General features: G+C 31.3%; 3 protein-coding genes across 3 annotated transcripts in view; all 3 read left to right on the top strand.

The window, feature by feature from the left end:
- The window catches only part of LOC139490096 (annexin A3-like), a gene marked incomplete in the record, with an annotated part of 17,868 nt that extends 3,657 nt beyond the window's left edge, over positions 1-14,211 (top strand). Inside the window, 10 exon segments of the mRNA XM_071276947.1 lie at positions 3,737-3,766; positions 4,291-4,543; positions 7,153-7,247; positions 8,042-8,155; positions 8,790-8,880; positions 9,210-9,310; positions 10,267-10,518; positions 10,941-11,016; positions 12,063-12,175; positions 12,977-14,211. Coding sequence (XP_071133048.1) covers positions 3,737-3,766; positions 4,291-4,543; positions 7,153-7,247; positions 8,042-8,155; positions 8,790-8,880; positions 9,210-9,310; positions 10,267-10,518; positions 10,941-11,016; positions 12,063-12,175; positions 12,977-13,102 — 1,251 coding nt within the window.
- Positions 14,212-17,470: 3,259 nt separating this feature from the next.
- On the top strand, positions 17,471-20,464 carry LOC139488745 (uncharacterized). The gene is made up of 2 exons (XM_071274572.1): positions 17,471-17,533; positions 18,867-20,464. Exon 2 carries the CDS (start codon positions 18,882-18,884, stop codon positions 20,448-20,450), a length of 1,569 nt encoding a protein of 522 aa, XP_071130673.1. The 5' UTR covers positions 17,471-17,533; positions 18,867-18,881; the 3' UTR covers positions 20,451-20,464.
- An 8,746-nt stretch (positions 20,465-29,210) lies between these two features.
- On the top strand, positions 29,211-66,951 carry LOC139488743 (uncharacterized). Its single transcript, XM_071274571.1, has 10 exons — positions 29,211-29,300; positions 40,591-40,628; positions 45,450-45,511; positions 47,770-47,805; positions 48,815-48,850; positions 49,873-49,908; positions 52,318-52,353; positions 61,588-61,630; positions 64,445-64,536; positions 66,231-66,951. Exons 2-10 carry the CDS (start codon positions 40,601-40,603, stop codon positions 66,297-66,299), a joined length of 438 nt encoding a protein of 145 aa, XP_071130672.1. The 5' UTR covers positions 29,211-29,300; positions 40,591-40,600; the 3' UTR covers positions 66,300-66,951.
- Positions 66,952-69,287: the final 2,336 nt, after the last annotated feature.

Here is a 69,287-nt window from a genome sequence, read left to right as displayed (position 1 = left end):
AGCAGATTATTTATGTTTTCCTTGCATTGGAAGACACAAAATAGTTTATGAATATCCACATAAGGCAACAACAAGAATATAAATATCCACATAAGGCAACAACAAGAATATAAATATCCACATAAGGCAACAACAAGAATATAAATATCCACATAAGGCAACAACAAGAATATAAATATCCACATAAGGCAACAACAAGAATATAAATATCCACATAAGGCAACAACAAGAATATAAATATCCACATAAGGCAACAACAAGAATATGAATATCCACATAAGGCAACAACAAGAATATGAATATCCACATAAGGCAACAACAAGAATATGAATATCCACATAAGGCAACAACAAGAATATGAATATCCAAATATTAGGCAACAACACAAATTTTGTGTATCAGGTTTCTATATCTGATGTTTTTAATTATATTAGGATTTATTCACAGTAAACAGTTCAACATACCAGTTGTTGTATATGACCGCTAACTTATTATATCAAATTATTTAAAATTAGATAAGTGAAGGGACAATATTTCTTGGCATTTTAAGCCCCTCTCTCATTTTTTTAAAAAATCCAGCCAGAACTAATGACCCAATAACTCTTTCATGGCTTTATTAAACCCTATTTAGACAAGGAACTACTTTTTGCAACTTCTTTTCCTTAAGTGTAAGAAGATGTGTGACTACTTCTTTTCCTTAAGTGTAAGAAGATGTGACTACTTCTTTTCCTTAAGTGTAAAAAGATGTGTGAATACTTTTTTCCTAATTAAGTGTAAGAAGATGTGTGACTACTTCTTTTCCTTTTAAAAATGTAAGAAGATATGTGACTACTTCTTTTCCTTAAGTGTAAGAAGATGTGACTACTTCTTTTCCTTAAGTGTAAGAAGATGTGTGAATACTTTTTTTCCTAATTAAGTGTAAGAAGATGTGTGACTACTTCTTTTCCTTTTAAAAGTGTAAGAAGATGTGTGACTACTTCTTTTCCTTTTAAAAGTGTAAGAAGATGTGTGACTACTTCTTTTCCTTTTAAAAGTGTAAGAAGATGTGTGACTACTTCTTTTCCTTAAGTGTAAGAAGATGTGACTACTTCTTTTCATTAAGTGTAAGAAGATGTGTGACTATTTCTTTTCCTTAAGTGTAAGAAGATGTGTGACTACTTCTTTTCCTTAAGTGTAAGAAGATGTGTGACTACTTCTTTTCCTTAAGTGTAAGAAGATGTGTGACTACTTCTTTTCCTAATTAAGTGTAAGAAGATGTGTGACTACTTCTTTTCCTAATTAAGTGTAAGAAGATGTGTGACTACTTCTTTTCCTTAAGTGTAAGAAGATGTGTGACTACTTCTTTTCCTTAAGTGTAAGAAGATGTGTGACTACTTCTTTATGTACTGTGGATTCATTTATTTTCGTGGACAACAATTTTCCTGGTTTGAGTTAGATTGCATGGCTTTTCCAAAGTCTGCATACAAGCCAATAGAAATTTTGTACCTCGTTTAACATTTAAATTCGTGGTTCACATTTAAGCACAAAATCCCTGAAAATTGATATCCCACGAATATTAATGAATCCACAGTATATATGTTTACTTTACCATAAAATTCATAAAAAGGAAAGTTTAAAAATATTAATCTTCTAGCTGAATGCATGTATTTATATATATAGCTGCTCAAATTTAGCTCATAGTTAAAAGGTCAGAGCTTACAGTCAATAAACATTAGAGTACAATCATCATACTCGATAACTCAGACTCAGAAATCAACCATTGGAAATACTAGATTGTGTGTTTTTAGCACAAATAATGTACTGAATAATGTTTTATGAATGAAATGCTCTGTGCCAGTATCTTGGATTAGTTACTTATACCTGCATGGAAAAAAATCACCCTCAAAAATTTTCAGGATTATTTTTTTTTCATGTTTATGCCCCATTTAAGGGCATTATTTTTTCTGGTCTGTACGTTGTCCATTTGTCTGTCCGTTTGTTTGTCTGTCCCACTTCAGGTTTAAGTTTTTGGTCAAGGTAGTTTTGATTATGTTGAAGTCCAATCAACTTGAAACTTAGTAAACATGTTCCCTCTGATCTGATCTTTCTAATTTAAATGCCAAATTACAGATTTTATCCTATTTTCACAGTCCACTGAACATAGAAAATGATAGTGCGGATGACGCATCCGTGCTCTTAAGACACATTCTTGTTTATTTCTTTTTTCAAAATTGATTTAGAAAATTGAGGATTTTCCAGATAATTTGAAAAAACTCAGTTGATTTTAATATTTATGCCATTACATGTAAATGATATTTATTGCTTTTATGATCAAATAGTATTATCATTCATAATCAATGTCCTGTGAGTGAAAGAAGGAAATGAACAACTTGAAATTGACCCTAAATCTTTAACAAACAGCACAACTTTTTTTAAGGTTACATTTTCTACTAAAAGGTTTACCATTAATATTGTATTTTAATCTTTAGTTATTCCTAATACTAAGCATCGCTTTTATTAATGAAATATTTAAGGATTTCTCTTTTCTATATTATTTTCTGTCAACTTTTATTGCGAACCCCATCATAGTTTTCCATAGATTCACCTGCAAGTTACCTGTCCATTTAAACTTTTGGCAGTTCTATTGTCCCATCTAACAAATACAACAGGTATTGTTCTCTGTGTAGTTTATTCACTCAGACCTTTAAATTTCTTCTAGGAGAAATATATCACTCATTGATTAATCTACCTGAGTAAAAAATTGAACTGTCAATGAAGAAAAAATACTTATACCAATACTAAGTAAGGACTCACAAAACTGCATGTGGTGTTGTATTTATTCGATACCTGGAGTAACTCGTTTTTAATGTGTTCAATATTACATTTGTAAGGCCAATTATTGCGAACCCTATCATAGTTTTCCATAGATTCACCTGCAAGTTACCTGTCCATTTAAACTTTTGGCAGTTCTATTGTCCCATCTAACAAATACACAGGTATTGTTCTCTGTGTAGTTTATTCACTCAGACCTTTAAATTTCTTCTAGGAGAAATATATCACTCACTGATTAATCTACCTGAGTAAAAAATTGAACTGTCAATGAAGAAAAAATACTTATACCAATACTAAGTAAGGACTCACAAAACTGCATGTGGTGTTGTATTTATTCGATACATGGAGTAACTCGTTTTTAATGTGTTCAATATTACATTTGTATTAATACTGATTCAAAAATTAAAAGTTGATTTCTGATCAAATATTCAATATTTTTGTGTGTTTGATAAATAAAAAATTGAATATTATTATTTTTAAATTAAGGTCTTCATAAACATAAGTCTATAAATGAACAACAGCAAAAACATGTAAATTCATTGGAAAATACTAAAAAATTGTCTGAAATAAACTTTTTAGTATTAAACCAGATTTTATATTGAACAGATTGAAAATATATTAATGATAATATTGAATAAATACAATATTGCATACAGTTTATGTGAGTTATTAGAAGTATTTCAATAAAAAAGAAGATAACTTTTTGGTCAGGTAAATTAATCAATGAGTGATATATTTCTCCTAGAAGAAATTTAAAGGTCCCAGTGAATAAACTACACAGAGAACAATACCTGTTGTATTTGTTAGATGGGACAATAGGACTTACAAAAGTTTAAATGGACAGGTAACTTGCAGGTGAATCTATGGAAAACTAAGATAGGGTTCGCAATAATATAAAATAAATATTATGGTGTTGGTATTTAAGTTTTATGCCAGACACATAGCTAAAACCAGGGTATTTATAAATTTCTTGAGTTTGTTGAATGTTAAGTTTCATTGTTTTACACAACCGTTCTTGATTTTGTTATAAAGTTTAAATGTTGAGTATTATGCATTTTTGGTTATTAAAAGTTCATGAATTTTATTGTTTATTTACTGGCTGTTATATATATTCATCAATGTAAACTGTCAAATCTAAATTTTATTAAAGTAAACCATTATAGGTCAAAGTACGTCCTTCAACAGCAAACCTTGCCTGACCCTGAACAGCTAATGAATAAAAGTTATATATTCATGTAGTAAAATTAATAAGGAATTGAATGATGTTAGATTTAATTTCTTAAAAATGGATCTTTCACAATTTCAAGATATTAAACTTGCTGCCTCAAATATCTAGAATCAACACCATTTGTATATTTTCTTTGATTTACAAACAGAATATACAGCCATTTTTCTGCATTAAAGATAAAAGATATATCATGAGCATAAATTTTTGAAATTTTTTTCAACTGTTAATAAACACAGTCTTTTATGTTATAGGGACCTACTGAAGAGGAGATTAAGGAGAGAGTTAAGGCTATATATATAGCTGAGTTATTGAGACGTATTGATAGATCTGGTACCTTAGACGTCACAAGTGGAACAGTCGTAGGATATCCAGTCTATACAGAAGATGATCCAGTGTTACAATTTAACACAGAAAAAAATGGATATGAATTCAATAAAGATGAACCACTAAAATGGGACCCAGAGCTTGACTGTGAATATTTGAGAGATGCTCTCAAAGGATGGGGTATGATTTTTTTTTTCATTTACTAGATTGGGATCCTTCTGGTACAGGAGGGGGCATGTGTCTGATTGGTCCAAGAAGCTAAACTATGGTACCACTAACCTGTAAATCTAAGTTTGTGGTTCTCTCCAGGCACTCTACCAAATAGCTAAGGCCAACATTAAAAATATCTTTGTTTCCCCTCCCCCGACTGAGGTTGTTAGAGTATGGGTAGGTAGGTAGGCAAATTATTTTATTTTATTCCTTGATATGGTTTTCTATATATTGAATTTGTACAAAATTCAACAGGTAAGGCTCAAGTCAAGAAAAGTGGGATATTCCCTGTATTCTAATTCAATGTACACCACAGTTTTCTGGTTTTTAAAAAAAACAGTATACAGGGACCTCCTTTTTCCCCTATTCATTTAATGTAATGAAATCTACAAAAGTGCACATTCTACTTGTGATAACAATGCTTAATGATAGCAAGTGTTTTTAGTTAAAAGTCAAGCTTATTTCATGTCTAGTTTGATGCATAACTCACAACAAAACAATTCCTTTGTTCACCAATTCATACCTTGATCATCAATTATGAGATAACAAAAAGATACATGTATGTTAATCACTTGGGAATTTAAAAAAAATCAATGATTAAAAATTTTCAATAGAAGTGAACATAATTCAGTTATGTTCAGTTACACCTGGATCATGCAGCTTGGTCAATTGATTCCTAAACAAAGATTTGTATGTTTTTTCAAGTTCTAGAAGAAACAAGGCTTCACTTTATATTCATGTTTTGTATTTTCTAAAATACTTTTAATAAGTATTTACAAATTCTACTGATGCAGTTATAACGTTAAAACGTGCCCTTTTGTAATTTTCATGCCATAAATTGAAAAATGAAATCCTATTTAAACTTGGTTTTGTTTACACAAGAAAACAGGGACGTTCCCTGAAAGCAGGGAATACATGTATCCCACATTTCCTGACTTGTGCCCAACCTGTTCAAAGACAAAGTAGATAGATTTTAAAGCACGAGTCCGACCATTTTTACTCAAAATCTTTAAGATTTAATCCTTTAAATAGGAACAGAGGTTAGACACAAAGTAAATCAAGATGCACTCAGCAGATTGAAAAATGCTTCAGTTTTTTTTATTTTTCAAAAAAGATCACCCTTGCACACAAGCAAATCGTGTGGCAAAGCATTTTGTTTGTTTTCCTTGATTCCGAATCATGTAGACGCTTCAATGCAAAAATACCTTGATTTAAAATGCTCGTTGACTACAGCATCGGAAAGGTATCACCAAAACCCAACGATCGTTGACTACAGCATCGGAAAGATATCACCAATAACCAACATAGCAAAAGAAAAAGAATAGCCAAAAAAAAATTTCAGGTCGCAGTGATTTTACCGGGTCGGTCGGGTGAGGGGAAACAAACAATATTTTATTTTTGGCCTAATATTACTGAAAGTGGCATTCAAACACCAAAAAATCAATCCTCAATCCTTGGACTAGTTAGGGTTGTTATTAATAATTTGTCTTGCATTTTATCAAAGACTTAAAGGGGATTTAATCCTATATATTATATAATTGATACGCCAGACACACGTTTCGTCTACATAAGACTCACCTGTGACGCTCAGATCAAAGTAGTTAGAAAGCTAAACAAGTATAAAGATGAAGATCATTGAGGTCCTAAATTCCAAAATATGGCTAAGAAGTCTACACATTTAAAAAAAATACTTGCTGTGAAAGTACTTTTATTCGTGGGGTACCAATTTTCGTGGTTTTCGTGGATGACTTTATCAACGAATTTAAGTGTCCAACGAAATAAAAAAAACATTGTCTAAATCAAGACATGGAAAGATCCCCTTCGGTAGGTTTGACTACTGATATGACATGTATGATCTAGTCTAAGAGAAGATATTGAATAGCGCCAAATCTGAGAATACTTTAAAGGCAGTCACAGAACTACAACCGCATGCAGGATTATACCCATTTAATCTTTAATAACCTAAAATGTACGACTTTTGTTTTTGATCGATGAAAGTCAGATTTACGGTATTGATATGGTAGTATGATAAAGTGTTCATTTTAAATCCTCATAGTTCTCGTACATATAAGAAATAAAAATTTTATGCTGGTCTTGATTTTGAAAAGAATTATTTGACAATTCATAGCATTTGTTTATGTTACTGTTTTCTTTAGGTGACATGTTTATGGCCTAATTAACACCTTTGATGGTCTTTAAGCTGTTGATCACTCTATCATGGATTAATTGATTTACACGTGTCAATGTTTACTTTGCAATTTCCTTCAATCTAGACTATTTGTAACCCTCGTTTCTAAAGGCTTCAATTTTTCAATTATTTTTTTTTAGAAAACTAACATCCACGAATTTAAAAACCCACGAACATGTAAATATTGCTCAAACCACGAATTAAAGTACTTTTACAGTAGTAAATATTCATAAACTGTAACTTACAATGTAAACTATAATATTTTTCTTATCAGCTGCCATCTCTTTTTAAGTTTTTTCTTAATTGCCCTATGTATGTTTCTTGTTTGCTGTGAAGCTGTTGGTAGGCAATACATTGAATTCTAGATTCCAATCTTTATAATGTGTTATAGGTACAAATGAAGACGCTATTATCCATGTAATTGCAACCAGATGTAATGCTCAGAGACAAGAACTAAAGACATGTTTCAAAACAGCTTATGGAAGGGTAAGATAAGTAATTGTAAAGAGTCATGATTCAGAAAAGAGAGACAAAAGATACCAGAGGGACATTAAAACTCATAATAGGGGGGGGGGGGAATCTCAGTTGCTTCAGAAGGGTAAGCAGATCCTGCTGAACATGTGGCACACTTCAGAAATACTTCTAGGAAAATTCAAAACGGAAAGCCCTTTATCAAATGGCAAAATCAAAATCTCAAACACATCAATGAATGGAAAACAAATTTCATATTCCTGTCTTTGTACAGGCATTTCCTTATGTAGAAAATAGTGGAATTAATCTGATTTTATAGCTAGCTTAACCTCTCACTTGACTTGTATGACAATTTTATAGAATTTCATTATATTAATAACAATGTGTTAGCAAAACAAATAAATAAAATTGTCAAAAACTGGGGTACAGCAGTCAACATTGTGTTATAATCTAAATCTTGATAAAGAGAGACTTTCTGAGATATGCCATCAACATCATCATCATCAATGAATATATCACTCTACAAAAATTTTGTGCGGTTGAAGTGCTTTTCTGGATTTCCTTAATCAGGCAAGCTCAAACCCAAATATTTAAAACCCAGGGATATATAAACACTTATAATCTGTATGACCAATGTGTCAATATCAACTTTGCCTGATCGGTGTGTAACATTAGTTTCTTATTAACTCCTTAATCTGTTAACAAAGAATGTTCTACAATTCTATATAATACAAACAGAACATTTCCTGTGTTTTAAACCCACATTTTTGAAAGCAGCTTTCATTATATTTTTTATTTTTATTTTGTAGGATTTGGTTAAAGATTTGAAAGGAGATTTATCATTTAACTTTGAGACAGCAGTGTTAGCCTTGTTTGTTCCACCTGCAGAGTATGATGCTTGGGCAATTAAGGAAGCTATTTATGTAAGATTCTGCTTTTTAATATGGTTTGTTATAGGAGTTGAAAGTCATTACAGTTATTTTTTTTCATACATTGGTGACTTGTTGATGAATGCAAAGACAAAAATTTCTAGTTGACATTGTATTAAAAGATGTATCAGGGATTTTTCAGATAAATTGAATTGGTCAAGTATGAGGAAATGAAAATTACCTTGTATCACCTGCAGGCAATAAACAATGAAGTACTAAGAATGGAGGCAGTATATTTTTCAATGAAACATACTCAATATTTGAAATTAAACTGGAATTTTAGTTTCCAATGCATAGTCATTATTCAAAGAATAAGAAGACAATGACAAGAATAAAAAAAAGCTGCCCTCCCCCCTAAAACCGTATGTCAGAATATAAGTTAAATTAAACAGCCGGAACCTGGCAATGATCTCTGTTGCTATAGCAGTTTTTGTTCCACTGTTACCAGTAAAAACCACTATGTTACACATTCTTACTTTCTATGAATAACTACAAAATTAATACTGCCATTTAAATAATTTGTTAGAAGCTAAGATTGAAAAGCCAAAAACTGGCAATGATCTCAGATTCTGTTTCTGTTACTAGTGACACCCACTTTGAATACATGCAATTATTTATATTTTGACAGGGACCAGGTACAGATGAAAGAGCTCTGATGGAAATACTTTTGACCAGAACCAACCCACAGATAAAGGCAATCAGAGATTGTTATAATGATGGTAGGATACTGTAAAAATATTAAGAATTAAGAATAGAAATTTTGATTTATTTCAAATCTCACAGTAACTTACCATAACATGACTAGAGTTAGTAGACTATGAAGATTTAATTTAAAATTGATTAAACTAGCTTACAGTTTTTTTTTCAAATTTATCATTATTTATTAAAATTGTCTGCCCCATTGCCCTACCTTTGATAATAGAGGGGCATTAGGTTTTCTTGTTGAAGGCTTTACCATTAGAATTTTTATATCAGTTTTCATTCTAATGGACTTAGTTGAGCTACACAAAGAGCTTCTAGTTACAATGTGCTGTGTTTGTTTTTATAGTTGCAAGTCCAAATTCACAGAAAGCAAAAGGTTTGATTGATAAAGATATTGAAAATGACTGCAGTGGAGACTTCAAAAGACTTCTGGTTTCTGCTGCTCAGGTAAAAACACAACTTTGGTATCGTTGTTCAAGTAAGGATTGCTTCTTTTGTCTGATACTTAAGTTATAAAACCACTTAATATTCAGGTCTGTTGCAAAAGAACATTCAAGAAAGAAGTACATATTCTAAACAAAATAGTTCCCTCATAGAGCTGTATCTTTGTCAATAAGTGAAATATTTGGGTAGTTTTGCCCTGTTGTTCAGATCTGAAGTACTGGTTTTTGTACTATCAATTTTCCAGGAAACCTGAACACTCTAACATGCAGTTAAAGATTTGTTGAATTTTCACCACATGTCAGGATACGGTATCGTTTTGACATGAAATGCCTGCCAATTTATTTGAACTTGAGACAAAGTAGCCATTCATGCTTGAAATTGCAGAATTTAACATGAAAAGCAATGGGGCAATATATTAGTGGTTTTGTACCAAAAGAACATTAGGCCTCTAGTGTTTTTTGCACAAGTAGGGAAACATTTTTTGTCTCTGCTGCATATTTGAGATAGGTTAAAGTGATATATGCTAACTGTAGATGGAGGGAGTGCATGAGTTATTGCCACGATTAAATATTCTTTACTCTCTTCTTCACTGTCTTTGATTATGAACTGTACATTTTCATTTACAATTTCCTTTCCCTTACAAATCTCAACGTATATTCATGTACCTGTCCCAGAACAGTGACTTTAAGTCACTGGTTGTCTTTTTTATCAATACTTAAATAATTGTCAGATTAAAAATAATGAGCAAGACAAGATCTACAAATAAATCAACATACTCAAAATGGTCTGACTATTCCTTATTAGATAAAAAAAAAATGAAATTGGATTAGAGTTATTGCACTTTTATTATCATTTTTACTAACATGTTTTCATATAGAAAGGTAGGTGAAAAAAGAAGTATTTATGTCTGCATATCCTACAATAAGAAATATCTAATTTATTTATTAATTCCATTGTAGGGTAACAGATCTCACATTTCAGAAGAGAAACTTAAGAATGCAGTAGAAGAAATAATGTCAGATGGTACTCCAACAGGAATGTTTGAGGTCAACTTTGATAAGTTGTGTGATATCAAAAGAGCCAAAGCTGATGCTAAAAATCTCTTTAAAGCAGGAGAAGACAGATGGGGTACTGATGAAGAAACTTTTGTTAGGATCTTTGCCTGCAGAGATTATTACCAACTTAGAGCTACATACAATGAATATGTCAAGGTATTTAATGTCATACATATAACAATTGGCTGAAGTCTGCCTTCGGGTGCGGGAATTCCTTGCTGTTTTGAAGACCCATTGGTCGCCTTTGGCTGATTTCTGCTCTTTGGTCCGGTTGTTGCCTATTTGACACATTCTTCATTTCCGTTTTCATTTTATTTGTTGTGTTACATGGATTTCATGTGTTGGGCACAAGCCTTCGTCTATCGAAAATACAACAGTTTCCAAGTCCAGCTCATATTTTCAGGTAAAGGCATCTTCCTTTTGTTTTGGAAAATTTTAAGTTCTGAAAATGTTAAAATGAAAAAAACGTTATTAACAGTTGGTTACTTTTGGAGCACACAAAAAAATCCACAGTATTTAATGTTAAACTACATGTTATTTTTCCATAGTTTAATTATATATTTACCATTCTATTTCAGATCACTCAGAGAGATATTGAAAATTCTGTCAGCCGTGAAACATCTGGGGACTTTGAAAGAGGACTTCTATCTATTGGTATGATATAGTATTACAATTTTATTTATGTTTTATTAAAAGAAGTATATTTATTTTTTATAAAAAGTATATAAGGACGTGGGAATCTGATGTACAGTAGTTGTCGTTTGTTTATGTAATTTATATGTGTTTCTCGGTTTTTATTTTATATAGATTAGACCGTTGGTTTTCCCATTTGAATGGTTTTACACTAGTGATTTTGGGGCCTTTTATAGCTTGTTGTTCGGTGTGAGCCAAGGCTCCGTATTGAAGGCCTTACATTGACCTACAATGGTTTACTTTTTTTAAATTGTTATTTGGATTGAGAGTTGTCTCATTGGCGCTCACACCACATCTTCCTATATCTATGTGTAATTATTGTCAATATATGTTTAAACCCACAATAGAAAAAGAATCAATGACAGGTGATGGTAGGACAGTCATTAACAAATCTGATACCTAAACAGTAATTAAAAATACCAAACTTTGAAAAAAATTCAAAACAGAAAGTCTGTATTAAAATGTCACAATCAAAAGCTCAAACACATCAAACAAATGAAAAACAAATGTCATATTCCTGACTTGGTTCAAGGCGCTTTCTTATGTAGAAAATGGTGGATTAAACCTGGTTTAGTAGCTAACTAAACCAACTTATATGACAGTTGCATAAATAAATTTAACCTTGTAATGACCCCTGACTAGTGAAAAATGAATTAATTCAAAAGTCATGTCTTTATGCCTTGTTTCAATAAATACCATGGAACAGAAAAGAATAATGGAAACAACAACCAACCACTATTGAATTACAAGCTGGCTCATGACAAGCACATAAAGAATGTGCTGGAGTTAAATCCTCCTCCTTAATTTGAACTGCACAATTTAGAACAAATTCAAAATCAGTATTAAAAGGCTTCAATCATTTGATCTGCACTTATCACAAAAATGACAAAACATACACTTTTGGAAGAAACATCCACTGGAAAAAGTTCCCATGCAGTGAGTCAAATTCAGGCAGGTTTTATCATCCTTGTTAAATTTCTTGTTCATCTTTTATTTTTTAATTTCAGTGAAAAATATTAAGTGTCGTCCAAGGTTCTTTGCAGATGAATTAACATCTTCAATGAAAGGTCTAGGAACCAAGGACAATCGTCTGATCAGAATTATTACATCCAGAAGTGAGGTAAGTCTAGGGGTAAAAATTATTAAGATTTCCTCTATGGAACCAAAAGGTACTAATCTTAGATACAATGATCTTGGCGGCTGAAGAAATAAAAATTAAAGCCAAAGATTTACCACATTTCAGCCATGATGGTCATTGACTAGAATAATGGAAATATATATAGAACAAATGCTGAAATGATATTTTCCTTTGCAAATTTATAAATCAATTCAAAATGGCTAACACTATTGAACATGCTTATACAGGACTGTTTTTTGGACAGTACATTTAAAAAACTTCTGAAACGAAGTAAAATATTAGAATACAGTTACTCTACAGGTGCCTAATTTCAAAATACTATCACATTTTCTCTGTCAGACCAAACTGTAAAACTGTAAATTTGATAAAAAGGAGAAAGACATACTGTAGATATTTAATTTTTTGTGGGTTACTAATTCTTGTTAAGTTTTTTGGATGTATAAACTGCTAATTTAAATGTTCGTAAAGGTACATATTAGTACTTGTTATAGGCCTGTCATCTGTTTCCTAAGGACAAATTCTTGATTTATCTTTATATTCTCAGAAAAAGATCCTTTCTTTCAACAAACTTGATCAACAAAACATAAATGCTTTGCTTGAAATGTAGTCTTCACATTTGGTTACATTTTTTTAGTGCCAAGAGTCTGAGACAAGTGTTAATATGATGAAGTTTCCAATAGATAATAAATTTCAATGTCACTTTTGCAGAGGTAGTTTATTCTTATCATTTTGTACAAAGTAAATTTATTTGAAAAGAAATTCATATGAATAATATCTTTTCAGATTGATATGGTTCAGATCAAAAAGCATTTCTTGGAAAATAACAAGCAGACTTTATGGAAATGGTTGCAGGATGACTGCTCTGGTGACTACAGAAAATTACTGCAGGCTGTTGTTGGCAAAGATTAACACTAAATATAAGACGTTAAAGACATATTCTGTTCTGTTCTTTACTGTTTTCTTGACAATTATTCAACATTGTATCTTCTCTGTTGTGTAAAGCAATTTTTATTTATTGACTTTTAATTCCTGGTAAATAATTTTAAAAACCAAAATAATTTTTAGTAGAGATTTAAAAAAAAAAGCATACTTTGAATCTACGATCTAAATTTTCGCTTGGCATAAATACAGCATTCCAAGTTAATTTTTTTTAGTAGATGTAGGATACTTGAATTTATATTGCAGATATGCTAAGTTGCATGTGTCCGCATTTTTTTGGTCAAAATCTAGCATTAAAATTTATTTCAGTTACGTTGTACAATGATTTCTGTGCAATAAAATAGAAACGATTATTTTTCTGTCATATTTGCTTCAATTTTTTTATTTGTTATCCTGTCCATGTTGTTATTTATAAACATTTCCTCCATGCATCTGTAATAAATTAAAAAAAAGGAGACAATAGATATAAAGATACACAGTATACTTTTTGTATTTATACATATGATTGTACATTCCGTCCATGTATACTATGATTTTATAGCATTTAATTGATTTATTTCCCTTTAACAGATATGTGATATGATCCTCAACACGTAATTATACCTCAATGGAATATTGTATTTCCTGTTTGTCATACTATAATTTCTTTATTTAGGTTAGTTAATGTGATATGTTAAACTGTGTTACCTTTTTTGTGATATGAATAGTAGCATTATTTTTTTTAAACTTTATTTTACTAACCCTCTTATTTCATGTTGTCTTGTATCTAAACGATGTAGGTCTATAATGAATTAAATTAAAAAAAGAAGTATAAAAATCTTGCATAAAGTTTCATCCACTATTACTAGCAATAAGTTTAATAATTTACAAAACATATCAATTGTACAATTTACTCTTTATATGAAAGGTCAAAATTAGACACTTATGCATGCTGGACAATTTTGTAATTTGTAATATCACATTTAACGAAGGGTACATTGATTCATTTTAAAACTGATTGTTTTTTACAATTACTTGATTTATAAAAATGAGAGTTGAAAATTATTTCACATTTGACCAAATAAAATAGATCTACACATTGTCTTTGTTGTTTGTATATACTTTGCTGGAACAATAAAAAGTGTTAATATAAAAATAAGAAGATGTTGTATGATTGCCAATGAGAACCAATTCTGCACAATTTATTCAAACAAAATAATGTAGAAGGTTAGTATATGTAGGTCACTGTAAGGCCTTTTAACAATTAGCAAAACCAATACCACATAGCAATCTTTAAAGGCCCTAAAAGACAAATGTCAGGACTTAATTGAAAGCCCAAATAATTAAAAACATGACCAATAATTCAAAAAAGGTAATGCTAGAATTTTAGATATTTTTTGTGCTTTGATTTTTTCGTCATAGTAAAGGCGCTCTCCCAAAATTCGACTGTTTATTATAAATAATGGGGCACATATTTGAACTAGTCAAAAACAGTTTTTTCTGCATTTAATGTAGGAGGAAACTTAGCTGTACAATGTATAACCAGAAAGGCTTTGGATCTTGCAAATATTACAAAAACCCACCAAGATAATCTTAGCCTGACTTTTTATGCTCCATTTATGGACATTATGTTTTCTGGTCTGTCCGTCCGTCTGTCATTTCGTTTCATTCGTTTGTCTTTTTGTCCGTTTGTCCGTTCATCCTGCTTCAGGTTAATGTTTTTGGTCGAGGTAGTTTTTGATAAAGTTGACTTCCAATCAACTTGAAACTTAGTACAGATATGATCTTTCTAATTTTAACGCCAAATTAGAGACCCCCCCCCCCCCCCCCATTTTCATGGTCCATTGAACATAGAAAATGATAGTGCAAAGTTCAGGTTAAAGTTTTTGGTCAAGGTAGTTTTTTATGAAGTTGAAGTCCAATCAACCTGAACATGTTGAAACTAAGTAAACATATGTTTCCTATGCTATGATCTCTCTAATTTTAATTCCAAATTAGAGATTTTCCACCATTTTCACAGTCCATTGAACATACAAAATGATAGTGCGGATGGGGCATCCGTGTACTTGGGACACATTCTTGTTCAATCCTAGTTTCTTGTAAATTTAGCAAAATCTATTGTCGGTGAGGTTATGAAACATATTCTCATCAAGATAAGCACTTGTAATTTTAAATGCTAGGAAATCTTTGGAAATTTCTAATGTGGACCGTTCTTTGACGACTTGTACTTTTACTTTTATGAAGAAGTGTCCTTTCAGAAGTCTCTCGGGAAGAATGAAAAGATACTAGCATAATCCTATTACTATTCGTTTTGCTTTAAAGATGATGTCCTGTCACTACATTTTCAAGGTTTTGTGACTTATGTTGAATGCATTTTCCATCCCATCTTTGAAATAAAGAATATCAAATATGCAGTTGAGTTATAGTGGACACACATATAGAAATTGACAATGGTGGTCAGTTGCATTGAAAAACAAATGCTCCATTGCTATGTAGCATCTTCCTTGTAGCACCTACATATAGTGTGGATATCTCCCAGCTAAAACAAGATTAAAGGGTTTGTTTTTCTTATGCTATAATTTATAGGGAAGTTTATATGGTCAATTTTATAAATTTTCTGTTTACAATTCGAAAAACTAAGGATTTTCATATCCCAAGCATATATAACCTATGCATTATTTGGCACAACTTTTTGGAATTTTGGGTCTTCAATGCTCTTCAACTTTGTACCTTTAAAACTATAGTGATTTGAGCATCAATGATAAGTCTTATATATATACACGAAACGTGCGTCTGGCGTATAAAACTATAATCCTCGTACCTTTGATAACTTTATTGTTTCTGAGTAAGAAGTTCATCAATAGAGAATGTTATTAAGTTAAACTGTCATGGAATAATTGTGTCACCGGTGACACGAATATTTCTAAATGAAGTAATTATCATCATTTTTTTTACTTGATTGATAAATCACCTATTTTGTATTTAGGACAGGCTAAGCATCAAGCGAATTTCTACTTTTAAAGTTTCAATGTACAACTACTGTTTCTTACAATATGGGATTTAATCATTTGATTTGTTTTCAGGTAAGAAAATCTTTATAAACTTCATGGAAGACAAAGCAACCAACAGACATAAAAAAAACCAACAGAAACATAACAAAATCAAATTTCAAAAATCTTTATCTCTGTTTAAATGAATTATTCAAAATACCAATGATTGTGTAACCCAGGAATATATTACTTTCGCTCTATTTTTCAAAACCATTGGTAATTTTTGGTCCACGGTGCTCTTTAACCTTTTTCACTATTGGGTCTGTTGTTAACCAAACATGCGTCTAGTGTACAGAATTATAAGTCTGGCATCTTTGATCAGTATTGTTTAACCACCAAAGGGTCGATGCCACTGCCTTTGAAGGTATTATAAAGGGTATTACTAGCCAAGCAGTCATCACTTTAATTGACGTAGGTAATCTTTGATAAAAATCGAACATATTCATAAATTAAATGTTTATGATATTTTAATTGTTCGACAGAACTTTTTATTTTGTCCAAAACTTTATGATACTTGGGTTCTTAAGGCTCTTTAAACGCTTGCTATATTTGACCTTTACTTTTATTTGTCGAGTGCAAATGTTTTTTGCAGACTTTTTTTATACGAAATGACGTTATGGCGAACACAATTATAAGCCTGGTATTTTTTATGAGTCTTTTTTATTTATAGGTCAAAATACAATTGCAATCTTCAATAAAAAGAGTTAATTTCATGATTGCGACAAAACATTTTTATTCATGTTTATATAATTTGCAAATACAACGTCTCATAGTAAAGTTAGATACATTTGAGAAATACACTTCTTATATTATCAAGTTCAGGTACACCATATGTTTGCCTCATGTGAATAACAACAATTCCAACACCATCAAGTTGTGTAGCTGGATTCGGGTTTTGATTATCGAACTTGTTTGGTAATATCATAACTCCTGACTTGTTAAACTATCTATCCTTACTAGTTTTGTTGGCGTTCCTGGTAAAAGCAAATCCCGAAAAGCTATTCAAATCCACGAAATCTTATTTTTATTTATAATAATTACATTTTAAAGTAATCCTAAGATACTTTAAATTTGTATTTCTATTCATGATATAATGCAGTCAATATTTTTGATTATAGGGGAAGAAGCAAAATAAATCTAATATACCTTGAATACATGAAAAGATTTTCATGTTTAATGTTTTATATTATTTCCTCGTATGAACTTGAATAAATGTGTTGTGTAAGCTAATACACCAAACGCCTCTGGTTTTTACAAGGAAGATATAACCGAAACGATAAATGACTATAAACAGTTTAAAAGTGTTTTATTCTTAAGATGCAATAGACTAAGACTGGCTTTCCCGCTACACTTGACTATAGGAACAGTGGTTGTAAGTGTTGCCTTTTTTTTTATTGATTTTGTTTAAACGTTCATTTTACATCATCAACATAATTTATCAATACATTATATTAGATTTATTAAATAATATAATGTGAAAATTATTTATTGTTTTGGCAGGTTAATGCTTATCAAAATATATAATTAAGTTACAGTTGAACCAAAGGTTACGATCAGACAGTGTTTTGATCTGAGCGTCACTGATGGATCTTATGTAGACGAAACGCATGTCTGGCGTATTTAATTAAAATCCTGGTACCTTAATTATAATTAATTATTCACAACACTGGGTCGATGCCACTGCTGGTGGACGTTTCGTCCCCGAGGGTATCACCAGACCAGTAGTCAGCATTTCTTATTCCATGAATAGATTACCTTAAGTAGCCGTATTTGGCATAAATTTTTGAAATTTTGGATTTTCAATGCTCGTCAACTTTGTGCTTGTTTGGCTTTATAACTATTTTGATCTGAGAGTCACTGATGAGTTTTATGTAGACGAAACGCGCGTCTGGCTTATTAAATTACAATCATGGTACCTTTGATAGCTATTTAATATATAATAAACGGAAATTTTCACGAAAATGTTTAAAAACTAATGTACAAGATTTCCCTTGGTATCTTTTGTCCCTCTTTTGTAGACGAAACACGCGTCTTTCCGCATCTTTACTTTCTTGGGTATCAACCCTTAAGGTTTTTTGAACCTGCTATCTCCTTTAATTTATGCTTGACGAAATACTACATCGAAACTTTTTTTTATTAATTGTGCAGGCAATCCGATTTGAAATGATTAATCATGGCAATTTAACAAATGTTTTTGAATATTAGCTTCAAGCATAGAAATTTAATAATTACTGGCGTCACAAAAAGCGAAAGCAAGTCTATTTATCGCTCTACGACGCCCGTCAGTCTGCAGGAAAGACCTTGTGTAGAGAACCAATGTCTTTGCTGCCATGGTAGGGAATTATTTCATATTTGGTTTTCAACCTCATTATGTTGAGCAGTAAGCAATTTAACATCTTATGTGCAGCAACTTTCGTTTAAGCCGAACATTCGAAGTTTCGCTCATTAACTCATTGTACAAAGAAAATTTTCCTCAACGTTGTTTTGGATTCAATGAAGGGGAATGATCTGTTATACCAAATTCTTCATAAACATGTGAATTATATCAATTGCATGCAGGAACACAGGTCGAGATCCGCTAATGGTCCTCCTTTGAACCTGTAGCACCGTGACAAAAGTGTCATTAAATTTGTTAAAACAGGTATATGCAAATCATATTGTCTATAACTAATCATCAGTTAAATTAAATGTTATTTTCTTTTAAGGAGAGCAAAGGAAAAATGGAAACCATTAAATCCATATTTAGAGCTGCCTTTGTGCTACCTCTTACGGCAGGAAACGTTGTAGCAGGGAAATCAAATGGAAAGCTGATGCATGACGGCAGGATTTCTGGTTTAACCATTTTATCAAGTTCTGTTATAATTGTAGCAGAGATTATGCTAACAGCAGTCGGTATTCAACAAAATAACGAAAGGGCTTTAGATGTAGCACGCCCATTTCTTATCGTTTTAAATTTCTGTGGCATTGTGTCATGCCTTGCAGTAGGATGTAGAGAGAAACAAAGAAATCGACAAAATATCAACAGCAGTTTAGCAAATGCTACAAAATCACTCCGACTGAAGTTTTTATGTTTATTCTGCTTCGGATGTGTACTTTATCGAATTATAAAATTAGCGGTACATGTCAAATGTAAAGTATATTTACGTCCAAATGATAGTGTCGGACAGGCAGTTTTATTTGATTTCGCATCAGTGATGTTTCATACGGTACAATTATTTTTTATATATATTTTTTCAAAGCAAGAATTCAGGCGTTCACATTTCACATTTTATGGGCTTATCATGCTTGTAGTAGCTAATTTCTCCAATTGGATTTATCATTCTGCGCATGGGTACGACTTTTTATCGAATAACTCTAGCTCTCATAGCCATTCCAATATTTCTCGGTGCCATCATAGCAAGACAGAGACATCATTTGAAGATTATCCAGATTTAGCAAATCCGTTCTTAGATCCCATGCGTTTAGAATACTCTCTTTTATCGTTAATTTTCATTTCTGAAATGTGGCCGCAAATGCGATCATATGTATTCAGAAGTCATGACGATGATAATGACGAACTTTATGTCAATACTGAGTTAACACCTTTATTACAAAGTGGAGATCCACAACAGGTAACGGCAATTGCAAGGAATATAGTTTCCAGTGCCAGGACAAAGTACAGTACAATAGCTTTGGGAGCATTGTTTATATCGCCTCGATTGGTGTTAGAATTTATGGAAACTGTTGCTCTTATCAAGATAGATTTCGGGCTTTTGTCAATTTACATTAACATTGCAGAACACGTACTTTTAATCATTGTTGTAGTCCGATCCTTTCATATCATGTCAAATCAGTGCCAGCCCAGAAATTCGGATGATTCCTGCTCTGTAGGAGATATTATGTTGATATTAAGTTTTCTTGCAACCGTTGGGTATTACTCGATGCATTTAATGGCTCATATTTTCGCATTGGTTCCGAGTTATCGAATTATTTTGACCATTAAAGGTTTGATCCGATTAATTGCATACTACTTTCAAACTGTATACATTTTGCAAATGAAAAAATATAGAATAGTATCTGCAAATGGGCAAACATCTGTTCGTTTCATGTGCCTGTTTTTAAGCCTTGTTCATCTAGGTTTCTGGTTTTCAGATACATTTTTCGTTGCACAGTTCCTATACAAAAACAGTCTTTACAATACAGTTTTGTATGCGAATATACAAAAAGTAAGGCAATTCTGGTTTCCGTTTGTAATATTTTTCAAATTTGAATGTTTTATTTCATTGTATGGTCTTTATAAATCTGGGTAAATATTAATATTGACGAAAGGAATCTCGTCACACGGAATGTTTCATCCTTATTTCCATTTTTCAACTTGAATGATTGTGAGGAAATATGGAAGCGTCACAGACAGTTCATTATCGTGCAAAGCGTATGTACATTCCATCTGAAAAGGCAAAAAATATAACACGTCTGTTCATTGTGATAAATATGAATTTATTAGATTGTCCTTTTGAAATAGTTATCAAAGGTACCAGGATTATAATTTAGTACACCAGACGCGCGTTTCGTCTATATAAGACTCATCAGTGACGCTCATATCAAAATATAACATAGACAATGCAACTTCCAATACGTACTCCCTATACGGCTAAAACTTAGCCACTTCTATCATGAAGTTTGGTAAATAATTATATCCTAGAATGGAAAGTTGATACGTGCTATTTTTTATTCAAAGGTCAAAACATAAGGCTGTGTGGTATATTATTAACAATTATATGCCCCGAACTTCTAAGAGTTTAAACTTATACTAAAAGTCTGCACTACCCCTCCCTTCACTTTATGTCTTACTCACAATTCAATTCCACCGCCTTCCATGTACATTTATATTGGTAACATTCCCAAGTTATGTCTCTGAAAAGATGGTAGTTGAACTTTTGGACATGGTTTAGTGAATTGAGAGTAGATTACCGTGAAGAGGAACACTGTGGGGATTATGAAATTAGTTTAGTGTTAAAGGAAAATATTCACTGAATCGATTCATATAAGGTAGGGATTTTTAGCATTAAGTTGAAAGGTAGAAAAAGCGTCCCAAGCGGAGACTGTCGTGACTTAAAAAAAATTAAGTTAGCCACCTTCTTCTATTTATATGGATAGTCGACCTTCGTATGGATAGAAACAAGTGCCTGTGATAGGGATCATATATGTGAACCAGTAAGTAAAAAGATACACAATTCCTTTCAATAATATATAATATATCTCCCCAAAAGAGCGTGGTTTATGAAACAGCTATATTCACAAATTGCAATCTATATATGCATGAAATATCCTGTATATACCAACTGAATTACTAAGAATTTTGTCGTTTCATTCCTGCAATATTATATCACTGTAGAATACTTCCCGTTCAATTGTTATACAATTGTCAAAAGAAAAGGACACATAATTCTTCAATTAAATAAACGCATCATAGATACCAGGAATGAATTTTTATATTTGTGCCGGACCCATCAGTGAAGCTAGAATAAAAAAATGTTAAAAAGAACCGAAAAAAAGTACGAAGTTTTAGACCATTGAGGAACAAAAATTCATAAAAGTTTTGCCAAATACATCTAAGGTATTTCTGATGTAGAAAACCCAGATTTTAATCCTGTGTCTATGATGAGTTCATTTACTAACTGTTCAGTTTCTATCTTACATTAGGCCTATAAAGGCGGAAGTTGTTATCCTTGATATATAAATTAAAACCAGCACGTTTTTTTGATATTCTATATAAAAGGAAGTTTATTTTTTAATGATCTTTCTATCAGGAAACAGTAATCTGAACCTTCATCCTCTGTTGTTTTTTTTATGAATAAATGCACTTCTTCTTACCTCAAAATCCTGAAAATTAGACATTATCCAAAATTATTTTTTTCTGATATTAATTAAGAATCTAGGTTAATTAGTTCTTTCTTTACTTATTTATTTATTCTAAAGACATACTGTAGGGTTGAACCAAGAAGGCTCAAAACTTGTTTGTATTTACTTTGAATAATTATGTAATAAAAATTTGAAAACAACACTTTATGAATTTCCTGCGTCCGAATAGCTATTCTTGTTTTCTTTCATCTTCATCAGGAACGCTCTCAGTCGAATAGTTGGAAACAAAGGATGTAAAAAGTGAAATGACAACAATACTCCAAGGAAAATTCAAAACTAGCTCACATTTCTGCGGACTTGGTATATTCTTTTCCTTGAACATAGTGGATTCAAACCTTGTTTCATAGCTAGCCAAACCTCTCACGTGTATGCCATACGCATAAAGTTCGATTGTACAGTATTGGCAAAAATATGTGAACCAAAAAAACCTGACATAATATAGGGTGCAGCAGACAACATTGTTATAATCTTATTCACTATAAAACAAACAAAGAAAAACAAAGAAAAACAAAAAGGTATATAGACAGAGCAGTTCATCAACTTTCTACTCAGACACTGGTGACGTTTTATAAAGCCTGAATAGCAGGTACTAATATGGGGACAATTGATAATTTCAAAATCATCATTGTCTTTTTTGTCATAGATATAGTATTGAGATGACCGCTTTTGTCAAATTAGAAGTATATATCTAAAGACAAGGCGGATGCAGCCGTGACTGCTGTTTCTTTATAATTTGAAGTATTTGAGGATACAGTATATTAATGAAACCAAATAAGAGAAGTTTTAATTGTTAATGGAAAGAACAGCATCAATATATCTTAATGTGAAATTATATGATCTGGCCTTTTTGATCTTCTTGTTTTTGGCAAGTATCTGAAGAATTCCGAATCATATGAAAATTGAAAGAGTCGGCAAGAAAGGGCGCACAATTCGTTCCAATAGAAATCCCGACACTTTGTTGAAAATATGTCAAAATTCAGCAACTATGTTGTCAATAAGAAACTGACCGTTCAAACCCCAGCATACTGATCAATTGTTTCTCTGTGTAGCATGTTTTACCTTTTTTTTTACTAACTTTGTTGTATGCTTCAGGATGGTATCCCAAAGTAATGAATTTATAGCATATGCTACCATTTTTATATTGAAAAGCATTGTGGATTTTTCTTTTAAACGAAAGTTTCATATGGGTAATGGTAGGATGCAGGGTTGTATTAAAAAAAAAATAGATTTTATATCAAATAGAAGTTCTTCAGAGTTTTTTTTAGAATTCATATATGGTTATCGCCACTATGGGAGTAAGAAGTTTCAGAGTTTGTCTGAAGACCCTTTGTTACTGCTGACAGATTTTTTTTCTCAGTATAAAAGATAATTCATTTTTAAAACATGCCGGCACTTTATAGTTGTTTGCATGGAATTTGCGAGTACCCATGCACACAAGGTAAGTCCTCATATTTACTATTCACTGTTATGTTTATTGAAGCCATGAAGGACTTATGATTCTCAAAAATGAACCGAAACAGTTGTAGAAAACAAGAATATGATTCCGTCAATAAGCCATTGTTGTGTTACTTTTAAATGTTTCTTATATATATAAAGAAAAGATTACACAAGAAAAATAAATTCAGTAAAAGTATGAACGTCCCAATAAACCGTGAACGTTTGATAAACACCTGCTGAGAAAAATAAATTGCACAAATATTTTCACGCAGCACATACACTCATCAAAGATACCAGGATTAAATTTTGTATTTGCGCCAGACGCTCGTTTCGTCTACAAAAGACTCATCAGTGACGCTCGAATAAAAAAAGATGATAATGTAAAATAAGACAATAACAATCAAAAACCTAGGAGTAAACAAAGACTAAACCAAAAGACATTTACACCAACAGTTAAAAATAATAAATAAGAAATAACACGAACTTAACTAAAAACCAGGAGTGAAATCAAGTGCTCCATAAGGGTCAGCTAATGTAATATATTCCTGAGATAGAAAAGCCATAAGTTTTGTAAACTTTTGTAAAAGTTTTTGTTAATTCATAATCATGATAATTCATGTCAACACATGAAGTGCTGACTACTGGGCTGGTGACACCCTCGGTAAATTAAAAATCCACTAGCAGTGGCATATATCCAGTGGTTGTAAAGTGGGATTTAAGTCCACCTAAATGCGGACAAAAAGAAGATGTTCTATGGTTGCCAATAAGAAAACTCTTCACAATAGACCAAATGACACAAAATTAATAACTAAAGTCACCGTACGGCCAACAACAACGAGCAAAGCCCATATCGCATAGTCAGCTATACAGGCCCCTAAATGACATGGGAAAACAATTCAAAGGTAATTTTAAGCGATGGTTATGCTCTATACCAGAGGCATTTTATAATTTTTCTGTCTCTGTCTATATTTATAAGTCTTAAATGTACTTGAAATTAGCCAATTTTTGTTTGAAGTTCGTAAAACACCATGCATGCAGTATGACGTCACAACCAATTCACAATTAAATTAGATCATGAACACTACAACATCATCGTTTAATTTGGGTAATTAAATTTGTAATTGATTTAGATAGTACTGTAGCTAATCTATTTCCAAGGGAGCAAACCTTATTTCTAAGGAGTAAGCAATCATTTGACATCAATACATTTTTTAGGTTTTGCCTTTTTTGTTTGTCTTTGAATGGCGTATTTTTTTAATTTGCTTTCAAACATTGAAGGAAACTGACTTTTTGTGGCTTCAAAATAGATTTCATTAGTTTTTGGTCGCTAAGTAGTCAATATCATTAAGATTAATATCGTCAATTAGTTTGTTTGAAGATAGAATGTCTTCTACACTGTTTTCTTCTAATACAGCGTCAATATAAATGTCCTTATTCTGATCAGTCCATTTGAAAGTACAAGGAAGGGACCATAGTTCTTCCTTCTTTTTTCTTTATTGTGTTTAAAATTAACACAGTATTCATAGATTTTAAACATGAGCTCTGGTATAAAATAAATTCTATGATGATAGCATATAATCTACTGTGCGCTTACAATTGCTCTTATAATATGTAAAGTAGCCAAGTGAATTACCAATAAATCTTCCGTTCACAATTGTAACCGTTTTCGTATTATGTCTTTCTTTCTAAGGATAAATAAGGTGGAGCAGGATCTGCTTACCCTTCCGGAGCACCTGAGACCACCCCTAGTTTTTGGTAGGGTTCGTGTTTCTTATTCTTTAGTTTTCTATGTTGTGTCATGTGTACTATTGTTTGTCTGTTTGTCGTTTTCATTTTTAGCCATGGGGTTGTCAGTTCATTTTCGATTTATGAGTTTGACTGTCCCTCTGGTATCTTTCGTCCCTCTTTCAGATACTGTACAGTCTGTAAAAGTCTCATTAACACCAACATTTTGAATAAAGTCATTCAACCCTCCTGTGCGTGTATTTTAATCACCGCTTAAAATCACCTCACCTTTATATCAGAAAAAAGAAATATCATCTTCCCATTTTGTGAATGTCAATTCAGAAAAACCCTTATTAACATATAGCTTGCAAGAGAAACATAGAAAACTTAAGAAAATTATAGTTTAACCATATTGAAAAGTTGTATTATTTCTGGGGATGACAACTCGGTGATGCTTTACTAATCGCTTACTCGTTGGGTTGACCGCGCGACACTCGAGTACTCGATCGGTAAAAAAAATACAAAATGGAAAGACAAAATAATACCCATTTTATGTATTGTAGGTTGTTGTCTCATGGAAATTATTACCTAGGACTACATAATAGTCTATGAAATTTGATACCAAATTGTAAAGCTCATTAACTAAATACACTTATTATGTAGACTGGTAATAATTTAATCTATCTATTTGATATCTATAGATGTTTTTACTCGAACGGCAGTATTTGGAAACCGTAAACAAACACATTTGATGATAACAAAGGGGTAATAATTATAATATACTGATGTCTTTAATCATTTTCGCAGTGTCGATAAAGAGTGCAACGAATTTGTTCTTATTTAAAAATAAAAATATGATGTTGTTTTCAGGGAGGTAGCGATTTTTCAAATTTGTTAGGTAACTAACAGTCCTGCTGTTGAAAATATATGCTCTAACGATACAGAGGTGGGGGACTGACTGAGAGAAGCCAAAAGTGTCAGCCTAAGAAAAATGCCCTTGTTTATATAACCTATATATATATACCTCAGTCTGTTTTGATGAATTTCAAATGACATTTAACACAAACAATTGAATCGTATTCTAATTTGTGTTTTGAATTATATATAATGTCCTCTGAATTACACTCTATAAATATATTTTTCGTTTAAACTTAAGAAAGTAACAGGAAACCGATTAGTCGAGTATCAATTTGGTAAATAAAGGCAACAGTATTATACCACTGTTCAAACTCGTAAATCCATGGACAAAAAACTAAATCGGTATAACAAACTAAAACTGGGGGAAACGCATTAAATATAAGAGAACAACGACACAACATAAAAATGAAACACACACAGAAACGGACTAAGCATTAGACAAAATCCGATGAGAATAACAAATATAACATCAAAACCAATTACACGAAATTTGGGATAGAAAAGTACCATGACACGTCTTATAGTAATGTGAATTCACACTCAAACACAAGAGAAAACAAACGACACAACGGAAGCACAACGTTAAAATGTAACACACATGCAGAAACAAACTATAATATAACAATGGCCATAAATCGACTTGGTACAGGATATTTTTAAAGAAAAAAATGGTGGGTTGAACCTGGTTTTGTGGCATGCCAAACCTCGCACTTTAATAGCAATGTTAAATATAACATTAAAATGACAGCATAATATTACAGGACTACAACACAAATAGATAGGAGAACATATTAGACAAAGAAATACATGAATAATAGCTAACAAAAGGCATATAAAATTCAATACGTCAGAAACGGGGCGTCCACAAAAGATTTACCAGTGACACCCAGATATAAAAGTTCGAAAGGTAATGCCAAATACGGCTAGGGTTTTCATCTTGGGATAAGAACATCCTTATTATTAAGAATAATTTATGCTATTGCAAACAGTAAATGTTATCAAATGAATATAAAAGATATATGATAAAACTGAAGTATTAACGAATTACAGAAAACAAAACCCGGTAATCGATACTCAGTTCTACATAGCGATACTCGAGTACTCAAGTACTCGTTGATATCACTAATTATTCCATTGCATTCTAAATTTAGCTTTTATACATACTAGCATGCCAGTTGATGGTCACCTTTTTTTTTTGCCTTAGTAGGATAAACTATAAAGGGAGATATAAAACCGGGAAAATTTCCAGGAGTATATTTTATTTATTGTGTCTGTTTAGTTAACGCATCAATTTAAATATAACGGAATTTGATGAGACTGTCATCAAAGTGAGAGGGCTAGCGCTATAAAACCAGGTTTAGTCCACCATTTTCTACATTTGAAGATGCCTGTACCAAGTCAGGAATATGACAGTTCTTGTCCATAAATTTTTGATGCGTTTTGTTATTTGATTTTTTTATGTTATTATGGACTTTCAGAATTGATTTTCCTCTAAGTTCAGTATTTTTGTGATTTTACTTTTTTTCTCAACATAATGTCTACAAAACAAACTATTTTTCTTATATATAGATAAGACCGTTGGTTTTCCCGTTTGAATGGATTTACACTAGTAATTTTTGGGCCCCTTATAGCTTGTTGTTCGGTGTGAGCCAAGGCTCCGTGTTGAAGGCTGTACATTGACCTATAATGGTTTACTTTTTTAAATTGTTATTTGGGTGGAGAGTTGTCTCATTGGCACTCACACCACATCTTCCTATATCTATATATCATAATTCCAAACATTTTCAATAAACAAATCATCTTGAAATATATCTTTATCAAAATCATGGATATTCCAATAGGCAACATTCATACATTAAGAAAACAATCCATCTATTTACAAAAGACATGGGGAAAGGGACATAACTACATTATTATTACTGTACAGATCTTTTTTAGTAATATATGCAGGGACATCAACATTGATATATGTAATGTTTATTTTTCTATTTCGTTTTAGTTATTAAAATAATATATACAGATTCTTACATTGATACCAGTAAATTATCGGATTATCCAATTGAATTTAACTGCACTATAGAGATTGGATAAATTTTATAATCCACGAGACTCAGTAACTTTGTAAAAATCTGTTTCTCTGATGATTGAAAAAAAGTTTTCATTTTCTTCTAAACGAAAACAGTCTTCGAGAGCTTTCAATTTTTCAAAAAAGGTGTCAATTTTCTTAACACCTGTCAGCATATTTTATTAATATTGCATGTATAGTGAGCTGAACATTCTGAAGATGGTTATGACCCTTAAACTCATTCAATCATTATCTGAGATCACTGGCAACCATACGTTGATTTTTTTTATACATTGGGTGCAGAAAGGGATAAATTGTCAAAGAAATTAAATAAATATATAAGTTTCTTTTACTTTAACTTAAAACCAAATAATGTGTTCAAGCATCGGACAAGGGAAGTAAAACTATTTTGTTCTATTTTATGAGATGTGTGCTAATTTAATTTATCGCACTGCAGGTAAATCATTAGTTTTAATTAGTTTCAACCCGTCACGTGGTTACCACCTTTGGATCCGTAGGGGGTTAGTAAATCCCATAGGGGGTCATGGCGTCACGCCTACTGTTATGGTGACGTCATCTATTAATGTTGTTGTGTTTCATGATTCCGGCCTCACCCCCTATGGATTTTACAAACCCTTCATGGATCGTTGTGGTTCAGTAGAAAGCCATAAAACTTAAAGTATCATAAAACATTATAGCAATATGCATGTTATAGTGCCTATACTACAGTATACTTTTAGAAGAGTGTATATTACAATTTCATGTAATTAATGACATTTGGAAGCAACGTTAGCCTAAATATAAAATGAAATCATGCACTTGTGATTTTCGTACAAAAAAAAACCCCAACTATATATTCATATAAATATTGAATGTAATTATTTATATATTTAAATAAGTAACAATTCGTAACATCTTGTGTGGTTTTGTATCTTTTCCCTAAGTTAGGAGGTTCTCCATGTTAGGATTAGATAACCAACACCAGGAATACGCTTGACTGACGCCGAGAATGGAGTCTGCGCAGTGCCCTTTTTGCTAATTATAATCAAAGTTACACAGACAAAGAGACAGATTTACTTGGCCCGATAGATAGGTAAGATAATTGTTCAGAGCCTTATACCTATATATACATTTGAGTACACGTCGGGACCTTTAAGGAGACAGTAGTCTTTCCACGATACGAACGCCATAATTGAGGAAGATATTGAAACATATGGCTGTGTTTACACCACAAAAGTTACCCATAGTGATGAGAAATTGCTTCATCGAGGAAAGTTTTTAGGCATGACTAGACCTAGAAATATAAATGTTTATATTCAAGAAAATTAAAAAAAAAAAACGTACGTAGAATTAAATGTGCATTTTTGTCAGTCTGCAAAAGACTGCAAAACATAAACTATCACTTGATTTTCATTTGAGACGGTCCACCGAAGAACACAGTTTAAATCACCTAGTGTCTATTGTCTATACAACTCATGATATTTATTATTTAAAACTTTTCCGGGTGCACAGGTTTGTCTGTGATATGAGTGTAATTTGAGATCAAATACTGTCATATTTGCTAAATGGTTATGATTAACCGTACACAATACATTTTTGTAGAGATCCATTATTAAAATTTAAACCCATACAAACTAGTGAAGTGTACTTTGTCAACAATCAGGTACAATAAATGTCTATAAAAAGAAAAAGGACTGAGATACAATAATTTTTCATATCATGTTCATATGACACAACTTTTTTGAAAACAATGTATTTTGTATTTCAATTTTCGGTAATGACTAACATGTTATATCACTTTATTCTCTAATAATAGATACAAAAATCATAATGATGCATATTTTGGACGTAATAACTTGCTAGTTCATTGAAGAAAAAAAGAAAAAGAAAAGAAACTTGTATTAGAATGACTATATATAAAATAAATTAAGTTTTACTGAACATTCTAACTGTATATTCAGTATCAATATATTAGGTATACTTGATGGAATGCTGTACTTTAATTTTTTTTTATAAAACAACAAGAATAGCAATAAAGATTTTTTTTATAACACTTTCTTTAAAATTAAGCTTTAATGAGAGCATTGACATATTGTTTTCTCATATGTATTTTAATATTCTTGTGTATTCTTGCCACAAAAGGATTTGATGTAAATACAATAAAGTAGTAAACAATGCTGACACATTTTTTATACAGTATTCACTACAAACCATTAAAAGTCTGAAATGGCCTATATCTGTACTCGACTGTACTGATTTTTACTCGACCAGTCTGAATTCGTCTGAGATTTACTTAATAATACTCGACTGTAGCCTGAACTATACTTAACAGTCTGAATGTGTACTTGACCAGTACTTAACCGTTTTTTACAAGTCTGAACTGTACTCGACCTAGTCTGAACCGTACTCGACCTAGTCTGAACCGTACTCAACCTAGTCTGAACCATACTTGACCTAGTCTGAACCATACTCGACCAAGTCTTGACCAAACTAGACCTATTCTTTGTATCTATTAACTGAATTTTATCAATTTAGGATTTTTTTTTATAAAAATGAAATTTAAACAACAACTTGAAATTAAAAATGTATTCAATACAGTATTGAAATTAAATTTCACAATAATCAATCATAATATAACTTCAACTCAATATTAATCAACATTTACATAATAATATATATCAACTTTTAAAATATAAATAAAACAAGCTGATCAAATAATCTAAAAAAAATGAATTGTGACTAATATTTTCAATATTATTCAAATTTTAATAATATTTCTAAAGTATTTTATGGTAATTGGACTATTTTCACCATGAACTTAAGCCAAGGATTTGTATTTACTATACAAATCCTTGATAACCTTTTTAAAAAAGGGAATGTATTCCAAAGTAACAGTAAAAATTTTAAATTAATTTAAGTATTTTTTGTCAAATTAACGGCATACATAAAGCACTTTAATATTGTTCTAATTAACTCAGTACATTTGTTTTTTACAGGTAAAAAGGAAGCCCTATTTTCTTAATTCGTGTATTACTTATCTACTACATACATGTATATTCGAAAGGCCTTGTTATTTAATTTAAACAGGATGTTGCAATTTTGAATCAATGTTATTTAGAATTTAATACCTCTGACCAGGTGTGATCTTATTTATGAGATTGTCCCAAGCACAGGTTATACTTTATATTTCACCACTAATCAGAAAAATAATTTTATTCATTTATTTAATTTTATCCCTTTTTGATATAAGTTATATATAATATATTTTTTTTATCCTAAATATAATCGGAGATATATTTCTTTTATAAGGTTAAAATCTTTTATAAATTTTGTTGGTTGTTGTTATATACATGTATGTCAGTTAAAAAGAAATTTATTTAAACAGTTAAAAAAGTAGAGGGTTTTTGGTCTAGTATGGTTCAGACTGGTCGAGTATTGTTCTGACCTTTGGTTAAGTATGGTTTAGACTGGAACAATAGGTCGAGTACATGTCAAGAATGGGTTAAGACTGTTTCAGACTGGTCGAGTAATAGTTCAGACTATTTTCAACGGCAAAGATAAGGGTCAAGTACGATTCAGTACAGTCAAGTATGGTTCAGACTGGGGTCGAGTAATGTCAAGTAAAAGTCAGACCAATTCAGACTGGTCGAGTAAAAATCAGTACAGTCGAGTACAGATATAGGCCATTTCAGACTTTAATGGTTTGTAGTGATTGTGATTTGTCAATTGACATCATTCCGTCTATACAGATGGATGCACAAAAAGCCGTTAAAAAGTTCTGAAAAATATTCGTCTGACTCACTGAAAATAAATGTATAGATACAGGAGATAGATAATTAACATAGATATTCAAAGGTAACTGACACATTTAAAATATATCATTAGCACATACTTACAACTTCTCGTCCAATCAAATTGCTTGAATCTGCCTTCTAATTTTCATAGTACATACTTTTTCCGTGTACTAAGTAACTACGCATGAATGACCACAAGAGTAAGATTTCATTGTATTATAATTACATTAGATGTATGTTTCATTATAATGCGTTATTCTGATTGGCTAACTGCACAGCACGTGCTATTCCTGAAACAATTGTATTAGACACTAACATTTATCATTCATGATGACACGAGGTCCCACAATAAAGTGCACAGGTAAATTAAATGAAAACTTGATAAAAATCGTGTTTTCATGATTCTAGCTAAAAAAAAATGTAATTATAAGTATTGAATACTTCTTTTTGTAACTTTATAGGGTTGTAAAAGCGTTGACCGTGCGCACATTTTAAGTATGAAGCGCTTCCGCGCTTCATACAAAATGTACTTCGGTCAACGCTTTTACACCCCAATAAATTTACAAAAAGCAGCATTCAATTCTTAAATAATTAAGACATTAGAACAAAAATTGCTACAGGCTATTTTGAAATAAATGATGTGTTCCAAATTTAACTAAATAGTTTGTAATTAGTTTTCAAACAGATTTTTAACATCCTACTAATCAATCTTTTGATCTAAATTTTGTTTTGACAATTAAAAAAGTTTCTTTCATTTAAATAAAGAGTAATAATAATGGTGCTTTATACCTTGATTAAAGTACAACTCAATCTAAAATGTGTAATCTTTTATCTTCCATGCAATTACTTTGTACACAAAAACAGTCAACCATGAATCTTTTGAAGGAAAATTATTAATAAAGCAATTTGATATATTTAGTCATAAATTGGTCGATAATTGGTTGCCTAATGTCCAGTGACAAATATTTCATGCATATAAACTATCCACTAGACTACCAATGGGTACATACCAGGGGCATATCCAGCCATTTTTAAAAGGTGTTTCAACCAAAGATGTGGGAGGGGGATCCAACTGTTTGTGATAGTTTTAGGTTTTATGTGAAATAAAAAAAATGTTTTCAAGAATGTAAAGCTTTCACTGCAATTTAAGAATTGTCTGCTCTTGGTCAATTCATTTTGTCATCTTACCATGTAAATAAGTACATGTATAGTAAAACAACGCTTCGTTCATATCAATAAACATACTTACACCAGCAGCTACCTTCTTTACATTCTAAAGTCAAGGGCCTTTTGAAATCCCATTTTTACAATGATATTATAGTGAGTAGATTTACAAAGCTACGTAAATGAGCTACATCCAGTCAGCCAAAACATATCAATAGACTAATTACAGGATTACTCAAGTTGTAAATATGTGCTAAATTGGATATTGTATAGAAAGGTATATACTATGAAAATAAGAGCTTGGGGCAAAGCCCCTCGCTCTAATTTTCATAGTATATACCTTTCTATACAATAACCGAGACCACATTTTCTTGTAAAAATACCTTTTACCTTTTGATTACCATTTGAATAAGGTCTTTCCGTTTTGAATTTTCGTAGGAGTTCGGTATTTTTGTGATTTTACTTATTACTGAAAATCAACATCTATAGAATTCAGGATGAGATCTTTAAAATCAAATCAATAACAAGTGTTGGTTTATTTCGCTTTACAAAGTTTGAAAGGGAATTTGTCTAGAATAGTTATCAAAGGTAGAAACAGTTCCCTCATATATAAGATAAGAATAAACCAATGTTTTTGTTACTATTAAATATTTAAAACTTACCTTTGATAAAGAATTTTATTTACCGTCCAATGATTTTTCTACACAAAATGCCTCATTAATTAAAGAATAAGTAACAATAATTTAGAAATAGAAAACAAATTTGCCATTATGAAATTCATACACGTAGAAAAGATAGAACAAATAATGTTATATATGTAAACTGTTCTCACTGACTACAGAATTATGAACAGATATATCATGTTAAGGAGAGGTATTTGCGAGAAAAAAAAAACAGTCGAGAGAATGTTAAATTTCATGAGCCGTAAGACGAGGGAAATTCATTCTCAAGACTGGTATTTTTCGCAAATACAAATTAAGAACATGCTATATCTGTTTAATTACACCGAATGTTAATGTTCAAAAACGCATTGATGATCATGACGTTACAAGCGTCTAGTCGGATTGAGTATTTTTTGGCAAATACCATGACAGAGAGGGTAAAAAAGGCATATCCTTTTTCAATTACCCCGGCGGCGTTCACAAATGAACGATATTCATTTGATAACAGTAAATTGGTGAAAAATACACTGCCTATCATCCAATCAAAATCCAGTATTCTTATATAAGGTGTAATTAAAAAAAAAACAAAAAAAAAACACTTCCCTCTTAAACATAACAAAAAATAATGTATAATCAATTTGAAAATTGTTTACCTTTTCATAATTTTTTCTCCTACCCAAGAACAAAAAGTAAAAGAAACTGTGTAATTTTTTTTTTTCATTGAACATGTTTAATATTGTCTCCGCTATAAATCTTTCATTTTAACTAAGGTCAGAAGTCTTATATGTTTTTCCATGTGTTCATTTCTTATGATATTGTCATAATCATTTATTTTCATTAAAAAACATATGAAAACATAGCAGTCAATTAAGGGTAGTGTTTTGAAGCCACCGATTGTCATCTTTGTAAACCATCAACAAAGAAGTATGGATATTTAGGTACGCACGTGTATAACACATACAATATATATACTACAACTGTGCTTTTTTCGAAGTCAAGGTACATTGACCGTATTTTCATATGTGATATACAGTCACTGACCGTATATTGCCTTGTTTATGACGTTGACAATAAATGCATTAACACTTTCGGTATTTAGCTGAATCTTGCCTCCGAATGACCTTAGATCTACTCCGAATCATCTTTTGACGTCAAGCAACAATCACTTTTAAATTGTGACGTCAAATAATTTAAATTATGATGTCAAAGTTTACGGGAAACTGTGTAATTTTACGTAATGACAGACAAATTTGCATACAAGTGTAAATACGTCTATGCGTTTCCGTAGAGTTTTATCTATAACGTCAATAAAACATACATGTTCGGGGAAATTTTACGTTGTCAGCTCCAAATTAGCAAATAATGGTTTTTACCCAAATTATTTCATTTTGAACAATTATAAGATTTGTAGAACACAATCATTAACCATACATTGTCCCGAAAATATAAGTTTAATTCGTACAAGGCTTAGAAAAAGACATGAAGCGAGGCTGTGCCAGTATTTCTGCCTGTTTCGAGCTGAGTAAATTATAATATAATTTTATAAATTATTGCATTTGTTTTTTAGAAATATGCAAAAATACGAGATTTATTATTGCGATGTAAGGAAAATCTGCATACAGATATATGTCTCAGATATCAAAATGCAATTTCATATTATTGCAACACTCGCCCATTCTCATTGTTCGCATAAAAAAAATCGCAATAATTTATAATTTTACAGATGTTCATTTCGATGACAGAGGGATGTTTACATTTGTTGATTCTCTGTGCAAATTTGCTTTCCCCTACACACTTCGTTATTGCGATCAACGGATTTTTACGATAAAGGCCACGCTGGGGTAACTGCATACGAGAAACATGTCGGCGAAATGTTGTCTGGGAAGACAACAATTAAAACAAGATAATTTCTTTTCAACCAGTTTCATAATAAATACTAGCTATTTAGTTATGAAAAACATATACATAATTTTATAATAATTACTAGACATTTAGTTATAAAAACATAAAAATGAAAAACATATGCATCATTTTCTTTAAATATGAAGTTTCATATGACCTGAACTGCAAAGAACATATTCTTGCAAAGTCATGAATTCATAATTTGCTTGCATTCATGATTTTAGATTAATTTTGACATTCATGCATGTTGAACACTTTAAATTACATTTAATGATAAAAAGAATAATGTTTATACAGCACTTTTACTTCTACATGTTCTAGAGATGAAATTTTTTATACAACTCAACAAAAGGTTAAAAGTTCAAAAGCAAAAATACTGAACTCTATTGGAAATGCAAAACGGAAAGCCCTTAACAAATTGCAAAATCAACAGCTCAAACACATTAAACAAATTGAAAACAACTGTTATATTTCTGACTTGGTACAGGCATTTTCTTATGTACAATATGGTTTATTAAATCTGGTTACATAGCTAGCTATAACTCTCATTTGTATGACAGTCGCAAAAAATTCCATAATATTAACAACAATGTATGAGCAAATATATAGAGTCCATGTTTAAAATGTATGACCAGATTAGGTTATTTTACAAATTAAGACATTTCAAAATGCAGTGCCAAAAATTTTGAAAAGAAAAATGACATTACTAGGATTATGTTCATTTTAGTGATATGAAAATTAAAGTGCATCAACTTGACAATTAACAATCTTCATATGATCACCTGGTCAAGATTGAAAGTGCATTTTTTGTTTGGAAATGAATTTGATGTTTTGTTTGTTTTCAATGAGCCGGTACTTATGTTTGTTTTTTTCAAAGAAATCATTTGTGTAGATTTATTTTTTATTACATGCTTTCAATTGGTAATTACAAAGATATTACAATTTATTAATATGTTGGAAGACACAATAACGCTAGCAAATGGTGTTTTTTTAGAACAGAAATAACTAAAACTACTTACCAGAAATAGTATAAACTTAAACAAATAATCTGAGTTGAAAAGTTCGAAAAAAAACCAAAGATGACTATCTGATTAAATTAGAAATCAAATTCTAGCTTTTTTACCAAAATTAATTAAATTATTTAATTGACAGCAATACGCAAAACTACATAACAACCATGTGTTTCAGTAATATCAATAGCTGTATAGTTTTATGAAAACCCATGTTTAATAATTTGAAAAAGAAATAAAGAAATTGAAAGTTGACTGGATTCAGGTCGACAATTTTTTTTTTAGCTTTTCTTACCTTTTTATAAAATCCTCAAATTGACAGCAATAAATCTATCTACCAACAACCTGGCATTCTGTAAGATCAATGTATAATTGAGATAGATAAAGAATTTTATGAAAATTAAAGTTGATTTGAAATAGGTACAGAAATAATTAAAGATGAAAATCTAAATTATATCAAACTTGAAAATTCTTGCTTTTTTTTTACCTATTAATTAATTTCTTTAATTTCACATCAATGAGCCAAACTACCAAATAACTAGGAATTTTGAAAGATCAATATTTAATTAAGTTAGACAATACCAGATTATAAAGTACTGAATCAGACTTATAAAGTAAACTCGAGACCAAAGTCGAGTTAATTACAGTTAAGTACTGTCGAGATAATGTCAAGTTAGTCAAGTAAAATCTGTGCTCGACTTTACTTGTCGAACACAAAATATGGTTTTTTCGGACATTGAGTAGTTTGGAGTGATTGAGATTTAGATGTTCCTTTGTTTATATTAGTATTTACAAACATGGGATTGGCGCTAAAGCCTGAAAAGTTGAGATGTTTTTTAGATTTTGATAATTGATGACATTTGTCTTTTTCAATTATTACAAAAAATGCTTTAATGGGTTGAGATTGTTCTAAGAAATAGGGGTCGGTAAAAAAGTAAAACTTTACGACAAAACAAATGATTTCTGCGTTCCAATAGTGAACTTTGTATCGATATTAAGCGACATCCAACAACTCTCCTAGTTGATGCAATATCATAGAGCTTCATATTTCTACTGTGATTTCCTTGATAGAGGGTTGCTTTTTAATTAGTATTTATTGAACCATGGGTTCCTAGTGGTAAGATAGACATTAGAATTTTTCAAAGTTTAACGGATGCCAGCACAAGTTTGTTGACAGATGACTACGTTTATGTTCAAATTGTCGTACACGCGATCATTTGTCCTTTTCTTGATATGGAGATCATAGACATAAAATATTTTAATTTAAATAACTTTAAATAAAAAATAAGAACACGTGGTATGTTTTCCAATATGACAACTCTCCACAAGAGAACAAACGACACATGCAGAAATTTACAACCATAGGTCACCATATGGCATTCAACAATGAGTAAAACCCATATCGCATAGTCAGCTATAAAAAGCCTCCAAATGACAAATGTAAAACAAATCAAACAAGAAAACTAACGACCTGGTTTATGTAAAAAAATAATGAACAAAAAACAAAATGAGTTGCAGCATTCAACGACAAGAACCGGATTACAAGCTCCTGACTTTGACAGGCACATGCAATATCCGATGGATTTAGTTAAAGACGTCATTAACAGTCAGAGAAAAACATGATCTTGTGCAATGTCATTATACATGTATCGACAGATTGTAGAGTCATGACAAAAATGATATTTAGTTTGGTTTTAATTTACTGATCAATAATACCAATAAAACAATAATCAACGATCATATTAAAAGGACACTAGCTGTCAATTTCATGATCACCGATTTTAATCAAATTTTCATATTTGATTTATAACGATGTAAAACATTTATCCAAACTATTAAAAGTCTAAAATAAACAATAAACAGGGCACTGGCATGAAAATACGTAGCTTTGTGTCCTGTGTATTTTAGTGTAGACGCCATCGAGTTGACCTCTAAAGTCATCCAATGACCATATAAGCGATGTAACATACAAAAAAGTCATACAGATATAAATAGATTAAGCAAACTCGTGCTGTTGGATTTTTCTAGGTCGATTTAGTTTTATATTATAGATGAAAAATAAATGTTTAGCATCGTTTTTACCTTATAAGAATGATTTTTTTGTCGATCGAATCAGTCAATCAATTGATTAACCTTTGTTTCACTTTCAATGTTGACATTCTTAGCCTTTAAATAATTTTACACATACAATTCGCATGTTATCCATCTCAATCTAAGAGGTTAAATTGAAGTTCACATGAATACGGATTCAATGAGGTATCATTATTCACTTTCGAGTGAATAATTCACAATCAATGGTTTGTTTTAGCTTATTTTGACAAAATTGAACCATACTGGCTGCTAAAAGCGAATTATTATTTCAGAATTTGCATTTTATTAATGATTGAGCCAATAGAATAATACGTAAGATTTTTTTTTATATTTTGTAGCTAGTGCCCCTTTAAAGTGTTTGAATTGGTAACCTTTTAGAATGAATTTATTTAACGGATTAATAAGTTAACTCGGATCGTATCTTAATTTCCGGGCAAAGTAAACAACATGTCCATTAACATTAGGATGTTCTATCTCGTTAAAAATACGTTTTCTACAGGTACAACCAAAATTCCAAACCAAAACTCTATATCTATGGAAGAATAAGGTAAAGGTTTCTTGGTTTGGACTTTTTGTTTAAAATGACTCGTTTGTTTAAAATGTGCTGTTTCTTTTAATTGTGTTGTTCATTTTGAATGTGATGTTTATTTTCAATAAAGTGATTAGGGGGTATTCACTCTATTGTGCCGTGTTTTGTCTGTGTCACTTTACTATCGATAATATTACTTGCAAATCGGTTACTTCACTCAATAGCAGTGCATCAAAACTCGTGGTATCAAGAAACACTTTTCTCATTATTTTGAAATTTTCAAAATTTTTTACAAATGTTTTCAAGACTCTCAGATTCAATGCAATGTTTTATAACCATATTGTGTTTAAAAAAAGTAGGATCTTAATTTAGGTGATCTATGTTTGTCATTTAGGTGATGTATTGTTTCCAAGGAACACTATTTATCGATAAACAGTTTATTGGAAGTGTTTTCACCGCTACACGACTCACCTTTCATATGAATTACGATATTTGTTTTAATAGATAAATGGATGTTAATAGGACAAAAAATTACTGAGACGTACAATTGCACACAACATATAAAGATAACAAAAAACTTTGACTGTGGAATATCTATTTTCTGTAATTTGTGTGTGTCAGGAATGATTCAGACTGATAAAACAAGTCATTCAATCTTTAAATAAGTATTTAGAGGCGCGCCATCATCCGATTTGATTCAGATTGTCATATTGGATTTAAAACATGCTAAAACGTATACTCAAATTCTAAAAAATCTAAAATAAATACTTTACGATGCAAGGACTCGATATGTATCCACATTTTATGTATATTTCAGTCTAGACGCCATCTAATTAACCATGGAGGTGCTTCCGAAGACTGTCGATGGTCATTTAACCCAAATAAAAAATAAATATAGATATAAATAGACAGCTAGTGCAATTGAATTTTTCTAGTTCTGTTTTATTTCATATTATAGGTAAAAATATATGCTTATCATCGTTTTCACCTGTACAAGTTTCCTTGTGGATCGAATCAGTCAAAAAATTGGTTTATCCTAGTTTTACTTTCACTGTTCACATTATTCTCAATTTAATTGATGAACACGCCGAGTTTATGCGTAAACAATCTGTAGCTTAGGGTTTAAATTGAAGTTCACTTGAATACGGATTCATTCAATGACGTCGAATTATTCACTTGCACTTTTTTTTGATGTCCCCCTTACTAAAAATTAAATCAAACTTTTTTCTAGAACTAGCAAGATGATGAATTCCATGTATCCTTTTCAAGGTATGGTAAGTATTTATGTCAAGCAAGACAGATACTATACTTCTTACTATATATTCGTTTATTATGATGGATTTGGGAAAAATGATTCTTTTGCAGATAATTGATTTCATTGTTTCAACTTATTACGCATTCAACTTAAAACACACCCAGATGCTTTTTGTATTGTTATTTTGGCAGCTTTGCTACATATAATGATTATAACTCGGTTGTCTAATTTCTGTTTACGTATGAAGCTGAGATTTATGTCATGATTTAAAAAAAAAGTATATCTTTTGCAGATATATCCTGAAAATTTAATTAAAAACGGCTGCAATTTAACAATATGTGATGACAACAAATCATTGCAACAAAATTCTAATCAGATAAAGTATGATAACTTTGGTGATATTAGAAAAGGACACTTAGTTTGTAAATGAAATGAAATTAGTAGTATGTATGAAAAGGTTTTCAAACCTATATTTAATGAACTCATTGTACAATCTGATAAAGAATATCAGTAAAACAATTAAGTTCAGAACAATTTTAGAAATAATTTTGACTTTATGATATTTATGAATATTTCAGGGTTATGGACCAATGGTTCCTTATCAGTCGCCACACAGAAATATCCGAATGAATAAAAGAAAAGAGGTGGAAAACATCAAAGAAACATGCCAAACTTATATGTTGAAGATAACTGACAATGCCAATGCAAAACACTTAGACGACGAAAAGGAAAACAAGTCCTCACAATTGTACATAGAATATAAAAAAAAAAAAAAAAATAGCAACACGCACCCAACAAGTACTAGTGTGTAATCTGAAGTGCTGGGGAAGGGAGTATATATACTTAATCATTGGTGATACGCTTCATATTGTTCATGTTCAGTACACATAAGGTTATAAGTCTCAACAAGGTCAGAGTCGTGTAAAAAAGGGCGGGATTGTGGTAACGACAATTGAACATATGAATGGATATTTATGATACAGATATTCCATTACGGTCAACCGACTCGTGATGGCGACTGTAAAAAATTTAAAAGGATTACTTCAACTATACTACGTCCAACCCTTGGTTCGATAGCCCCCATGCAACCCTCTATCAAAGACAGGCACTGCTTGAATGGGTTATGCCCTAAATAATGTCTGGAATTCAGCAACAAGCCGTTTCTAGATTTGTTTAAGGTATCCAGGCTCTTTCAATACCTTTAACTGAGTGTTGAACATGTTTTATCAAACGGAAAAAAAACAAATATTTTTTTAATAATTTGGATGGACACGATTTTTAATTTTCGTAACAAGTATGAATCAATGAAAGCGTAAACATTTGTCAAAGGATCGATCAGATGAAATGGGTCGTAGTTAAATTTGTCGACTAAATATTTGTAAAATATTAGGATGCGATATCCCGTTTGTAATCATTTTGTTTTATTTATTCTCATTATGAGCGCTCAAGTAAAAGAAATAAAGGCCTAGAATGTTTAAGTATGTGTAAACGTTAGGAGCTATATGGCTAAAACGGTAGACAAAATATTAAAATCCATCTAGCTTCAACTTTACAGAAGGGAATTATAATCGTATTTCTTAAGGTGGTATTGGTGTCTTTCGCCATCTTGGATTGTGAAAAACAAAGAATCTAAGGATCCAGACTTTCAATCAAGTTAGCAAAATTTGATACAGGAATGCAGATAACTAATGTAAATTTTCATTTAAAAGAACAAAATAAGATTATAACTTATAAATATTAATATTTTTACAAGTATAAATTACTTTTGCTTGATTTTCAATGTTTTGAAGTTCCATTTTCAGGGGAGGTAATTCTGATTTTTTTATTTAGGGATCTACATGGAATTTTTCTATTTTGGTATTTTAGCCGAAAAAAACGTAAGGTGACCCTATCTTGTCTTTTGATATTCCTAAAGCATTTTCAAAAAGCTATCTTCTCGTATTTTATTTTACAATTCTATAATTTAGTCTAGATTCTAATCACATAATTATATTTTTTCTTGAAAAATCCATACAAAATGTGTAATTTTGTTAAAAGCCTGTAGCTTGAGATAATGCGTGGTGACCTATCATTTTTATTATATTTTTTGAACGTATATCAATATATATATACTACGTTTTGGCAAAGTATGAACACATCATATCATTTTAATTTAGACTCCCATACCACCTTACTTTTTTGTATATGTTTATTAGTGTTGAGATTGTAACACAGTGATAAATGCTATAACCATATTTTGACTATTTTAGCGATTATGTCTGTTTTGTTCACGTATCGTTGTAAAAATAACGGAATTTGATGGGACTGTCATAAAAGTGAGAGGTTTAGCGCTATCAAACCAGATTCAATCCACCATTTTCTACATTTGAAAATGTCTGTACAAAGTCAGGAACATGACAGTTGTTGTCCATTCGTTTGATGTGTTTTTTTTATCCTTTGATTTTGCCATTTGATTAGGGACTTTCCGTCCTTAACTTTTCTCGGAGGTTAGTATTTTTGAGATTTTAATTTTTTCTTAAACATTATGAACAGAGAATTAATTATTTCAAAGTTATTTGTGATATCGAAATCCCTGACTTAATAATTTATACAAGTCTAAGTTAATTGAATATATAATGTCTATATAGACAGACATTCGTGAATAGCAAAAGATTACACCACAAGTCGACCCAAAATGAACACCACATACCAAAATTCAAAAAAATTACAATAGGGAACGAAAAATCGTCCCTTTTGTCGATATATTTCAAGACTGAGTGTGAGACTGAAATATCCAAATCTAAAAAGAGCAGTTTTTGCTGTATTTATTAAATTTATTTGAAGTAAGTTGCTTTTATTTGGTAAACTGAGACATTATATTATTTACCGCAAAATTGGAATCAAGGACACGAGAAGTGTTGTTTTAATTTTTCAGAGAAACGAATTTTAGACGGATTTTTATTAATAGTCATCAAAAGAACCAGGATTATAATTTAATACGCCAGACGCGCGTTCCGTCTACATAAGACTCATCAGTGACGCTCATATCAAAATATTTATAAAGCCAAACAAGTACAAAGTTGAAGAGCATTGAGGACCCAATTAAGTTTGGCCATAGTTTGTGATTCATAACAAATAAAGAAACAAAACTGATATTAAAATTGTACTTAATGTCAGTACTATAAAGAGTGGTCAAGTTTGAAATTGACGATTTTGTTTCTTGCCGTTCAGGAGTTATGGCTCTTTATAGATTTAAAAAAAAAGGCATAGGATGTGGCAGGTAAAAAATCCTAAAAGTGCTTTTAAACATACAGAAAACCCCGTTTGCTGGCAGTTTGACAGTTCATCCCTTGTTTGCTATGAATTAGCTATCAGTAACTGCAAGTACTCTTATCGACACTTTATCTTATCCTTTTTACTTAGTTTTATTTGATTGGGTAGAGTGTGGTGGGTGGTGGGTGCTTCGTCCCGATCTGATAAGTCAAACTTTTTATAACTGAAATTCATGCTCACAACAATGTTTAACCCCGTCATATTTGTATGTAGCTGTCCCTAGTCAGAAGCCTCGTCCTGTAATTTAGTGCTTGTCGTTTGATGCTGTCTTCAATATTTGTTTTTTGTTTATTGAATTAGTTAACATTTTGTCGTGTCGGACCTTTTATAGCTGACTATAATGGATGTGTTTTACTCAATGATGAAGGCCATACGGTGACTAATTGATGCGTAAATCCGCTTCATTTTGACTGTGTTTGATAGCAATCAAACCAATTCTCCTCATTTTATATAAATCTTGGTACTGAACAATGAATTCAATAAGAAAAACTTATGTATGATAAGAATGTTTGAAAGTATAGTGGAGAGAGTAAAAAAAGTCATAAACGGTAACCGAATGGAAAGGACCTCCAAAACCACGTAATTTACCTAAAACATTTTTAGAATTGTTAACACTAAAAAAAAAAAAGATAAATTCAAATAAGTGACAATAAACAATACGCTATTGCGTGATACCTTAATACTTAATAAAACTTATCAACTTTTTTACAAGAGCAACACCACGGATATCTAATATGGAGCAGGATCTGCTGACTCTTTCGGAGCACTTGATATCATTTTCTTTGAATATTTTTTAAGTATCACCCGCTTCTTAAAAAATTATTATTCAATTATTGAATAAATGTCTTCGTATGGTAGGTAGACAGATATAACTTATCCGTTTGATCGTGCTGTATGGTTATTCATATTTACATATATACTGATCCAATTATAAACATTGTATTATATTCCATGGGATTAAATTGGAGGACAAAATATGTTGTTCATTCATAAATTTTAGATATTGCAATTTATTACATTGGTTGCAATGAATTACATTAAATTCCCAGTTAAATAAAAACCGATAATTTCACATGTGAAATAAACGTGGTTATTTCACTCTCTGACGTCATACAACAATAGGCGTTGTCAAGACGTCGATAACATCGGATCAAAACGAATTGTCAATGCGTAGGAAAAAGATATAGTTCCCTACATTTTCTACATTAATTTCATAAAAAAAGGCATTTGCCAATGTAATAAAAAGAATAACTAATCACCGTATTTGAATATCAAAAATAAGACAACTTGTGAACGAACGCCACTATGTATTAAACTCGTGCTGCGCACTCGTTTAATCCATGCGTCGTTCGGTCACGCGTTGTCTTATTTTTTTATATTCAAATACGGCAATTAGTTATACTATAAGTATTTTCACCATTTGCTTTTTGATTGACATATATTATTGTTATAGCTGAATTTATCGGAAATGACCATTTTCAGCTAAAATTAGTCTATTGAATACTAATACTTGCGTATTTTAGGTTTTAATGGAGCTGCTTATTACCAGCCTTCTTTTTCACCAATGTTTAATGGTCAACAACAGGTAGCAATTAAGTTTTATAAGTGGGTATGGTAATTCTGATGTTTTTTTTTACTAAAAAAAGATATAAAGTCATATGGTAATGAAGCAACATGATTTAATGAATTCCGTATTACATTTCAAAATCCAAAGATTATGGCCTCAACTTAATCATGTTCATTGAAGGGACATTCATAGTCGAGACTGGACATCTGAAGCAGTAACATAAATACATTTTAATTAGATTTAAAATTTGAATTTAAAATTAAACCCCTTGTGTAGAGTACATCAATTGCCTCTGTCTCTTGACAGATGTTGCCTCATAAGAAATATGTCGTAGTTCACGGCATAAATGTATTTTTTCTATTGAATGGGTATTGCAGTCACCAGTCACTCAAAACATGAAAACACCACATTAAAAATTGCATTCTTCTGAAGCGCTTTTTTTTTACTTACCTACATCAGGAACGCTCAAAGCCTAGTATTTGATACCAAAGATGTATTAGGCCTGAAAGCGTTGAAGAGCTATAACCAAAAAAGGACCTAAAAAATAGCTAAATCCACCAAAGGTCAACTTTGCCTAAGATAGTTGATACATGATTAAATGCATTCAGTATAACATTCTAAATATAGAATGGCCTCGAACTTCATTGAAGTGATATAATATGTCGAAATGCGCACCAGATGTAACAGTATAGTTTTATTTAGACGTTCGACTTACTATTAAGCCTTGTGTATAGTACATTCAATTAACAAGATGAATAAAGCATTCTATTTTTATTGTTGACTGAATGAATGCAAGACAGTATGATACGCACTGACTTGGTTGAATAGCGTTTTTATCCTGTTTTATATATAAGGAATAAGCAAACTCATTTTCAAAGTGAATCACCAAACGCGTACATGTATTCATTATGACAAATTCGCCACAAAGACTATATTTGAATTTCTTTGGTGTGTTTTTGTATTATTTCATACTATCTATTAGTAAATTTTTGACTGTTTTTAATTAAAGGGCAACAATCACACTTTCATATCAATCGTGTAGTATGTTAATATTTTCTATTATAATCTTTATTAAAGTCGAGCCGTTAATGATCTATACAAAAAGCTTAGATCTGAATTCATACTATTCAGAGAGCTCATAGTATTTCATTTTATATTCAATTTTGTACTCTTCAATGTCAATTGATTGCTAACACACATGTCAATGTTAATGAGGAATCAAAATTGTCCATTTGTTTTTCATAAATTGTCAAACTTTGCAAATATTTTACTTTCCACAAAGTTTGTTGTCGCGTTTCGTTTGTTCTCTCATACTATTATTAAAAATGTTTTATAATTCAAACACATTTTGCTAACAAAAAATCGTTTCTGTGAGAAAAGATAAAAATCATCGATTGTAATTGAAGGATATACTTTAATGAACTCTGTTTTACGTATTAAAATTTGAAAAAAAATATAGCCTCGAAAAACATTGAACGTGTTGAAATGACATTAATTGTCAAAACGCACACCATATACAGTATAAACTTTACGGTATAATTTGACATAGACTTTCGACTTAATGTTAATCCTTGCCTATAGTACATTCAAGTAACGCTGTCTCTTGTCAGCTGACATGACTACAAGTTTTACCTAGTGTACCGAGTCAAATGCTTCTATTGTTTCTATTGAATACATTACAAAAACAACAATAAGCCGCTAAACAGATGCAGCAAGTAATGAAACGTAAATAACAATAGCCAATAGAATGTCCATTTGAAAGGGTCGTTTTTTGTTAAAATAAAAAAACCCATGCCTTGTTCTTGTATTATGCTGTCATTTTTCGCAAACATCGGAATATATAGAATATTGTTTTAAACATGCAGTAAATACAGTTTAACTGTTAACTGTACGGTTGAAGCACGCGTTTACTGAACAAACAAAATGAATAAAACATTTTCTTTGTAGTGTTGAGTGAATGAAAACGAGATAGTATACTAAAAAGGAATAAGAAAACTCAATTTCAAAATGATTCACAAAATGCGTACGTGCATTCATTATAAAAAATCACAACAAAGATTATATTTGAGTTTCATTGTGTAATTTTTTGCTTATTTTGTCGAAATGCATACCATGATACAGTATAAATGTTACGTTACAATTTGATGTAGACTTTCGACTTAATATTAAGCCCTGTGTATAGTGTATTAAATTAACTCTGTCTCTTGTCAGATAACATGACTACAAGTTTCACCTATTGTACCGAGTCAAATGATTCTATTGTTTCTATTGAATAGGTAATCCAACAACAAGCTGCTCAACAGATGCAACAGGTAATGAAACGTAAATAACAAATAAATTCATAGAATGTCCTTTTGAAAGGGACGTTTTTAGTTAAAAAAAAAAGCAACCCTGTTTTATTCTTTTATTCTGGTGTCTTTTTTTCGCAAACTTAAAAAAATATGTACACTTTTATTTTAAATATACAGTATATACAGTTTAACTGTTAACTGTGCTGTTGATGTACCCGTTAACAGAACAAACAAGATGAATAAAACATTTTCTTTGTAGTGTTGAGTGAATAAAAACGAGACAGTATACTAAAAAGGAATAAGAAAACCCAATTTCAAAATGAATCACAAACAGCGTACGTTCATTCATTATTTGAAAATGTACTCTTCAATCACAATTGAATGCTAACACAAATATTAACCTTATTTCAGAATCAAAATAGTCTATGTTTGTCCATAACTTGTCAAACTTTGTAAATGTTCTAGTGTTCTAGTAGATTTTGGTGGCATGACTGTATTGTGTCCGAGAAATCTCCGTTTTAATCAGAAATAGAAGGAATGGAACTATATTGATATGAAACACGATATTGACGGTATTGCTGAGAACGTAGTATTAAGATCGGGGTATGAACGTAGTATAATCGTGGTAAGAACGTGCTTTAATCGCAGTAAGATTGTGTTGCAATCGGATAACTCGTGGTATGGTCGTAGTGAGAACGTGAAGAGCGTTAAAAGTTCTTATAAGCGTAGTGAGGTCGCAGAATAAGCACGGTTAGAACGTGGTTTAATCGTAGCGGGATCGTTGTAGAAGCGTAATTAGGACGTAGTAGCATCGTGAAAGCAACGAAAAATTAACATTTTCATGCCGCTCATACCGCGACCTCACCACGATCTAAATTTATTTTAGATCGCGGTGAGCGTGGTGCGATCGTGGTCTAGTGGGACTGGGGCTTAAAGTTTATCCAATTAACTATGTCTCTTGTCAGATAACATGACTACAAGTTTTACCTAGTGTACCGAGTCAAATGCTTCTATTGTTTCTATTGAATAGGTAATCCAACAACAAGCCGCTCAACAGATGCAACAGGTAATGAAACGTAAATAACAAATGAATACATAGAATGTCCTTTTGAAAGGGACGTTTGTAGTTTAAAAAAACCAACTCTGTTTTATTCTTTTATTCTGTTGTCTTTTTTCGCAAACTTAAAAAAAAATATGTACACTTTTATTTTAAATATACAGTATATACAGTTTAACTGTTAACTGTGCTGTTGATGTACCCGTTTACAGAACAAACAAGATGAATAAAACATTTTCTTTGTAGTGTTGAGTGAATAAAAACGAGACAGTATACTTAAAAGGAATAAGAAAACCCAATTTCAAAATGAATCACAAACAGCGTACGTGCATTCATTATTTGAAAATGTGATCATCAATCGCAATTGAATGCTAACACAAATATTAACCTTATTTCAGAATCAAAATAGTCTATGTTTGTCCATAAATTGTCAAACTTTGTAAATGTCTTACTTTGCAAATTTCTTACTTTGCATATTGGTGGTTGTCGCATACTATTATTAAGAATATTTTATAATTCATACACAATTGGCTATAAAAACTCGTTTCATTGAGAACAGATAAAAAATCTTTCGGATGTAATTGTATGATATACTTAAATGAAATCCTTTTTACATTTCAAAATTTTAATACACTGCCTCGAAATACATTGAACATGTTGAAATGCTCAACAGATGCAGCAGGTAATGAAACTTATATAACAATAATTTATAGAATGTACTTTTGAAAGGGACGTTTTTTAGTTACAGTAAAACACTGTCTTATTCTCTTATTCTGTTGTCTTTTTCGCAAACTTAAAAAAATATGAATTATGGCCTAGAAATACATTGATCATGTTGAAATCACATAAATTCTCGAAATTCTCACCAGATGTAGTACAAATGGTACAAGTTAAATTTTATGTGGACTTTCGACTTAATATTAAGCCCTGTGTATAGCATATTCAATTAACTCTGTCTGTTGTCAGATAACATGACTACAAGTTTTACCGAGTGTACCGAGTCAAATGCTTCTATTGTTTCTATTGAATAGGCATGTCAACAACAATTCCCACAACAGATGCAACAGGTAATGAAACGTAAATAACAAATAAATTCATAGAATGTTCTTTTGAAAGGGACGTTTTTAGTTAACAAAAAAAAAAACTGTCTTGTTATTTTATTCTGCTGCCATTTTTTCTCCACTTCTGAATATGTACAATATTATTTTAAATATACAATACATACATTTTAACTGTTGATTGTACTGTTGAAGTACCCGTTTACAGAACAAACAAGATGAAAAACATTCTCTTTTTAATGTTGAGTGAATGAATTCGAGACAGTATGATACGTACAGACTTGGTGGGATAGCGTTTTTATCCTTTTTTTTACATGTAAGGAATAAGCAAACTCAATTTCAAAGTGAATCACCAAATGCGTACAAACATTCATTTTAAAAAAATTCGGCACAAAGCATGCAAAGACTATACTTGAATTTCATGGTGTGTTCTTTTATTTCTTCATACTATCTAGTTTTAAATGTGTGACTGTTTTGAATTCAAGGGCAACAATCACGCTTTCATATCGATCGTGTAGTATGTTAATATTTTATTTTATAACCTTTGATACAGTCGAGCCTTTAATGATCAATATAAAGTACGTAGATCACAATTCATATTTTACAGAGAGCGCACAGTAAAAACAAACAATTTAAAAACTAACACACATATTAATCTTAGTATAAATCAAAATCGTCCATGTGTGTTTATACATAAAAAAAGTTACAAATATCTTACTTTGAATATTGTTTGTTGTCGCTTACTTTGATGAAAAATGTTTTATAATTCATATACATCGGCTAAAAAGACGTTTCATTAAGAAAAGATAAAACAAATATCAAATGTAAGTATAGGATTTACTTAAATGAACTCCTTTTTACATTCTAAAATTTTAAAAATATTTTTATGGCCTTGAATTTCATTGCAGTGACATTGATTGTCGAAATGCACAAGATGAGGTAAAAATGGCACAATTTGATATGAAGTAGACTTACGACTTAATATTCAGTCGTGTGTATAGTACATTCATATAACTGATGCTTGTAGTGTTTTATATGAATTGATACTGTATATTAATTTAGTAGATTTGGAACTATTATTGATTAAGGTAGCACTTTATAATTTTTTTTACTTCCAATCTCCAACCTTTAAAATGCTGAATAAAAGCAGTGTATATAGATAAAAGATTAATATTTTAAAAGTGCAATATTTTTGTTATGCAATCATTATGGAATAAATTTTTATGCAATTAATGGCAAAATATATGCCAGATCACTTGAATGAATTTAGCTCTATCATCTCTATAACTATACACATGGAAAAAAGTATTGCAACACTTCAATTGATAGCAATGTAAAATGGCATGATTATAAAACGTGCATAACTTGAGTTTCACCAAATACTTTTTATGAATTTAACTCATTCATAACAGTTTTAAATGCCTACTTTAACAAATTTTCTCTATCAGATGTGTAGTTTGCTGTATAAAATTATTTTATAAAATGTCAGCATAGAAGAAAAACAAAGCTTGAATAACTTATTCAGTACAGCTCTATGATGCGTCATTTTGTCTTAATTTTGCCTAAAATATAAGTCAAAAACACAAATTCAATTTTAATTGGTTATCAAAGGTACCAGGATTATAATAAAGGTTAAAACCTTAAACGGATTTAAAGTATTTGGTAAAACTTCAATTATACACATTCTACAATCATGTCATTTTACATTATTTTCAATGGATGTGTTGCAATACTGTTTTCCAGGGTGTATATATACAGGAAATTTTAACATAATATTAATCAACACAACAGGAGCCACAAAATGGGTGTCTCAAATTATCGCTATCATATTCCATTCTCTCATCAATCTGTTATTAGTGTCAACATCCTTACTACATAAAAGTAGATAATATTTTAATTACACGTAAAATTTGATCTATAAATTTTATCCAAAATATGAGACACCCTTCTGTAGATAATGGCTCTAAGAACAACATATGATAAAATCAACCCTCTCAGGGTATCCAGGAAAAAGCACATGTCTTACCTTGCAATTGCCTTACAACACTTGGAAAATTGTTTGTTGTCGCATACTGTTATTAAAAATGTTTAATACACCATACAAATTTGACACAAACATTTCGCTTCAGTGAGAAAAGATATAAATTACTCAGATGTGAAAGTAACAATTGATAAAATGAACTCCGGTTCAGAGTCCAATATAGCACAACAGCCTTGACTTCATTGAAGGGACATTTATTGTCGAAATGCGTATCTGATGCAGTACAATTGATATACGATTTAGTTGGATATATAATTTCAACTTAAAATAAAATCCCTTTTGTATAGCAAATCAATTGACTCTGCATGATGTCAGTCTTTACCTCATAAAAAATATGACTTACTTTATGGCATACGGCCCTTTTTTCTATTTAATAGGTTGCTTTGCCTACTGGCGCTCAACAGATCCAACAGGTAATTAGACATATAAATGAATCTATGCCTATAACATTCCTGTTTTAAGGTCGATGTCTATGTTTTAAAAAAGCTGTTTATCTTTGTGCTATTTGTGTTGAATATGTGAAATATTTAAAAATTGTATATGCAATAAAGAAGTCTATACTAAGAGTATCGTTGACGTCACAATTTACAGTACACACAAGATAATTAAAAATAATCTCCTTTTAGTTGTGCGTAAACAGCTGTGAAACATGATGTTGTCTACTTGCTGTGTATGCTAACACTATGATCATTATGTATTTACAGGCATTTCTAATTTTAAACATTTTGTAAATTGCAATAAATCTTAGGTATTTTCTAAAAATGCCTGCAAAATTCAGGCATTTTACACAATGACGTTTTTTTTTTGTGTATTTTACAAAATGCCTGCAAAAGTCGAAAGCCATTATATTTATGTTAATTACTGCACAAAAGCATAGAACTAAACACCTATTTTTTTTCTTTTTCTTTGAATGTTTGGATGACAGAACTGTTACTCCACATTTTTCTTGTTTTTTGTTGTTGCAAAAAACGTTGTTTGACGTAAAATTTAGTTTAAGCACCTCGATCACATTTGGAGAAACCTGCATCATAATAAATTTAGCTCTTCCATTACCTTTTCTGATAAAACATTAAACGTTCAACAACATTGGATGTCGCAATAAACACACACGTCACACATAAACACCAAAGTACAATATCATCATTATTTTGTTTTATATATTTTGGCCTATAGCTTTTAAGCAGATCTGCCAATGACTGGTGATGCATCTATAGTCTGAGACTCGTACCTTTTAAATACTCCGTTGTATGTCTCTTTTTGACCGAGATTTTCAACACATTTTATTACTGTCTGATTAATTCACTAGATTTTAAAGACCAAAGAATTGCGTTGAGACAGTCAACGTGAAGATACTCATTACAACCAAACATGGCCTTCTATGGCGAAACCTATGCAATTTGGGAAGAGGTTGTTTGGATATGGATGTATGAATTCTCTCTTTGTTAAGATCTATCCACTGCAAATATAACCAAATAAGTCTTGGCTTAAAAACACATGAAATTTTTGCTACTGAATGTAAACAAACAGCAATCAGTCAATTAAAAACAAACTTTTTTTTTTGCTTCATAAGTTTCACTTCACTGTTTTTTTTCTAACAAAATGTTTTGTAAATTTTGTTCCATTTGAAAATTTTTGTCCTTCTGCCATTTTTACAAAATAATCATAAATTTTGTATCTAAAATAATGAGTGAGTAGGTAATTAATGTAGTTTCACCAAAAAGAACATATCATACATACAAACCTCCCTTTCTGGTTTTTGAAGAAATTTCATTATAACCACCCATTTGTTATTTTCTTTGCAAGATATCGAGATGTTGTGTTTTTATTCACTTTTTGTCATATGCATCTCAATGATATGCGTTTTCTACAAATTGCCTGAAACTGAAAAGGCAATTTGTTTAATTTTGTTTCCAAATTTCAGTTATTTTACAAAATTCTTACGTATTTTTATATATAGCCTGTCAAGGAAGGCATTTTATGAATTGCCTGAAAATTCAGTCATTTTATGAAATGTAGAAATGTTTGTTTGTTACCAACTGTGTAGTATGTCAATATTATTATAATAAATTTCTATACGGTCGAGGCTTTAACGATCAATATCACATGCCAAGTTCTGAATTCATACTTTTTGTTCAGCGCACATTAGAAATATTCGATGAAAACCCTATCACACCCATCATGTCAATCTTATGTTGACCAATATTCAGGTCATTTTCAAGTTTTGCTCTGTTAGATTAGTTTAATGTTTAAGCTAGGTTCAGACTGCCAATCACATCAACTCTATCAAACCCGATGAAGACAGATTACGTGATCAGGAGACTGGTATGACTCCATCGACAAGAATTTTCGGGGTTGTCTACCTTGCTCGTCATTGATCTGACTTTCTACCTCAGAATTTTTGACATGTCAAAAACATTCGAGTAAAGATCGAGAAGCTATTCACTCGATAAGAGATCGAGAATTCGTCGAGTAGTGGTCGAATTGATAGGGAAAGAACGTGTCCAGATCCATTTTAGTCGGCATACAAATATTTTACCGATTAGCATTCGATCATTTCTACCCTCGCTCGACTAAAATTCGATCATTTACCGATCAAAGCCAACCTGTTTGTTGAATGGTCTAGATTAACTCGACCAAATCCCAGATCGCGTCCAGATCAATGCGACTTCTATTATATTTGACTCCAAACCAATTCCACAAATACCTAAATTCTACGTGACCACATTCGACCACTCTTCTATCTCTACTCGGTCATACACGAGTACACAAGACTCCTACTCAATTCTTTAGAAGGGTGTGCAACTTCCGCAAACATATATTGTTACTGTTTATATTTTACTGTGGAAAAAGATTAACTCCCAAAAAATTCCTCCATGTACAGAACTTGCATGTACTTCTGCAAGGAGGGTTAAGATTTTAAAAGAGAAGCAAAAGATACAAAAAGGAATAATCAAACTCATAGTTCGAAAACAAACCGACACAGCCATGGCGAAAAACTAAAATCGACGAGGAAGCAAACAGCACTCCACAGTCTCACGTCCGTTCGCGCCCAATACACGTTCGTACTTTATTTGGCTTTAAATTTTTTATTCGAGCGTCACTGATGAGTCTCTTGTAGACGAAACGCGCGTCTGGCGTAAATATAAAATTTCAATCCTATCTATGATGTGTTTATTCGCACCCTACACGTTCGCATCTCACGCGAACGCGCCTTATAGTCGCCGCCAGCTGAAATTCGTAGCAGATATCGGTAAAAATAATCTAAACTATCAATCGCGTTCACTCGAGATATAGTTTTTCACATTCCATTCATAAATCGCAAAAAGAAAAACCACTACTGACCTACCTTTTAAGTGATCGCACTGTAATAATCCTGACCTTCACTTTTTCATGGACGATTTTAAATGGTGGAATCAGCCATTGTTTTTACCGGAAGTGTTTCCGTGGAGTTCAATTTCATAAAATTTGCATAAAGCGCGGGAAACCTTATCACATCAATGAAAGGAACATTTCAGGAAACTGCGTACAGTGACGAATGTCATATGTAAACAAATGATCCTCATAGAAACGAAGCGGAATTACAATGGAAAATATTCTGGAAAATGTGAAGGTCAGGATTATTACAGTGTGATCACTTAAAAGGTAGGTCAGTAGTAATTTTTCTTTTTGCGATTTATGAATGGAATGTGAAAAACTATATCTCGAGTGAACGCGATTTATAGTTTAGATTATTTTTACCGATAACCGCTACGAATTTTAGCTGACGGCGACTATAGGTCCGTTTGCACCCTAAACGTTCGCACTCCATTGACACATCATAGACAACTAAACACTTAGCAACACCGAACTCAACAAAACAGTTAGATGATCTCAGGTACTCCAGAAGAGAATAGATCCAACATTTTGACCTGGGATGACTAATTTAGCCTTCAAGTTTATTTTTTACCGTTTGATGGGCTTTTTTCTGTTTGATAGTCAGTATTTGTAGTATCAAAATAAGGAGATGTGGTAAAATTTCCAATAAGACAACTCTCCATAAAACACCAAATGATCCAGAAATCAACAACTATAGGTCACCATAAGGCCAAAATGTTTACAAACATTTTTTTCACAGGAACTTTTTCCCGCAACTTTTTGGTCATATTTTGGGGAAATATGTGACATCTTTGTCCCTCTTCTTTTTGCAATATATTCTGGCAAATTCGTGAAGGTTGTTGCCAGGACTACACCAAAATAAAAATTATCTTTAACCAATAAACTACTGATATTAAAACTATGGAGAATACAGATTACATGCATATACACATATATGACACAAACAATAAGCCTTATTTGTAACAAAGTAAGGAAAAGGGGATGTTAAAATTTATGTTTATGGCTAACTCATATATTAAATTATCAATCCGGTGACAAATGTCAATCAGTTGTGTCATTTTCAGGAAAAGAGCTGTATAAAATTCCATAACATATCTGCGTCCACTCTGATGAGGTTTTTGTAACCATTGGGGTCATCTTTGTTAAACTCCTGTAACATGTGTAAGTCTTTCTTTCTACCCATATAGTTGTCGCCACTGCCTCACCTAGATTCCTCGGCGCTCGTTGCTGTCTACGCCTTCTTGTTCGTCTTTTACGCTCTCGTCAAGCTCCATGACAACGACTAACCTGTCTCTATGGAGCTCTAACCACCTTGTCAACAATTCTAACTGCTTTATTTCTCTGTAGATATCTTATATTATTTTACTTACACCTTTTGTGAACGACTGAATCGAACCAATTAAATGCAGAATGTGTCAATAGGACACAGATAATGCCCCCTCTTGCATATAACGTTATAAAGGGTCATTACTCAAACTCGCACTTGGTCTGTGTTTTTTGGTAGTAATTGTTGGGTGTACGTATGTGCGTACTGGCGGACAGGGCAAAACTTAATGTCCCCTCCGCTGCAGCGGGGCATAACAATTCAGACGTTTTCTAATAATGAAATTGTACATATTCGACTACCCTTCCGACACCTATACGATCAGGTTGATCTGATCTGCTCGGGATCGGGCTGAAATCGAGTATAGTTGATTTGTCTAGTATGTCGAGTAAAGATCGTGTGGAGATCGTGAATTTGTTGGAAAAATCGAATATGTATTCAATCGGTGGTCAGGTTGGAATCGTGTTTGAGTTATTAAGGAGGCGCTAATGGTCAAGTTTCAGTGGTGTCCAGACGGTTGTCAAGTGATTTCAAAACTTGTCATATTATGAAAATGTCTTATTTTAAAAATTGTACGCTGTGGCATACTATAACAATATTGTTAAAAAAAGGTTTATCCAGATTATCAGTAAGAATATCGTTTCAGTAACCAAAGATATGAATCGTTCAGATATAAAAGTAGCAATTTGCGATACTGAACTCCTTTTTGTATTTCTAATTTGTTACAATAATATGGTCACGAACTTCATTGACGAGACATTAATTTTCGAAATGCGAACCAGATACAGTAAAAATGTTACGATTTAATTTGATATATTAAGGACGTCCCCGGGTGCGGAAATTTCTCGCTGCATTGAAGACCTATTGGTGACCTTCTGCTTTCTCTCGTTTTCTCGTTTGAATTGTTTTACATTGTCATTTCGGGGCCTTTTATAGATGACTATGCAGATTGGGATTTCTTCAGTGTTGAAGACCGTACTGTGACCTATAGTTGCTGATTTCTGTGTCATTTTGGTCTCTGGTAGAGAGTTGTCTCATTGGCAAGCATACCACATCTTCTTTTTTTATATTTATACTTAAAATAATGCCTTGTGTATAGAACATTAAATTAACTCTGTCTCTTTTCCAATAATTGACTACAAGTATGATCTAGTGTACAACGTAGAATCTTCCTATGTTGTCCATTGAACAGGGGTTTCAGCAGGCAGTGTCGCAAGGGCCATACCAGTTAATGTCTGCTAAAGGTTGCACTTTGCAAAATCAACTATTTCTCAAACCACGTCTCTTTTGGTGAGATTAAGAATATTCATAGAAAATTAATTTTGTTTACATACTGGTTCCCAGTTATGCTCTCTGTGTTCCATCTCATAGAGACATAACTTGGGAATGTTACCACTAAATATACATGAATATATGTTTACATTGAAATATTTGGTAACCCTTCATTTGAGGTAGGGGTAGTTAAGAAAATTAGTGTTCGTTTAAACTCTGAAAAGTTCAGGGCATATAAACGTTGAAAATATGCCGCACAGCCCTATATTTTGACCTTTGAAAACAATTATAGTGCATAGTAAAAGTGGTACAGGTTTAGCCGTAAAAGGAATTCCTATGGGAAATTGCATTGTTAATATTTACAGAAATGCAACATAAAGGGGGCTTGATAGTCCTGTCTGGGGGTGTAATTTTTTTTCATCTGACACGTAAAACTATCTGCAAAAAACTTCGAAGGGTCTTGCAGCAGTAAAGTTTTCAAGGTAAAAGTAATTACGTCTAAGGAAACTATATATCTGATAGGTCTTAATAATTAGATCTGATAGGTAGTTTTTCATGATTTTGTTTTTGATACGTATAAAAATAAATCTCCCCATCCATCCCCACCTGTCAGAAATTAACTGAAATGACCCCAGCAGATGCAGCAAGTCAAAATGTAATGAGATGTATATATAACAAACTAATCCATAGAACATCCTGTTAATTGAAAAGGACGATTATTTTTGTTAAAAAAAAGCTATGTATCCTTGTACTCCTTGCCATTGTCGCAAACTGTGGAATATGTACATGATTATTGTATATATAGTTTAATAGCTAACAATATCGTTGAAGTATCCATTTACAGAACAAACAAGATCAATAAAAACATTTCAAAGTGTAGAATGAATAAATATGACAAAGTATAATGAGTACTAATTTATTGGATAGCGATATGATTCTCTTTTTTTTATTTGTAAGGAATAGCAAACTCTAGTTCAAAGTGAATCACCAAAAGAATATATGCATTCACTATAAAATCCACCACAAAATTTACATGTAAAACTGACTTTCAATGTGTGTTTGTTCCTGCGCCACAAAAAAAAAAACCACATTGTTTAACCAATCATGCTTTATTGGTTTTTTTTTAAGGCTTTGAAAGAATCGAGCCCTTAACGATAAGTATGAAATGTGCAGTTCTAAAATCATAAACTTCTGTTAGCACAAAGTTAAAAGAAAAAAGAATACAAGCAATTTTACCAAATGGTAGAACATATACATGAAGGATACAAGGACAAAACTGTCGATAATTATATTATGGCATTGCACAATGTCATGTTTTTTTCTGAATATGAATGCCGTCTTTAAACTTAACCAATTAGATTTTAGAAGTTAACTGATTGATATTTTATTCTTAGATACATAAGTTTTTTTTCATTAGTTGTTATTGGATTTGAACTATCTGTTAGTAACTGCAAAGACTCTTAGATCTGTTCTTAATCTCCTTTTTTGGGCGGGTGGAGGGGGTACAAGTGCCCGTCCAAGTCTACTTTTTGTTTATGTTAGATGTATTTTTATGTGTATCCATCCAATGAGTTAAGCCTTTTTCTACTGATTTTTATAGTTTGCTCTTATTTTGTACCGTTGCACCACTGAACCAGGTTAGGGGAGGGTTGAACGTAAAAAATTCTTTCTGTCCCTGTCCCGAGTCAGGAGCCTGTAATTCAGTGGTTGTCTTTGGTTCGTGTACGTTATATGTGTTTTTCGTAATTTTTTATATGAATTAGGCCGTTTTTTTTCTCAATTGAACTGCTACATATTTGTAATGTCAAGGATTTTTATAGCCGAACACATGGTATGGGGTTTTATCATTGCTGAATGCCAAACGAGTGCCTATTATTGCTTACATACATTTCATTTTACCTTTAATGGATAGTTGTTACATTAAAAATCATACCACATCTCCTTATTTTTATATAAACATCCTAAACCAAAATGATATATTAAAATAGCCTGGTAAAAACGTAACGGATAAAAGTGGTAAAATAGTAATTCTTCTGATATAATAATATGCATTGCAAACATTTCAGCAATCAAACAAGCAACATCTAGGATTTTTGCATAAGGTATCTTCATCAACAAAATACATATGCAATTATAAATTCAATTTTATTGCATGTTCGTAGATCATTCAAAGAAAAATGGAAAAAACTATATTTCACAACTTGGAAAAGGATACTCATAATAATAATTGTGGTCTGTTTTCAAGGACAGCAACTATGGAATATGATTTGCTGAGGTATGGTGTTGCTGCTTTAGCACACTTTCCTTTTTTTTTAATTCTCAACACAAAACAAGTGTACCCATAGGAAACTACGCATAGGTAACACTTCAAGTCTTACTAACTAACAACTCTAGTGATAAAAAGATAAAATACAGCATTGGGCTGTGTGATTTTTACTTAAGTAAAATGTGAATACTGCTCTTTCTAATGTACAAAGTTATAAAACGTGAATTTACGGCTAATTAGTAATACTACATAATATGATTAAATATCTATATCCGTACCACTTAGAATGACAAGGTAACAAATTAATGCAGATAGTATTGCTATCTTCCACCATCTTGGATTGTAAAATCTAAAATTTAAAAAAAAGTCAACAAATTTCGATGTAGCAATGCAACTGATTAACACGACTTTTTCCTTGATGAGAAGAAATTAATGTGAAGTTTATCATCACTGATATTTTTTAAAAAGGATATTATTGTTTGATTTAGATTTCCCTCACACTTTGCTTTTTTATTGGAGGTAATTCGGAGAACGAATACTTTATGAAGGAATCTTCAGCACTTTTTTCTAGTTTATGTTATACATGTAGCAGGACAAAATATTTGGTGATTCTATTTTCTCTTTTGATATTCTGAAAACGTTTTATAAGAGCTATCTTCCCATATCTTTTTTCAAAATGCTATCATTTGGTTTACGCACGGTTCTCCGACAAATGAAAAATCCAAAACGCGTTTATCAAATAAGTGTCAAACAATAGATGGTTTGGTGTTAAGATAGCTATTCAAATTGTGGATAAGGAAGTTAAACTGAGACACGTATACATATCATACTTTTGGATAATTAATGTGAAATAATAAATAAATTCAGAAACATTCAAAACGAAATTGGATATCTTATAAGAATTCTTCTAATACTATTCATCTTCCAATTATCATCTAGAACCAATGTATGTTCGCTTGTGAAATGTTTTTATTTAACAATCTTCTGGCGTATTAAATTAGGATTCAGGATTATTTGTCAAAATACTTCAAGACTGATTTGACTTTTAGAGTGAATCTTTTGGTTTCAACATTTGAACATACATTTTTATTTGTGATGGTCGATATTTTCTTGATAGATAGAAAATAAAAGCAGTAAACAATTTTGTCTTCATCTTTTTAATATTCTTATTGTCAGAAATGCATATTACAAATCTGTTTAGACTGTAGTGTAAAATATTGCATTATCTATGAATACCAATAAATATAGAAAAGACTGTTATCAAAATGAAATATAATTAAAGAATTTCTGTAAAAAGAGCTGAAACGTAAAAAGTGTAAGTGGAAAAAACGAATTCCAATTCAAAACCAATTTTTAATTATCATATATTATTAACTAGTTTTGATATTAATGTTGCATATTGTATTTCAGTTCCCTCAGAGTTATGAAAACCTAGGAATGGCAGCTCAAAGTTGTAAGAAAAATATAAATTTTTATTAGAGCTGAGCTAATGCAATAAAACTGTACAACAACATAAACCCTTAACAGATGAATGAGGGTTATCTTAAAAAAAACCCAGATAAACATATAATCAGTATAACAAGCTCTAACGCTACACAGGTTACAGTATTATTTCATTTGATCATGGTTAGATATTTGTCTAAAATGCAAACTTTTGTGATATACAGATCACACCAGTAAGATTTGAGATAATTTATTTACCCTTATTATAAATTAGACGGTAGACCTTGCTCTTACTGGGCCCAGAATATTAACTCAAAGTTTAAAATGTACATGATAACTAACATTGTGTATCACATTATTTAAAAAAGCAATTCAGACTTTAGCAAACATAAAAAACTACTAGTATCTAAGATTTGACTTAATAATTATAATATGACATCATACAGATAAATATATGAGTCTTATAGTCTAAAATTTGTGATAAAATGCTTATGATTTTTTATGGCTGTATTACTTATAGAATATTTCAAATAAAAGTAAACATGTTTTATATAGCTGATTTCTTGTGCATTGCGAATCATTTTCCTGCATGTAGTATATGTTTAAAAATGTAAATGATTTTCACGACTTGGGCGTTTAATAACTCATTATTGATAGATTATATAGAAAGTTCCCATGTGTCAGTCAGTTTACATTGTGTTGATGTCAGATTTAAATATATAATTTATCTCAATTCATCTATGTGCAAATACCGAGTATTTAGTAACTCGATGCTGACATAACTGATATATGGTAGGTGTTAATGCCACTTTGAGTCTTTTAAACGCGCGTCTGGCGAATACACAAAATTTAGTCCTGGTATCTATGATGAGTTTATTTAAGTATTATTTGCAATATGTTGGAGGTATGTTTTAGTGAAACACAGAAAACTACGATCTTCATCAACAAAAATTTGTAAAACCTAGTAAACGGCGATCGGAGTTTATACACACCTGCCACGAGTGGGATTAGAACGCTCAAGACCTGTGTTGAAAACTAGTGATCCCTGTAGGTAAACCCTTGCGCCCAATCGGCCACTCGGCCACGAAAGTATCCTGTGAATCACTAAGGGTTTATATCCTAATGTCATAGATGAACGTAGACACATTCGGAACATCTTTTTGGAATTTAGGGTTATATTTACTGTTAAACTTTATACTTGATTTAGTCTTTCGACTTTTCTTTTATTTAATTAAGCGCCATTGATATGTCTGTTATGAACAATCAGAGAGTATGGCATACCAAACATTTATCATAGTATCTTTGATGAGTTTTCAAAACCACTGGGTTAATTCTTATGTTGGTGGACGCAACGTCCCATTGTGTACCGAATTACAAGAAGTCAGGACGTTTTTGTAGGATAATCGTTTATAAATTGCCGACTATTCGAAACACAAGGGTGTTTTTCCCGTTTGAATGGTTTTACACTAATAATTGTGGGCCCATTTATAGCTTGTGGTTCACTGTGAGCCAAGGCTCCGTGTTGAAGGCCGTACATTGACCTATAATGGTTTACTTTTATAAATTGTTATTTGGATGGAGAGTTGTCTCATTGGCACTCACGCCACATCTTCCTATATCTATAAGCTTAGACGTTTTTGACACAATTGTTGAAGTTTTTGGAATATAAAGGCTGTTCAACTTAGTACTTGGTTGTGGTCATACAAATATTTGATTTTAGCACCACGGAAGAGTCATTTGAAGTGCGTGTCAGACATAAAAAATAAAAAAATAAATTATTTGACTTAATTAATTCTTCGCCGATTTGAATTGCAATCAGATTTTATGATTTTATGAGGTTCCTTGACATTCTGTCTTCTTTCCTATTGAGGAAATGTACTATATTTTCCGCGTTTTCCTTTAATCGACTTTATCAGGAAGACTTTCACTTTTTTTGATTTGACACAATGTCACTGCAATCTTAATGTACGTAAAATATTTTCTACATAAATTACTCTTTAATGTTAGTGCACACGAGAGGGAAATTGACTTTTAAAAAATACATATTGCACATAGCAATAGATTTTTTTATGGTCATGGAAGGAAGTTTGGTAATGGACAGTTCAAACAAATTTAGTTAGTCAGAAGCAAATGATTTGTCTTGACCAATATCGCTCAAACAAAACAAACAAAAATAAATAACCCAGCAACGTATAAATACGTAGAAACGTAAGAATCTACAATGTAAATGATTATGAGGGACATTTATAGAATAGCCAAATTCATCGGAGGTCAACATCCGTGAGTAAGCGTCTCAGTTTCTCAATAATTAATGTAGAATTTTAATCGAGTGTAACTGATAAGTCTTTTGTAGACGAAACGATGGTCTGGCGTACCAAAAAAATTATCTCGGTATCTATAATGAGTTTATTGTAAGTAGAATAACCAAATAGGTACAGTATCATTATTGGTATGTATGGTCAAATAGTTATCTCATTTGAATGCAAAAGGAGTATTTGCATAATTGCATGTTGGTTTTATTATACTTTGCATCCGTTATACTGGTATTCGAGAGTAGATTGCTCTTCATTTTTTTTTGATATACCTAACATAGTTCGAGCCCATGATTTATCCATTTGCTAGTTCCTTGTATCAAAACAAAACTAAAGATTTTCACTAGTCACTATACAAGTTTTCAATAATAGTGGTTGAATGTCGTAAATAAAATTGAGTCCATGAACATTTTCAGTTCCTTTCAGGGTTCAGTTTCAACAAAATTCCGATGTATCTATTAAACACGAATCGTTTTTATTGTAGTTAATCATTTCATGCTTTTTGTTTTCAGTGCAAAACATATTAGGTGCAGTAAGCAATTCAATAGGAGGAATTGGAAATCAGGATACCATTTCTCTCCAGTTGAAAGTCTTAGAAAATGGGGTAAGTTCATTGACAAAAAGCTAATGTATTTGTATTTCAACTGGTTTAAAGAGCCAACACAGATTTTATGTAATGATAAAATGGAATAAAAAAAGCATATGTGAATGTTTTCTTCTGGTGTTGTACGATGAAGATAAAAATATAGAAAAAGGAGATGCAGTATAATTGGCAATACGACAACAATTCATATATTGAAAAAGAACAGACAGAAACCATTATACCTATCACTTTACGAAAAATAAATTTGATTGACATATTGCCAATCCGTGTTACCAAGTTTTGGGAACTAAATCATTAGTTTCAAAATTGTAGTAAAAGGTTTGATTTGTTATCAATGTCACATGAAATACCAAAGAAGTTGCAAGTTTCAAAGATAAGTTTTAACCTGGTCTTCAGTAAAATAAAATGAATATATTTTAAAATGACTTTAATAGCTTGAACCCCATTCATCAAAATTATCTTTTGTTTCAAACTGATATTCACTCCCTCAAACCAATCCACATGGTTAATAAAACAACTTAGACATGTCTTCAAGACGTGTGACTGTCATGTGTTTTTTTGTCATTTTTATTACAAACCAGCGAGTTAAAATTATCATGGTTCTTATATAAAATGGATGTTCAAAATCCATTTATTCAATGTTCTATTGACAATACTTTTTATACATCCTTGAAACATAAAGATGTAGACAGTCTTAAATTTTTACATTTAATCCCAATTTTTTTCAGTTTTCAAAAAAATAATATCCTTTGAAGAAACCCAGTGCCAATCTGAAATAAATAGCAATGTTACAATTTTCAGCACATAAAACACCAACATAAAACTTTGTACTAGTTATTTTTAGCACTGAAAAGTATTAAATAACTTTTTTTATGATTCAAGCGATCACCAGAACCACGTCTTTAGAAAATGCTAATTTCCGGATTTTTAAGTCATTTCCTGTCCGTGTACCGATCAAACTTTTAATTCATACGAAAACGTCTGACACCGTTTTTTGACATACGAAAATCGCAAAGTAATCAGAAACAATAAAAAATCGTAGTAAGCCTTGGTAAAAAAATCTAGATGCCTAAAACACTCGACAGAATGTGCTTTTAAAATTTGAGTAAACACCTGAATAAAATCTCAACGCTGAAAACCGTAATCAGTGAAACCGGTTATTAGTACGAAAGAACATCACACGAGTATAAATTCATGTGATAGTTGTAGCTAAACCTTCATACTACAGACCTTCGATATAAGTTCAAGTACAGCAGGCAAGACACTCTTGTTTATGTTAATAATTAATATCAATTACATTGAACTGTAAAAAAAAAACCATTATTATGGGTATCAATTAATACTAAGACAAATCCAGGAGAAAAGTGGCAAACACAAGAGTGAAACATGTCTAATTGCACGCTATCGTATTCTGGAGTTAACTTATATGTTACAAATATATACAATCATAAAGGTGTATCAGCAGTAATATATCATTAACCAACAGGGGGAAACAAATCGTCATTTTGGAAAGTTTATGCGGTCTTTAACAATTCCTAAAATTGAGCAAAATTAGTCATTTTAGTTAAACCACGTCGATAACCATGAAAGTTAGGAATGAATACTTTTTGTTTATGAGAATTTTAATGGATAATTTTAGATAACATTAAATATCAATATATGATGCAATTATAATCATGCTTTTTTCACTTCAGTTTGATATGAAATTTGAAAAAGGGTTAGGAAAGTGCTGCAATTGTGCATCTGCTATAGAACAGACATAAACAATGTATATGATCATATTGGAGGAGAGAATTGAGAATGTTTATCATGAAATCTTATTCAACAACATAAACAATGTGTTTCAAATATGGTAATATCTCTATACGCAGTTATAACAATTTGAATTTTTTTAAATACATATAATGAAATATTTCCATGATAGAATATCTTTGGATAGCAAATTTGCGTGTGTTCTTTTTTGGCACTTGACAGTGTTTCGTTTTCCGAAATCAACCATGATAACGATAAACAACGTGTTGTGTTGTTGAACTGGTAAAAGTTTAAAACATTTTGCTGCACCCTTTTCCTCTTAACCTTTTTTTATTTCATATTTTGGAATTCTTTATGTTCTGAAGAATACTTCGAGATATAAAAGGTCAAGATTCATTAAACTTTGTATATTTATCTCTAATTCAACATGATTTTAAAATCATATATTTGAATTTAATGTAACATTGTAACACTTTATTGTTGTGATTCTTCATTAAGATATACTGTTTAAACTAAACTAACATGATTGTTCTTCAAAATAGTTTTTAAAACTTTGAAATTTAATGGAATGCGTAACTTTTGTAACATTTAAACGATATAGAAGATTCTGTATTGTTTAAGTTTGTATTTGTTTTCAAATATCATGACTGGAGTTGTGTGGCAGTTTTAATTTTTTTTTTAAATAAAAAGTACGACCGGTTTTGTTGATTTGGTATCTCTAATTTTATGTTTTTTTTTAGTCACGAAGTCGTCAGAAATCAAAGCAGAATTTAAAAGAAATAATTGATGCAAGCTATACTTTATTGTAGTTATAACATGGGCATTATATTCGTGATTATTTTTGCCCGAGCGAAAGTGAGGGCTAAAATAACACGAATATAATGCCTACCCATGTTAAAACTATAATAAAGTATAGCTTGCATCAATTATTTCGATTCTGATTAGGACATTTCATGTAATTTCTATGTCCAATGTGTATAAGAGTAAACCGATTTCGAGGGATCTTCCCTGAATCTCCCTTTTTGTTTGTAAAGAAGCGAGCAGCTGGCACTGTGATTTTTCAAGAGAGAGGAGTTTTTGAACAGCCAGCATGAACTGTTGTCGTATCTAGGTTAAATATATCAATTTCGGAATGCAACACATTACAGTCATAATTAATAAATGAATTAGTAACAACTTGTGCATCATTTAAGAGTTTGGAAGTGTTTTAAGTTATTAAAATATATTAAATACATGCCAATTTGATAAAATTCATTATTCTGCAGTAGTCAATATACGCATGTGCCAAAAATTTTTATTGGATTTAGAGCATGGGTTTATTCATAACGCGAAAGGAGCATGTCATATTAGAATGCCTTATTTATGATGTATTGATAATTTAATCTGGAATATTTGAAGACATCCACAGAGAAATTTACGTTAGAGAAGATCTATAAAGTTAAACCATTGTGGTGACGTCAGCCTATTCATTTACCGTGGATTCTTTTTCTTCAATCAACGCTTCCTAAATCCGTGGCTGAAATGGACTCACCAGATTATATTCTATTGTTTCCTTTGTGTGTCTAATTTCATTAAGGTTCAATTGACTGATTTATTGATTTCTGTTCACAAATGGAATTATTTTAAAAACTTACCTTTAATTTTTGTAATTTCTGAATGCCTTCACTGGGAATCGAACCCGTCCATGAATTCTGTTAAATGTTACTGACTTCAACATATCGTTGAAACCTCTGGGCTACCAATTGGTTACGATTTATATGTTTATTTTATATATATAAATGAATATATGATATACATCGGTTCAACATACACACAGGGCTTGTACCTTTATATATTAATGATAGGCAAACGTACAATATAAATTGGTAGCTACGAGGTTTCATGGTTAAGATTACACTGTGTCTAAACCACACCGGCAGAATTTGATCGGGCTCGATGGTATCTAACATCCGGCACAATGACGGAACATCAATAGACAGAAGAAAGATAGGTTTCTCCTTATTTTCTTATTTTTTTAATGATATCGAAGAATATATATACATAAACAACTATTTTCTATTGTGATATGCAATATTTTCTACAACCGTTCTATATTAACGGAGAAATAAGTCAAAATGCATGTCAAAATGACGAATTGAGTGAATCTTGCCTCGAAATTGTTTAATTTCTCTTTAAATTGTTCACATTGTACGGAAAGAAAGGTACGGGAAGATAGATACTGACACAGAGATTGCAAAACTAGTCATTATGAGCATCTCAATACTTGTATTTATGTGTATGGAACGAAAGAAATAGGTCATGTCAAATAAAAATACACCGGTTTCGTCATTGTTGTTTACTACACAACACCCGGTTTCGTCTATATATATCACCCGGTTTTTTTATATTTTTTTAAAACCAACAATTAATGAAAAGCAACGTTAACACGGATCTGAACATTGTCTTTCGAAAGAAATTAAATATATATGTATTATAAAGTAAACTTGGCGTGTTTACATTTATTTACATAGGTAATTATAGTACTACACATTTTCCTAATGAAAGTCGTATCCGTTATTTCACTGATCTTCAAACTAATTTTAAATGGAATATAAATACTCAATAGCAAACACTGATATCTAATTATTTTTTTAACATTAACATTATGATATTTTTTTATATAGGTTTTGAGATACATCGCAGTATGTGACCCCCTTTTTTTTTTTTTACAAAGAAAACCTAATTAACGCTTAAAAAACAAAATTTAAAACATCACCATAAAGTATGCAGAAGTTAAGATTTATATTACTAAGAAGTGTGTAAAGTTTGATGCAATAATGATAAATCATTTTGAGATATGGCGCGACATGTTAACAAAAAACACACTCCTGTTTTACTTACAAAGTTCTGTAACTCAAAAAGATTTAATTTGATTTTCACTAAAAGGTTTACAAATCGTTTGACCATTTCAAGAAATAACTTTGTTAAGTTTCATGAAAACTAGATAAGCTCAAGTTACG

The sequence above is a fragment of the Mytilus edulis genome, chromosome 9 (assembly GCF_963676685.1).
Source record: "Mytilus edulis chromosome 9, xbMytEdul2.2, whole genome shotgun sequence".
In the NCBI taxonomy this organism is placed as follows: domain Eukaryota; kingdom Metazoa; phylum Mollusca; class Bivalvia; order Mytilida; family Mytilidae; genus Mytilus; species Mytilus edulis.
This window is presented reverse-complemented; position numbering and strand designations above follow the sequence as displayed.

Coding starts and splice junctions, on each gene's coding strand:
- LOC139488745 (XM_071274572.1), top strand. CDS start 18,882: ATGGAAACCATTAAATCCATATTTAGAGCTGCCTTTGTGCTACCTCTT.
- LOC139488743 (XM_071274571.1), top strand. CDS start 40,601: ATGATGAATTCCATGTATCCTTTTCAAG. Junction 40,629..45,449: donor TTCCATGTATCCTTTTCAAG/GTATGGTAAGTA, acceptor TGCGTATTTTAG/GTTTTAATGGAGCTGCTTAT. Junction 61,631..64,444: donor AGGAATGGCAGCTCAAAGTT/GTAAGAAAAATA, acceptor TTTTGTTTTCAG/TGCAAAACATATTAGGTGCA.